The sequence below is a fragment of the Nyctibius grandis genome, chromosome 1 (genome assembly GCF_013368605.1).
Source record: "Nyctibius grandis isolate bNycGra1 chromosome 1, bNycGra1.pri, whole genome shotgun sequence".
Lineage (NCBI taxonomy): Eukaryota > Metazoa > Chordata > Aves > Nyctibiiformes > Nyctibiidae > Nyctibius > Nyctibius grandis.
This window is the reverse complement of record NC_090658.1, coordinates 16,850,647-16,911,594: the sequence shown is the minus strand read 5'-3', so window position 1 is coordinate 16,911,594 and position 60,948 is coordinate 16,850,647. Positions and strand designations below refer to the sequence as shown.

Sequence of the window (60,948 nt, the reverse complement as noted above, 5' to 3'; positions counted from 1 at the left end):
GTTGCGAACCGTGAGACATAACTGCCTTTTGTACCATTTCTCCATCTACGGATCCATAGAACATGCATTTGCCTCAGTTTCTGTGGGTATTTATTACGTTAGACCGCACACTCCGAAGGAGTAACACAGGCCACTCGGCGCTGCAGGCTCCTTCCCCCGCTGGCAGGCAACAGGCCCCAGGCCTGGCCCTCTCCCCTGCAATACAGCCGAGGCACCCGCTCCGCCGGGCGCTGCCAGAGGAGCAGGCTCCCAGCCCACCGCCCTCACACACCGCCGGTGGGACCCGCGGGCCTCCGCGGCCCGGGGTGACCGGCCCCCCCGCTGCCGCCACCGCGCTCCCCTCTGCCGCAGGCTCGGGCCCAGCGCTCCCCCTAGCGACAGCCCCGCCTCAGGCGGGGAGCCGCGGGACCGCCCCGGCACGCTGCCCAGGCAGAGAACGACACCGGGGCACCGCCCGCCGCTGCCCGCGTCGCGATCCGCCGACATGCCCCCCCCTCCCCGCCCCACGAGCGCCCGCCGCCCGCGGCCCCCCCGCTCCCCGCCCCCCGGGCGGAAGCCGCTCTCGCGCGAGGACGGTGTTTTTTGGGCGGGGTGGGGCCCCGTAGCCTCGAGGCCACGCGGGGCCCCGGCGGCTGTTACTATGGCAACAGAGGCGGCTGTGAGCGCCTCGCTGGTGTCACGTGGCCCGCCCCCCCGCGGCCCCGCCCTCCTCCGTGCCGCCATCTTGGAAGTTGCGTCAAGATGGTGGCGCCGGCGACTTAAGCTCCGCCCTCCCTCCCCGTGGCGTGCGGGGCGGCGTGGTGACGTCATCTCGCTCCCACCGCCTGAACCCGGAAGTGCGTCTACCTTTCGCGGGCGTGTGGGGCCGGCGGCCGCGGTAGCGCTGAGCTGGCGGCGGGGGGAGGGATGGCGGCCGCCGCGGAGCTGCAGGGGAAGTACCAGAAGCTGGCTCAGGAGTACTCCAAGGTATCAGGCGCCAGAGACCGTCCCCGATGCTCCGTGAGCGGCGGCCGGTGCCGCCCCCCTCCAGCCGCTCCCTGCGGGCGGGCTGCCGGCCGTTACGCGCCTCACGGCCGCCTCTCTGAGGGGAGGGGGCCTTCCCCGCTCGGCCCCCGGGGCTGCCCGTGCCCTCGCTGAGCCTGCCCTGCCCTGCCCGGGGGAGCCGGCGGCGGGGCCCTGAGCTCTGCCGCCCCGGCGCTGTGCTCCCGCTGAGCGGGGTGCCGGGCAGGGCTGACACGCTGTTTTTTGTGGCGGCTCGAAGTGTTTGAGGCCCGAAGGTTGCCTGGTTTTGAGGTGAAGGCAGACTTGGGCAGACAGGGGAGGCGTAAGGTTGCAGGGCCGAGGGAACACAGTATTGCCCCGTGCTGGCTGGGCAAGGCAGCGTCAGGAGCAAAGTGGCCTTGGCTGCAAAGCATCCAGTGGGACAAATAATGGGTTCAGCTGTGCCAGGGAAGTGAAACTAGCAGTGCTTTCCCTTGCTTCTCCACTCCTCAGCCGGGCCTGAGGCTTAGTTATCTTTTTGGGTGTGAACATTGGTTGAGGCCTTGGTCTTGTATCTTGCCCCTAGACTCTGAGTTTGCTTTGACTGGTGGGTGTGGAAGTTCAGTGGTGTTGGTAGTGCTTGCAGTGGTGTTGCACTGTCTTGGAACTGAGGACACTTGATTCCACACTTGCCTCATGTCTGTTCCCAGTCTTCTGCCTAGGAGGCTTTGCTTCCCATTTCTGGTGCTGTTTAAGGGAGTATTTGCAAAGACTTCTGGCCCTTAGCAGAGAGTGCTTTTCCTTTCCAAGATGCTTGACATAATTTCTTAAATGGTGGAGCCTTGCTTGATGCAGAACTTCTCATTTTTTTTTCTTCACTAAAAGGAAGAGGAGACCGTTGGTCTTGAATGGCAAAGTTCTTCAACGGCCTTGGGAAAGAAAGCCAGCGCTTTGTTTCTGTGTAGCTCAGCATCAGTGTTTGGCACAAGGCACTTGACTGTTTTTGACACTTCCCTAGGTTACAGAATGGTGCATCTTTAAATACTGTTCTCCTTGGAACTGCTGTAAAAAAATACAGCATCTAAATTGTTCACAGATATAGATATATTTTTTTTTAATGCTTCCACAAGATCATTCTAAGAAAACTGAATTCACTTTGGGGCTTTGTAGGTCACAGAGTTCGTATTTGTTGTTGCTTTCTACAGTGGCTTTGCTGTATTTTGGAGATGAAAAATGGCTCCGGTTAAGGTAATTGAGGGACTTTACTGCTTGATTCCTGATGAAACTTTGCAATGCAGACCTTTTGGCTATAGCTTCGGAAACTTCCAGCTGCTGGATCCTCTTTTTTTTTTTTTAGTGTGACGGTGTCCAAAAGCTTTCTCTGAACTTCATCTTGCAACTTTCAGCCTGTGATGTTTCATTGGTTTTTTTTGTGGGAACTATTTTTTGGTCTCATCCCATTTCTTGTGCAACAACTCCAGGGCATTGTGGGATCCCCTTTGCAGACAACTCTCCTTTTTGTGCAAATGATCGGTTGTTCGATTGGCTGTTTATTGTGTGCAGGTGGAAACAGAGTAGCCCTGGGAAGCTATTTGCCTGTTCACATAATTGTGTTGTGGAAGTCAAGGAGAAAGGTAGATGAGCACTTGATAAACTCAAGAAGTGCTAAGGAAAGTGCCTGCCAAAGTGTTGGTTTCCCTCTTGGTTCACAGAGCAGCCCAGAAAAAGGATGTGTGTTTTCAGAGTCTCTTCTTCCCCTCAAGTTTCAGGTTCTGTCTCTCTCTCACTACTGTGGTGGAAGTAGTAGTAGTCAAAAGGGTCTTTCAACTTGTGACAGCCTGTGGTGGATCACACGTCAGCTTAAGTATCTCAGTGCAGCATGATTGAGCTAGTTCATTCTATGTTTCATCATTGCACCTGACACGTTCTTGCATTAGTAGCTGTGGCAGAAAAAAAAAGGCTTAGAAAACTACTGCACTGCTTTTTCTTGCTAGGGACACCCTGGGCTGGGAAGTCTTTCTATGGTGCTCTTGCAAGTTTCGTCTCTTGCCTTTGTGATGCCTGAGCAGCACAGTGGGAATACTGCAGGGCAAAAGCCTGTGCTTAGCAATGCCACTGACTTTTGACCTTTCAAATATCTTCAGTCATCAGGCTGAAAAGATTAGCCGTTGCTGTTTTGCACTGAATCTTGCCTTTTATGCATCTGCCAGAGGTATTCCCAAACTCTGTACAAACCCTTTTAATTTATATATGCAACAGCTGGACACAAACATGTCAAATGAATACAAACTGCCATTGAAGAAACCGGGATTCAAGCAATTGTCAAGGCATGGGAAGATGGAACTGTCGGTATCCTCATTGCTGCAGGGTAGAGGTACTCTGAAGTGACTGGCAAATAGATTTCTTGAGTATCACTTTTCACCACAGTGATTTTAGCTCAGATTTGTGAACCATATAAGTAAGTCTTAGAGGGCTTTTTCTTCTATGCTTTTTATGCATTTTCCTGAAGTGTTTGTCAGGCTGTTCTCTCTGGATCATCTGCCGCTACCAGTGATGAGTATTTTTGTGTTAGATTATAGTTAAGGTCTTGTTGACTTGATACAGATTTTGACTTTATTGTGAGCTCTGCTTATGTTCTAGAACCAGTCATGAACATTTTGGGGAAAGAAGAGGGGAGAGACAGAAATAGCACTGAATATGAGCAAGAACTTGATTAGTCAAGGAAGAAGTTGCACCTTTTCTGTATTTGTTCACTGTTCTTGGAACCTTAACTATAGTTAAGTAGTTAATCTTCCAAGATATTTATTGAGTAAGAATTATGTTCTATTTCACCAAAATATTCAGATGCTAAAATAACTTCTTGTTTCTTGGCAATTCAGGGTAGGAATTGGGTATTTTTTCAACCTGATACCACTACTATCTAGCTGAACAGACTACTTTAAAAAGCTTGCACATCTGGCGCTCTATGTGCATTCTAACAAATGGATTTTATTTATTCCTTTGTCTTGCATAGTTATTGGCTCCTCTTATTTTTCAGCTTCGAGCTCAGAACCAAGTCCTGAAAAAAGGAGTTGTAGATGAGCAAGCAAACTCTGCTTCTCTGAAGGTAATCTCTAAAAACTGCTCGTGTCAGATTTATTAAGCTGTGACAAAATAGGTAAATGGGAAGGGTAAACGGGAATACTTTTTGCTCAAAGTAATGTGATTAAAAGAATAAAGAAGGAACTACATGTAGTAAAAATTTCTGTTCTGCGACTAGTCTTCATTGGTCTCTGTAGGTGCTGACTTTATAAAAGTGGAAGGTTGCTTCTTGGTGATTAATTTGTAGAATGAAGTACCTGCTTGAATGTGATCTGTGGGCAGCTCAAGGACGTGAAATCTGGTTTTTAGTTTAAAAGCAGTACTTTTTGCCTCTTCAGTGTTCAAATAGTAAAGAAAGCAATTTTTTAATGTGTTCTTATGATACTTTTTATTAAAAGCATGTGTGAAAGTAAGTGTGAAGGTTTTAAAATTAAACTCTTTGGTCATTCAGGAGCAACTGAAGATGAAGGATCAATCACTGAGAAAGCTGCAACAAGAAATGGACAGCTTGACCTTTCGAAATCAGCAGCTTGCCAAGCGGGTGGAGTTACTTCAAGATGAACTTGCATTAAGTGAAGCTAGGGGCAAGAAGAACAAGGTGTGTGCTAAAGGCAAAAAAACTTGTTTAGCAGATGTCTGCTCCTCACCTGTCAATGTCTTATCCTGGTTTCTAGTGATAGTTGCTTTGTGTTGTGTTGAGCTGAATGTTTTTCATCAGAACTTGTGTTATTAACTGATGTTAGTGAAAATACCCACAAAACAGGTATTGATACATATAATACATGCTAAGTAGTTCTGTACTCTTCTTTCTAGTGTGTCAGCTAACTGATGCTGAATTGCTGTCTCCCTTTCCTGGATTTTTATTGAGTGTTCAAAGAGCTGGGAAAGGTCTTGGAGCTCTATGATTAATCTGCTGCTGTGAAGAAAACTGATGACCCCTCATTTCCTATCCCCACCTCCTTGCTTTGTAATTTTGTTGTTGATGGTTAACTCTTCAGCCTGTGATTGTAGCTTTTCTAGTTGGCTCTTACGTGGGTCTTGTCAAATGCTTTAAGTCTAAATTTTTAGCTAGTGTTCCTTATGTTATTTCAAAATGACAGAATAATTTAAGTACTGCGATCTCTCTTTGCCAAAATGCTTGCTGATTAAACCTGGTTACACCATGCTCTGTCTAAGATCAGCTATGTCTTATGTAGGTAACATCAGAATTCCAGGAGTGGTGTGTCTGTACTTAAATAATCCTCACGTGTCCTTTGCTACCTTCCTTTTATGAGGAAACACCTCTTAATTACTGTCGTCTTTTATTTTGGTTAGCTCACAGGATGCTGTAGCTATCAAGACTGACATTAAAGAAATCATTCAACTGATCAGTAATATGATCACCTTCCTTACATTTTCCCTAAACTCTTGTGCGTTTTTTTGCTATACAGTTCCTTGATGACCATAGTACCTCTGACTTACATTATTCTTGCACTGTAGTGGATTGTTCTTCAAAATGCAGTTTGACCCTTCTGTTCTTTGTTTCATGTTTTGTAACTTCTGGCTTCACTAGACATGCTTCCAAATTTTGAAGGACCTCAGCCTGGCTTGAATAGCTTTGCAAACCATTGCCACTGACTTTCTTTCCTGTTCAGCTGTCAGAATGCACAGTTGTGTATTTCTTTTCTTTTTTTGAGAAGTGCTTGTACTACCTTTTAAGTATGTTCCCTTTAGTTTTACCTGTAGGGCCTCACTGAGTGCATACATTGATTGTATTGAACATAACCCTACTAAATTCCATGTCACCCTTACTTCAGAGACTTGCTGTTGGGAGACCATGTAGGTCACATCTAAAACTATTTAGATTAAGATTCGGATAGATGATCTGCAGTCATTTTAGAAGGAGGAGAACATATGTCCATATCTTAAGTGTTGTAGTTCATAGGCTGATATCAAATGCAGAGGTGGTTTAGCTGTCCTAGCTGTCCCAAGAACCTGAAGTTTGGTGCTAAGTTGAAATGTAAACAGCCTCCCTTTTGATTGGTGATGGTGCTACCTTTGTTCAGCAGTGTGGTAGAGCAGAGAAGCAGTGTGGATTCACTGGTGGGCTCTGAGTCTTTTGGATGAGATGGGTGAAATATGAGGAAACAGTTGGCAGAGAGATGTGTGTAGTCTCAGGGGAGTTGGTGGACAGTGAAGACCCTGTGTTTTCTGGTGCAACCTTATGCTACAGCCTGCCATGGGATAGTGCACTTTCAGTGATTATTCCTGCTCCCTGCTGAGACCAGACCAGCTTACACTTGCATGCCTGGTGGAGGGAGATGTGCCTTACACACAGCTCCCAAACCAAATAAGCCTGTGTGTGTAGGGTTTCATGTTACTGACTGTGTGGAATCGTCCAAGATTCAAATGATGTCAAATGGGCACCTGCCTGTGCGTGTGAATGTGATGCCTGAGTAGAAGCTTTCCGGAGTCCTTATCGAATTAACATTGTGCCACTGTACTGTAACAACGGTGGAAAGGAAAAAGTGCTGCATTTAGGCTCATGCTGTGTGCAATGTGCATACCTTTTGATATATTAGTCAATGTAAGTAACATATATACTCATGTGCCTCTATTGAGCTTTAGTGATGGGAAGTGTTTTCAGATACTTGGGGATGGGCTTTGGGATACCCCAAGGGACTCAAAGGTAATGAATGTATTTTCTTTCTTTTAGAAAAGTGCAGAATCCTCATCTCAGTTGAGTCAAGAGCAGAAAAGTGTCTTCAATGAAGATCTTCAGAAGAAGATAGAAGAAAATGAACGACTACATATACTTGTGAGTGAAACTTTTTTTAGCCTTTCTTTTTAGTTCAGAAAACTGGTCACACAAAGAAAGACAGAGAAAATAAAATTGCATCTGAAAACTAGTGGATTTGAAAGCTTAGTTGTATGCAAAACAGTGGATTAGATTGGATAGTTTGTTTATAAAGATGTTCACTGGGCAAATGAGAAAGTATTTTGATTCTTAAGGCAGCATGTGGAATAACTCATGTAATACACATGTTTTGCCATTTAGATTTTTAACTTGGTGACACTTAGGTACTCTACTGAAAATAGCCATATAGTTGATACGGGCTGGAAACTTTTTTAGTTCACTGTTTCAGAAATGCCTTAAAGCTTAAAATATTTTCTGCAAGTTGCCATAATTAAGTCAGGAGTTACTTTGCCAAAATGGAATTAATTTCACTTTGATTTAGAAAAATTGAGAAAAACCTTACGGATTAAGTTTAATTTTTCAGATGTCTGCTATTAATCAGCAATATATTCAAGGAATGCTTGGTACTACAAAACTTTAATAAACACAAAGTACTTTGTTCCTGAATCTTTTCTCTGTGAATATCATCATAAAATTCCTGTTTGTCTGAGAACTAGTACTTATTAGCCTGGACTGGCTAATTAAATTGGTGTAACTCATAGGACTAGATTCCATAGTAAAATGAAGCTTTCATATGAGCTCTGCTTTTTTTCTTTTAGTTCTTTGAAGCAGATGAGCAGCACAAACGTTTAGAAGCGGAGCTGAGAACTAGACTTGAGGTTTTGGAAACTGATGCTGCCCAGCATCAAGCTGTGGTGGACAGTTTAACGAGGAAATACACGGATACCATAGAAAAGCTGCAGAATGATAAAGCCAAATTAGAAGTAAGGAGTTTTTCTCTTACTTGCAAGTTTGAAAAGTTTTGAAATGAAATGTCTTGCTGTGTCAGTACTTACATTGTGAGATTATCTTCTTGCATAAAGATCAAGTCTCAGACACTAGAAAGAGAAGCTAAGGACTGTAGGCTTCGAACTGAAGAATGGTAAGTGTTTTTACTTAATATAATGAAAAATTGATTTAAAGAAATAACTGCTGTAAAGGATTAACTGGATTATTTTTAGATAATAATAATTTAAAAAAAAAAAAGAAAATAAAGACTGATAAAACTCAAAATACAAAACATCAAGACTGTGCAGGTTAGACCCCTTCTGAGAATGTGACTAGGCAATCAATTCCCCAGATTCAGCTTTTAGTAAGAGCAGTCTGTTGCCAAGCTATTTTAAGTAGCTGTGAAGTTGATAAAAGCTTGAAGAATTTATTTGTAATTGAATGCTATAAAAAGTAAAGAAACTACTGAACTTGTATGAAACAAAGATAATGTGAGTTCTTACAAACAGCTTTTAAAAGTAAACTTTGGGTAAGGTATGCTGAGGCAACTGACTGAAGAGAGTTTCAAAGATCTCTCTCCACCCCAAAAGCTTCTTGAACAATCGCTTTTGCTTCAGGTATAACATACATAGCTAAAATACTTGAAAGTTTTTGTTGAAGGATTGTATTGTTAGTTTTGGAACACCTTCATTGTCTTGAAGAAAAGTTGTAGAAAATAGGAAGAAGTTGGGGACCGTGGGCCAAATCAAATTAGAGTGCACTCTGAAGTTCATTATTAAGGTACGTTTTTTTAGAGATCTATACTGCACATATATCTAATGCGATAGATAAAATGCATGGTGAATGATCAGATGAAGAGTTCTTTCTTTCAGGTTGTAACCTTGAAGTATGTATTTTAATTATTTTGATAGATGGGAAGATACTTGAATTCAAATAACTCCTCTAGTACAGGTCAGGGTTTCACTAAGAATGATTTGCAAAAGAGGATGAAAGTTGTGTTTTGCTGCTGTTTGCTTTTTTGTGGTGTTTAAAAAACAATGTAGTCTTAATTGCTACTATTCAGTTCAGAGGTGGTTTGTCATGTTCTGTGATAACTGGGTGATTATTGTCATTGTAAGAAATTGTGCCTACCATTTAAGAAGGGAGGCTCTTTAAAAATAGTAAACGCTGACACTTCATTTTAAGCACTGAAATCAATATCTAATGAACACTTGACAGAAGATGTCTTTGAGAGTACTGCTCTTCTGTTTTCCCCACTCTTTCAGGGGAAGGGATCCATTTGCCTCTGACACCCACATTTTATTCCAGAAAGCCAGGGTATATGAGAGTCGACGGCTTGCATGCCTTGAAAATTAAAGGGCAGAATGTAAACCAAAACATATCAAACTACTTGTTTGCCATTCCTTTATGATACAAAAAGGAAACACCCATACTTTTGCAGTTTGTCTTTGAGTTTTTCTATCATGCACAATGCTACTGTGGTTCATGCTGTATAGTTTCTGTGCAATTTTGGAGCTAATCTTCAAGAAAAACGTTTGTTAATGTGCATGAGCTACTTATTGGCCTGTTTCTTCATATCTTGCTTGGCTATTTTGGATTCTTTTTCCCTGTTATTACTGATAAATTTCCGTGTATTGAACGTTTTTGTAAAAAAAAAAAAAAAAAAGGAAAAAACCCTGTCCCTTTGACACCTTCCCCTCCCCCTCCAGTATACGTGCAGGAGTTCTAGATATCAAAGCGGAAGCAAAACAGTGAAGAATTTGTGGGCCTAGGTTGGGTAAGGTGTGGAATTTGGTCTGAATCAATATGCAGTAATCTTTGTTGACATATGTATATAATGCTGGAATATGTTACTGTTCCTCTCAAGAATCTATGCTAGTGATATTAGTAATCATAATAATAGGTTCACATCTATATACACAATCAAATTGCAAGTGAAGCTGATCTAGAGAAAAATCACTCAAGAATGCATCGGAAACATACCTGCCAAGTCTTGTGAGAACGGGCCATATCATAGCAGCGTTCAAATATGGGGCTTTGAAAAGCTCGTGAGGTATTTAATAGTGATGTGACATAGTTAACTGAATTATCAACAACTCGCTACTTGCATATTGGTATACCATATTGGATATATAGTAACTCACTTAAAGGCCCTTTTGCATTCCAGTAGAAACGAATATCTTCGTATAGCTTATACAATAATTGCAGAACTGGAAAACAATGTAAAGATTAACTCCGAAGTAAGCTGAGTTTACGAAGAATGGAATTTAGGATTTACAATGATTTATTGTATCATTCACTGCGTTTGTTGGGGATTAAAATACAATGTCATATATTAAATATGACACAAAGGAGGAAAAATGATTCCTACTGTCTTATTTCTATCTAATTTCTAGAAAGAGACAGACACCTGTAACGCTCAAGGGATGCTTATGGTGAGCTACGGTGGTGGTGATACAGATTAAATTTTAAAGGTTTACAATGTGTGTGTGTGTGGTTTTTCATTTGTCTTTTTGTTATTTAGCCAGCAACAGTTAAGGAATCTTCAAGCAGCTTTGGGCAGTAGACTGGAAGAATCTCTATGCATAATCAATGAAAAAGTACCTTTTAATGACACAAGTACGTATTGCCTTTGTCTGGGTTTCATGTTTAATTTTGGGTATCCAACTGGAGGAAGTACTCTTTGTGAATTAAAATGCATTGTAAGAAATGTTGGACATCTAAACAGACACTTGAAGGTAATTGTAATAAGTATTCATGATACTAGTCATCACCTTGTTTAATGACCTTAAAATAGCAAGTTTTTATATTTATATCTCAAATGAAAATTAAAACTTTTGAAGGATTTTGAGTAATTTGCCTCGTCTTGCTTAGTGTTGACAGAATATTGTAGAAGATGGAGGAACGCTGTCAATTCACTGGTTTCTCAACAAAGATTTCTTTAGTTACTCATTTTGGAGAGTATTGTTTTTTGCAGTGTATATTCAAGAGTTACAGTAAGTTAAGATGGGGACAAACTAGTGGCTGCAGAGATGTTGACTTAATGAGGTATTACATCAATAATGATCCACACTTACTATTAGTTGGAAGTCCGTCAGCATGTCTCATGTCTGACCAGAGAACATCCAGACTAGTTCTTATCCATGGCTTGTCTTAGACTCATTCATCTTTTCAGGGAGGGAAAAAAAAAAATCACCTTAGAATTTGGGGAATTTTACCTGAAGCAACTTTTTTTCTCTTTCCTTTCCAACTGATAAACTGAAGTGCAAAGGATATCATGAAGTTAGGAGTGCTAGTCTTTGCATTGCTTTGGTACCAGAATCAGTTAGTATGTCAGTGCTGTGTACTGGATGCTGTTGTACACGAGGTCGTACTTGGGCAGGCAGCAGTCTGTACTCCTCTGACAACAATACTAGGAGGACCTGGAATAGTGAAAAGCTGAAAGTTGTGAGAAAGAGCAGAGAAGTGAAAACAGGCTGTTGAATTTCTGCTAGGTTTTAATGGTACCTTTTGTACTTTTCATTCAGTGTAAAACTTGATGACAATGTTTTGAATAGCCTTGGGTTCTCTAAAAGCTGATCTGGCAGGGTGCTGCCGGGGTGAGCCTTCCAAGTTCTCCACTGGGTTGGCAATGCAGCAAGTCTTGCTTGGAAGCACCAGATCATCTTCTCTTTAGGAAATCCTGACGCTTATACGGCATGTTATGCTTAGGAGTTGGTGCTTTCAGTTGATATCTTTTTCACTTCTTTCCTGTTACAAAGATCAATTTGCATGGCATCTGCTGCCTATTTCTGCTTCTCTGGCTTCTTTAGTTGTTGATTCTTTTTACAGGTGGTTATCATTGTAGTGAGAACTTTGATGCAAGTAATTAGTTTATCTGCTCACTCAGCTGCCATAGTGTAATGTTTTTGCTTGTGTGGAAAACGCTGCAAATAGTGGACAGATCTTGAGTGACAGAAGAATAAGAGAAAGTCAGGAAATGTTTGTCTGCTATGGATTCCAAACGTCTTGCTGTAGGCTCTGTAGTTGGTTTTAAGTGTAACTAGCAGCTGGCTTCAGTTTCAGTAGCAGTCAAATGACTTATTGACTGCTAAGCATGATTTTGAGAGTAGAAAGATAACAAAGTTTTCTGAAGCATTTCCCTATGAGTAGGATTCAGTAATTTTGAACAGTGTTTTTTATTGTGGATACAACTAGCTCTTCCAGTGTGTTAACTGCCAAATGTGAATGATACAAAAGGAGTAAGAAGCTGTAAATTTCTTTTGTATGCCAATTTTAAACTAAAATGGTTGTTATTCCATTTAATTGAGGGTGGATGTGATCCCTTTTAAATCTGTAAGACTTTAAGCTGTTCTCTAGGTACAAACATCCCTCTACCTCTTTAAAAATTGTGCTTGCTTGTAATTGAATAATCATTCTAGTTGCTCTGTAACTGGAACAGAATGCTGAAATATGTGGAGAGTACATCTTATTCTAAATTATTAACAAATCAAGTACATAGAAGGAGTTTTTTATTGAACATGCAAACCAATCAAGAATACATTCATCTTGTTTGACAGTCCCTGGAACGTAACTGAAATTTGAAGAATTCTTTAACGGTTGTTGTTTTTAAAAGATTTTCACGTTTTGTTAGTGATGAATACTCTGCTTTTGGGCAAGAGGATTCTGCCTTTACCTGTCAAACTCAGGGTGTTCAGATGGTTAAATTTGATTTACAATCTGAGGCAAGTATGGAAGTGCTTTCTCTCCACCTAGTCACATAACAGTTCTTAAGTGAGGAAGTTTAGGCCTACTTTATTGAAGCCAGTTGTTTGTATCTTTTTAGATAACATTACTTACATGAACTTTAATATTACTACAATTAAGTTTTATATTTAAAAAAGAATAATCACTATTTACCAATAAGTGTTTCTTAAAAATCCCATGATTTAGTAAGTGAATGTAACTCAATTTTTGTCCTGTAGGATCTAATCGATACAATGCTTTGAATGTACCGTTACACAACAGAAGGTATCAGGTAAGCACTTTTTATGGCTTTATATGTAAAGATGCAAATTTCTGCACAGATGCTGAATAAAAACAGTCATTTTAGTGACTCGAAATGGCAGAAGATAGCCTATCTTACTACTGTCATGATATTCTAAGGAAATTCTGTCCACAGAGCCTGTGCACTTTTCAAAGGTAGTCTATACTGTTCTTATGGCAAGGAGTCATCTGCTCACCTCACTTCACTAGAGCTAATCCATTGATTACTGGCTGATGATCACTGCAGGTATTAACTCAGGCATGTCTTTCTAACTAGAATGGGAAGAAGGCTTAATATTTGTCTCTTAGTTATATGAAATATTCTTTTACTATGCCAACCTGCAGTAAGTTAGAATGAACATTTAATTTTTAAACTTGGTTAAAAATATTTTAGTTTAGAGGTCTTAAGCTTTTTGTTGGAAAAAGGTAATTTTGGTATCTTAAATTCCTTTGCCCTGAAACTGAGCTTCTTCAGTCACATCACTTGAGCCCCAAAGAATGTTTGCTTTTGCAAATGATACATTGGTGTGTATGCTAGAGTGCCATATTAGTTCGTATTACTTGTCACTAGTTATAATCCTTTTAAGGAATAAATCGTGTATCTTTGAGAACTCTGCATCGTTCACTTACATTTTATGGAATACTTCTTGTCAAAATGCCTCTTACTTGCAGCCAAATCACCCTTATTAGTTTAAATATTACTTTAAAAAAAAAGAAACCGTTTCTGTTTATTACTGTAATTTCATCAGTTGCCTTGGGAATGTGGTTTATTCAGTATTCAAAAAATGAGCATTAGTTTTCTGTGAATAGCTAAATATATTAAGGCTTTTTACAGTAGTAAATCAGATACCTTGATGCAGCCAATATTTTCCTGTTTTGCTACCACTGAGGCTGGGCTCCACAGCACTCTGTTTTTTCTCTTTGCTTGTATGATATGTCTTGAACCTTCAAGTTAGTGCATTCAGGTGTCACTGTAGAAAAATTTCAAATACTTGCTTTCTCCTTTCTTTAGAAGTGCCTATAAAGAGTCCTTGTTCCTAATATGTCTGCTGTGAGAACAGGTGACCTGTCCAGTTTTTTGATGGAAGTAGCCTGAAATCAGCCTCTTCCAGAATACTAAGTAAAATCTAAATAACTGCATGGAGAATTTCTCCCTTTACTATTTTCTGCTAGCACTATGTCAGCCCACCTCATGCTTCAAGATCTGTAGTCTTGAAAATGCTCCAGGACAGATTTTTATAACTGCCTTTGCCAGTGGAGGTAAAATACTAGTATATTAGCACAGGCTGCAGTGTAAAGGACAGCAAAACAGTAACATTGTCTGTTTTCCTTCCTTGCATGGCTAATTAACATACATAAACTGAGTATAATGACTGCATTAATTACTCGCCACCATCCCTGATCCATAATCAAGTTTTACTTCACAGAATTACAGAATGTTAGGGATTGGAAGGGACCTCGAAAGATCATCTAGTCCAATCCCCCTGCCGGAGCAGGATTGCCTAGACCATATCACACAGGAACGCGTCCAGGCGGGTTTTGAATGTCTCCAGAGAAGGAGACTCCACAACCTCTCTGGGCAGCCTGTTCCAGTGTTCAGTTACCCTCACCGTAAAGAAGTTTTTCCTCATATTTGTGTGGAACCTCCTGTGTTCCAGCTTGCACCCATTGTCCCTTGTCCTGTCAAGGGATGTCACTGAGAAGAGCCTGGCTCCATCCTCATGACACTTGCCCTTTACACATTTATAAACATTAATGAGGTCACCTCTCAGTCTCCTCTTCTCCAAGCTAAAGAGACCCAGCTCCCTCAGCCTCTCCTCATAAGGGAGATGTTCCACTCCCTTAATCATCTTCGTGGCTCTGCGCTGGACTCTCTCTCGCAGTTCCCTGTCCTTCTTGAACTGAGGGGCCCAGAACTGGACACAATATTCCAGATGCGGCCTCACCAGGGCAGAGTAGAGGGGGAGGAGAACCTCTCTTGACCTACTAACCACACCCCTTCTAATACACCCCAGGATGCCATTGGCCTTCTTGGCCAGAAGGGCACATTGCTGGCTCATGGTCATCCTGCTGTCCACTAGGACCCCCAGGTCCCTTTCTCCTACGCTGCTCTCCAACAGGTCTGTTCCCAACTTATACTCATACATGGGGTTGTTCTTGCCCAGATGCAGGACTCTACACTTGCCCTTGATATGTAACACTTCATTGAAGCATTAGAAATGCATCTCTGAAGGATAAGTCATTCTTGGCTGAAATGTCACTTCAATCTTATTTTCTCTTCCATAAATCACAACAGAGTGTGGTGGTGTTCTCTGTTGCCTTTGCTTTTTCAGAATGTTCCATTTTGGATTCATTTCTTGGATACCTTCCTAATGCACTAAAGCCACAGAACAGCCTTATTCGTGAGCAGCAGCTCAGTTCTGTCCAGGTGGGGAAATAAGAATTGAGTGTTACTGGCTAGAGAAGCAGACAGCTTTTATTCTGGTAGAAAAGCTCATTGGTTTTTACTGATTGAAGTTATGTTTCCTTACAACCGGGTGTTACAAATTTCTCACTATCACCACACTGAAAGAACTGAGCTGTTGTCAGCGATTAGTCTGTTGGTCTTTAGAAATCTTAATTTCAAAGATGGTTTCTGTAATTGTACTAACCTCTTAAGTGTTCTTGTGGCATGTAGTTTGAGAAGTGCGGCAAAGGTAAAGCATCACCTGTTGTATGAAATAAAAACGTACTTTGTTCTCATAGAAAAACAAGCCCTTCTGAGTGGCATTGTAGTTTATTCATAAACTTTAAGAATTAAGTTAAAGATAATTGCTGCTATGTATTTTAGGCTGAACTAGTAACAAGAAAGAAATCATTGATAGCAGTTTTTTGTATCCAGCCATAGAATTTTTTTCATATTTAAATAGGTACATGTCATATAATCATTTTATACTGTCTTTACAGCTGAAGTTGCGAGACCTTGCTGGCCAGGCACTGGCTTTTGTTCAAGAACTTGTAACAGCTCTTTTGAACTTCCATACATACACAGAGCAGAAGGTACAGATCTTTCCCATTGATTCTGCAACAGACACTATATCACCGTTAAATCAGAAGGTAAAGCTTACAGATTTCAGCTACAAGTATTCATTTATGTAGACTTTCATGAGTGAATAATCTTAGTCATGCAAACTTCTGCCACCTTTACTGGAATACTATGAGTGTGTTCCTGAGAGGCAGCCTCTTCTGCATGAGAAACCTTTTCTATCGGGTGAATTCTCTGAATGTGGGTGAAGGTCTAGCTGCGGAGAATCCCCTTCCCCTGTGCCTCTGCTAGAAGAGCAATATGATAGTCAAATAAAGGCTTTGCTTTTTAAGTGTGAAATTAAAGTGCATTTGTCAAAAGTTCAGCTGACCTATTTTAAAATATACAAATATTGCACTGCTAAATAGATGCTTGTCTTAGTTAATGTACTGGGGCATGGGCGATGTTGAGACAGTCTTGTGTTTAAAGTGTTTAACTGTAACATGAAATAAACTGGATGTAAGGTAGGCTTATGAAGCAGAGAACTTGGACTCTATTCCCTTGTCAAAAACCAACTTTATAATCTTATTTTGGGCTATTTGTGTAAAGACCTTTTCTGTAAGTGTTCTGAAGAGTCGAGTCTGTAAAGCATGTTGAAATTATTGCGAAAAACCTGACCTGTCTCTTTCTGTGCAACTCCGTGGGAAGACTTTTCTGAGAGTATTGTTCAGAGCTGCCAAGCTGCATCTTTTGACTTTCTATGCCACCAAGCATGGAAAATAATTTTGTGCACAAGGATTTGTGTGGGGATGCATATATGTATGCTTTGGAATAAAATTGCTTTAACGTCAGAGTTGTTGACTTCATAGTGCAAGTGGGCCTATGTGCATTTAAGTTGCTGGATGACAGTATTTTCTGATTCAAACTATAATTTCAATGTAGTAGTTCGTAGGGCTCAGACTTAAGCCACAGAGGTGGATGTGATTTGCATTCATCAAATGGCTGCAATGCGTGTATTGGCAGTGCTATCACAAAACTTTTGTGTGCTTGGGAAGGCCTCCTTTAATCTCTTTGCAGGCAACAAATATGCTTGTGAAGGTGTTTATCCACTAAAGAAATCCCACTCTATTTACTTTCTCAGTTGTTTGAAGTATTTGAATCAAGAATACACTTTTACAGAGACTCAGCATAAATCTTTGTTTGAGAACATTTTCTTGCTTCTGCCACCAAACATACTCAAAATGGCACATCCTTCTTGTGAAAACTATGTGGCTTTGTCATCTTCCAAATTCTTTGGGGCAGGAACTGTGTCTCCTTGTTTAAGTGGCCCAGTGGTGATTGGATTATACAGACACTTCTGCAGTTTACACTAAGGGAATAAAATCAGGTTTCTTAGACATCACTTCTCATGCATTTTTTTTTCTTAATGTCCTAGTTAACACCTCTTTGTTGCCTTTCAGCAGAGAAGTGCTTTCACACAGCTGAAACATGCAACTTAATCAGAACTGTAATTTAATTCTCCTTTTCAGATAACTGACTCTGATTCAGTAGCTCAGGCTTTGTTTGTTGTCATGATTATCTCTTGTAGTCTGCCCCATTGTGTATTCATGACCTAATTGCCTCAGTGCACAGTACCTCTCAGGGCTTTTGCCATGACTTTCCAGCGGTGAAGCATCTTTTATCACTCACTGAAGCTGCTCTTGCTCCTGTATTTTTGATTAATTTATCTATTTGCTTGGCAAGCATTCTCAGTGTGATCTTAGCTCCTCCACTGAGTGGTTCAGAAACCTCTCCTTAGTGCAGTAGAGAAAATGATACATGTATCAGGTAGTGGCTTAGCACACTTGCACTGATTTATTTTTCCCCAACTCCAGGTCTTGTCCGGCGCTTTAGAGCTATTTTCCCCACCAAACACTCAAAGTAGATGTGGACAATTCCCTTCCAGGTTCAAGTATTTCTTTTCTCTTTAAGTATTGGATTGCTGGGTTCTGCTGGGTCTTCAGCATTGTGCCAGATAACTCCAGTCCTCTCTCTTGCAACACAAGTCAGGAGCATTCTGCATGTGTTATTTCTTCCTCCTTAGATTTAGGAATTTTCCCTAATTCCATCCAGATTTGTGCATGCATGAATGAGAGCTTGGCATCTCTCTTTTCTTGTTAACACTGTGTTACTGCACTGTAATAATACAAGAAATAACTAAAATTTCTCGTACCCTATTTGCCTGGGATCTTTAGTACTATTGTGGTATAAATAATCAAAGGTGAAGGTATCTTTCTGTGGGGTAAAATAAAAACCAAGACCACTTTTAACTACCTATGTCAATCTGTAATCCTGTCATATCAAAATCAAAAGCTGATGGTACTGTTATGCTTTGATTGTGTGTAAGGGTAAACACTGTTGTTCTCGGGTATACTTTTCTGAAGGTGAAATTAGCCATAGAATTTACTTAAGCAATTTTTAGCAAAGTCGGGCAGTTCTATGAGGACAGAGTTTCATACTTGCCCAAACCTGTCATAGTTCTTGAAAGTCAGAATTCTCTCTTTGATTAGTTACTCCTCTATCCTTTGCATTGATATAAGCTTGCTTTGACCCATGTTGAAAACTGGAGTGGATGCAGATAAAGATTAAAATATATCTGTTACTCTCACTTTTAACTCTGTTTAGTTCTTCAATACTTTGCACAGCATAGCTGTGCAAATGTGTGTGCTGATGCACAGGAAAAGGGCTGATAGGCAAACAACAGCTGGGAGGAAGGTAGGATAGTTTATTCTGGTGGCTTAATGGTGCATGGATCTAGCCTTAATTTGATGGAGTTGAGCAAGGAATGCAAGAATGTTTAAACTTAAAAAGCAAGGATTTGGTGTGCTGTGCATGGCAGTTAAAATGAGATAGGCTGCTGTGGCAAAGCCCTAGATGGGGTTTTGCCTGGACTTCCATTGTGGTCTTCAGTATTTCTCACTTTCCCTCAAGGTGTGTGTCTGTGTGTCACAGAATCACAGAATCACAGAATGTTAGGGATTGGAAGGGACCTCGAAAGATCATCTAGTCCAATTCCCCTGCCGGGGCAGGATTGCCTAGACCATATCACACAGGAACGCGTCCAGGCGGGTTTTGAATGTCTCCAGAGAAGGAGACTCCACAACCTCTCTGGGCAGCCTGTTCCAGTGTTCAGTCGCCCTTACAGTAAAGAAGTTTTTCCTCAAATTTAAGTGGAACCTCCTGTGCTCCAGCTTGCACCCATTGCCCCTTGTCCTGTCAAGGGATGTCACTGAGAAGAGCCTGGCTCCATCCTCTTGACACTTGCCCTTTACATATTTATAAACATGAATGAGGTCACCCCTCAGTCTCCTCTTCTCTAAGCTAAAGAGACCCAGCTCCCTCAGCCTCTCCTCATAAGGGAGATGTTCCACTCCCTTAATCATCTTCGTGGCTCTGCGCTGGACTCTCTCTCGCAGTTCCCTGTCCTTCTTGAACTGAGGGGCCCAGAACTGGACACAATACTCCAGATGCGGCCTCACCAGGGCAGAGTAGAGGGGGAGGAGAACCTCTCTCGACCTGCTGACCACACCCCTTCTAATACACCCCAGGATGCCATTGGCCTTCTTGGCCACAAGGGCACACTGCTGGCTCATGGTCATCCTGTTGTCCACTAGGACCCCCAGGTCCCTTTCCCCTACGCTGGTCTCCAACAGGTCTGCCCCCAATTTGTACTGGTACATGGGGTTGTTCTTGCCCAGATGCAGGACTCTACACTTGCCCTTGTTATATTTCATTAAATTTCTCCCCGCCCAACTCTCCAGCCTGTCCAGGTCCCTCTGAATGGCTGCGCAGCCTTCTGGCGCGTCAGCCATTCCTCCCAGTTTTGTGTCATCAGCGAACTTGCTGACAGTGCACTCTAATCCCTCATCCAAGTCATTAATGAATATATTGAATAGAACTGGTCCCAGAACCGACCCTTGCGGAACTCCTATAGAAGAGGTTGCTGTATATCACTTGACTGTTGTATCTTATTATTGATGTCCTGGGGATCACTTAAGATGACAGGTGCTATGCTAAACTGGACTGTTCAATTGTTGACTTGAAACAGTTTGCAGGAGCCTTCAGCAACCACCATTTTAAAATCTCTCTGTACTCAGTTCTCACAGTATCTTCATGAAAATGCTTCCTATGTTCGCCCTCTGGAGGAAGGAATGCTTCACTTGTTCGAGAGTATTACAGAAGATACCGTGACAGTCCTGGTAAGATTTCTTATTTTTAATATTCAAAAAGATTTTTACAGAGCAAAAATACTGATGTGTTGTTTTTCCTTCCAGGAAACCACTGTGAAATTGAAGGCCTTCTCAGAACATTTAGCTTCCTACTTAAGCTTTTTAAGAAAGATTCTTCCTTATCAGTTAAAAAGGTACTTTTGATTTGATAGATCAAAATAAAGGGGCACTAAGTGTCAGGCATGCAGCATTGTCAACATCTACAACTTGAATATTAAGTCAACCCTTAAAGAACTCTGGCTTAAAAGGCAGAACTTTTTTTGCTTGCTGGTTTTTGAATGTTTGAGTTGTGCATGTTTTTTTTTCAGCTGGGCATTAGAGCTAAACCCATGTATTCTAAAGCCTTTTTCCCCCATCACAGATAAGACTTTAGTGAAAGCTGCACAGATTTTTTAATGTTTCGTAATGTTACTCAGTAGCATTGATACTATTCAGCTGTGATACACTGAAACTGTTAATAAAGTTCAGACAGGCTCAAGAAATTTTATTGTGCAGTAAATATAGCAGTGTAGTAAAACTTGTCCAGATGCACATCCCTTCTGCAGTGAAAATCTTTGTTCCTGAGTAGGTTGAAGGGAGGTGACTTACTAGTGAAAGGACTGCTTAAAAAGAGGTTTTGGATTAAGGAAGAAGAAAAAGCTTGATTTATGCCTTCTTTGTACCTTTTTTCCTGCACCTTAGGAAGCAAAAGATAAATTATATGTAGTAGAGGAAAAAGTCTTTAAACTGATTCAATCAGTTCCTTGCTGTGAGTGTAAACTGTTCCTGGCTTGTGACTGAAGCTCCTAAGAGTGGGGATAATACATATGTGCAGTAATTTTCATGTATTGCTAAGTTACTCTGGTATGTTAACCTTTCCAAAATAAATTCCTAGTCTATTACTGCTTTGGATTGGGGATGTAGAGAACACTAGTAAAACTCATGAACTTGTTTTTTAAGATAATTGCTCACTTCTTAAAAAAAATAATTCATATATTCCTAGTTTGGAAGAAGAGTGTGAGTCTTCTCTTTGCACAGCTGCTTTAAGAGCTAGAAATATGGAGCTACACAGAGACATGAAAAGGTTGACTGCGGTCTTTGAGAAGCTACATACATACGTTAGCCTTCTTGCGTTACCAAGTAAGTGCCAGTTGTGGCTCAGTTGGTTACATTGCAAGTGGAAGGTATAGTTTTCCTTTTGGACCAGTTTAAAAAAAAAAAAAACAACCACAAAAAAACCCCAAATAAACCAAACCCCCCAAAACCCCATCACACCAAAAAAGCACACACAAAAAATCCCACTTCTATGATAGAGGAAAACAAGGTTAATGCTATTCTTTGGGTAGCACTATGGGGCAAGTGAGTTCCGCGGTATGCTCTGTCATATTGGACCCTCTGATCCAGGCTGGGAGAGTGAGTGTGCTGTAGAGTTTCTTTAATGTTCTGCACTCTTCCTTCTGGATAGACATGGGCATGATACAGGTCTGGAAATTACCAAGCAGCCACATGTACCACATTTTAGATAGTCATAGGTAACTGTAAAGGAAAAGAAATGACTGTAGCTTCTTATAGTACAATTGACAGTACGTCTTTTGTCATCTCTTAATCATGAAATTCTTAAAAACTACATTTTATTACTAATTATCACTTCTAGCTCCTCCTGTTCTATTAAACTACAACTCTCATGGTAATGACTAAATAAAATCAGGTAAAACCGTTGTGTGTATGTGTGTGGGGAAACTATATCCAAACGCATACTGTAAATAATAACAGGAAACAGTTATTGTATAGCTTCAGGTTATTTCAGTCTTCACTCTTTAGAAAGACGCAGATGGTCCTTCCTACAACAGTGAGCATGTAAATCTTTCTGCATGCATAATTGCTTTTTGAGCCCAAAAGAGTTGATATTTGTGAAATTTGAATGAAATTTAGGGAACTTGGAAGTCTTCTACCTGCCTACTTTGACAAAATTTGGTATGTATATATCTAATATGATAAGTAAATGAATCTGTTACGATTCTTTAGTTCTAAAGATCATACCCCATGCAAATGTTTCTAGTAGGTGGAAATCGGATGATTTTTGAAAGCTAACTTTTTTCATTTATGGTTGAATTTTTTTTTTTCCTCTTTCTACATGGTACTTTTAGGTACAAAACCAGAAGGACTTCTTAGAACAAATTACAACTTGGTGTTTACAAACATTGCTACAAGTCTTCATGGATTTCATGAGGTTTTAAAAGGTGAGAGTACAGGAATAGCGGTGTGTTTCAGCTATGCTTTTTTCTGTTTAAGGTAGCACACAAGCACTCTCTGTAACAGTGTTAAATGTGTAATATGTGATAAATCTGGTTTGTTTTGCCTTTACAAACCAACATAAGAAACTAAACCTGCGAACTACTTGTTTTGGACATGCATGCATGTTTTTTCACTCCTCTCTTCTGTTAGCTTTGTTCTTCTAAGTTGCTGGAATACTTAGTTGTGGCACTTTAGATCTTCCTGAGAAATATCACTTCAGTTACTGAACTTCATTGCTCTAGTGGAACTAGCATACAGAATGGAATTCCATTAAATATGCATATTTTCCTCTGCTTCCGTACTGTTGACCTAGTACCTGCCTTCAAACTGGAATTTTCCCTTACAGTTTTTAGGTTGATTACTATTTTTAACATGAATGTATAACCAAAGCTTGGGAAGAAGTCTTATTTCCTTTTGAAACTTCATTCTTGAAAATGACTTACCTTCCTTTTATCAGAAGGACAGGGATATGTTATGTTTTCAGTGAAGTGATGTTTCGTTAAAACTCGAGAGTCTCGGAACACTGATGTTTCTATATATCCTAGAATTTCTCTACCATGTAGATGTTCCCAGGGAGAAAATAATCCATATAGGTCAATTGTGTTGATACTAGTCAGCTGTTTAAACATTAGGCTATTATAATTTTAAGCAAAATGGTTTTTTGTTTCTTCTAGTCTTTTAGTAATAATAGCACTGCCCCATTTTGCAGTGTCCCTGTTTAAAAAAAAAAAACAAAACAAAAAGATACTGTTAAAGATTGTTACAAAACTCTTGCTTTAGTGTCTCGTTTTGGTACATAAATTTATTGATAAATACTACCTCTTAATATAGTTACTATAATGTAAAACAAACCAAATTATACTCTCTCAAAAGAAGTCAAAAAAAGTAGCAGCAAAGTACTGAAAAAACCTGTTGGTAGAGTTTATTAGCTAGCAACAGAAATATTGTGTTTAACGCCTCATGCTCCTGTACTCCAGATGCTTGATTTGTCACTTCTTCCTTCCTTCCCAACCCAGACTAATTTCCCACTGCTTAAACTTGCCTCAGATTATAACTTCTGGTTGTGATGGCCTAGGATTTCTCCATTCTGTAGCAATAGTACTTTATTGTAAAATAGGTGCAAAATGTTCATTTATCAAATAGTTACTCAATTTTAATTAGGCCAAGTTGGGCATGTTTGTTCTTACATGATAAATACTTGAGGGTTTGTTTAAGTTTCAGTGCTGTTGAAATTAGTGTATTTAAGCTAAGATGTTTTTGTGAATGACTTTCAAAACGTTTTGTAGGTTTTTTCTCTCTGAAGACTATTCTGTTAATTTTGCCTGAAAATTTTAGAATATAGGAAGTAGCATTCTAAATTTCTGGTAGTCTTTTAGATTTGCTCTGACAGAACTAAGAATACTCTTCCCTTCTAAGTCATGTAAGCTTAAGACTTAGATGTTGAGCATGACAAAAATTCTACCTTCAGTGTCCCGATGTAAGCATATGAAAATGGTAAGTATACTTGTGAAATGAAGTGCTAGTTCAATGTGAGCTTGGATCCCCTATATAGCTATTTTTTTTGTGATACAGAGTACACTTAAATATACACCTTTATTCTGCCTTGTGCAACAGGCTTAATGTCTATTCTTTATGATCACACACAGTTGCCTAAGGCAGTATACCATAGAACTAGGAGTATCCAGAATAAACTTTTATACAGCTCACTTAAAAGGGGAAAAAGTGTTTGAAGCCCAAAGTCACAAGCTGAATTTAAAAGTGGTTGCTTAAATAGGCAAAAAACGTAATTTGACATAAATGTGTGTTTTCTTTTTCTAGACATTTCCAAGCACTACAGTCAGAAAGCTACTTTAGAACAAGACGTTCCAACTGCCACACAGAAACTCATAACTACAAATGACTGTATTTTATCCTCTGTTGTGGCTTTAACAAATGGAGTGGGCAAGGTAATGGATATTTTTGTTTCAATATAATGCCCTAACTTGTGCAGGTTTTTAAAAAAAAAAAAAAATCTTAGTTGAATTATTTGGAAAATCTAGGTGTGCCTCTGATATTAATAATTTATAGTATCAGGTTTGTTCTAAGGTATTTTCAGGCTACAAGATAAAAACAGCTGAATCGTTGATAAAAGTAGATACTGTGAAGAGAACGCTTTGCGTTAGTGAGGTCTAAGTTATGTGGAAGACTCTGTAGCTTGTCTGAATTTCTTGTTGTGAAGTCCAGTTTCACTAAATACTTGTCTTTCTCTTGAAAGAGTAATCGCTCTTGTGAATCTTTCTGGTCAACTTAATTCAAAAAGTGACTTCTCTGTGTGTCTAGATTGCCTCGTTCTTCAGCAACAACTTGGATCACTTCACTACTTCATTGAGCTATGGCCCTAAAGAAGGAACAGAGTTCATCAACCCTCTTTCAGCTGAGTGTATGCTGCAGTATAAGAAAAAGGCGATTGCTTACATGAAGTCTTTGAAGAAGGTTTGTTCAGCTAGCACGCTTGCACAGAGAAAGCACAGTTCTCTTGATAGTTGATTATGCCAAAGAGGATACAAACTAAGGATTTTCAGTATTTGGAATGGATGAGATTCTCTGAATGAGAATCTTTGGCTGAGGAAATGAAACCCTTAGAGCAATAATGCTATTGAAAAATTTAGAGAGCATGGTTGCTCTCACAACTGAGGGTATGTGCCAATTTTGCCATTACCCATTTCCACTAATTATTTCTGTGCCAAGACTCCAAGGAGAAGAGGGTAGCTGGTTATTTAAATTTCCTCCCATATTCACCAGAAATATGGAGTGAATGACATCATATTTTTTATACTTGCATTCACTGGAAGACAGTGGAGAGCAACAGGAAAAAACAAAGCGGCTGAAAAAGAGGTATGCTGGAGAACATGTGCTGAACCAGGGGATTGAACATTGCCAGATCTCCCTGTTGTGTCCATTAAAATTAACAATTAAGTGATGGTGTGCTTAACAGTTATTGTTAAATCACTTTACTGCAATGTCTGTAAAGTGGACCTTAAGATGCATTTGATCATTAAGTAACAACTGGAGTTTTCTGAGCACTTTTTAATCAGGTGTGTGTGCATTTTGGGGTGGTATTTTTTTGTGAGCTCAAACCATTTTTTCTACTGGCTGATAAACACTTGGAAGAAGTTTTTCTTCCCTTTAAAGGAAGGAGGGCAATAAGAAAATAAATGTAGAGTACATATTCTGATCTGCTATGAAACATGTTTTGAGGTTTCTTTTATCCTTCTGCAGCCTTGTGCAGATTCAGTGCCTTATGAAGAGGCTTTGGCCAATCGCAGAGTTCTTCTGAGTTCCACAGAAAGTAGAGAAGGTCTTGCACAACAGGTATTTTGGTATAAATTTTACTAATCTACATGGTAGCGTATTTTATAAAGGTAAAGTGGTATCAAATAGTCTCCACATTTATGCATGTGGTCGTTTGTCCATATATATGCATATAATGAAGATTAAAATTAGACGGTAGATGTCTTATTTGTAGAGTATTGAAAACAAAACTTACCCTTATCATGCTGAATTATCCAAGACTTGTTCTTTTGTATCTGCAGAATGTACATGTAGTTATAAGAGACAAGATTATGCCATTGATGTCTTCATTTATAAATACAAGAAGTCAGGAAATCTTTAATAATTCAAATAAATGCAAAATAAAGACAAGAATAAGACATGCTGAAGCTTCATTTCTAGTGTTACGTACTGTTTTGAGTGCTTTTTTGGACTAAGCAGGATTTATTAGCACTGGTTAAGAACCAGTTAAGAACAATGATTTTTCTTTTCAGCTAGTGTACATTAATAGATTACAGTTTATCATTCTTGTATATTTTTTTTTTGGAAGGTGAGACAGGGAGGTCAAATGGTATTTAAAAGGCCTATACAGTTTGCCCATCTCCTTATATGAATGAGACTGGTTAATACTAAAACTTCTTCATGAGCTTGAATGTCCAGACTGTGCTTGAGTCATTGTCATGGAACTTTTACACAAGAAGGAGACTTGAGTGGGTTTTTTTGTAGTGGCCAGTATTCGAAGTGTTTTAGTAGGAATGAGATGAATTTCAACAGAAATGTGCAGAGTGATATGTGTACTGTTCCATAGTTGATTTCTTATCTGAACAAGTGGGTTCTTCTGTCTGTGTGAGGTGGGGCAGCTGTGAAGGAAGAGATTGTCTTTCTAGCACAGAACAAGACAATGCTAGTGCGAGGCACACATCTTTCCAGTTTTCATAAAATTCTTCCCTGCTTTAATTTTCACCTAACATCGTGTTGCCAGTTCTATGAGCTGTAACTTTGTGATGCATGTTTCAGACTAGTTAGATAACATGGTCATTTTTGACATGTGACCACAGTTAAGCGTACAGCTCGAATCGGTAGTTCTTTATCTGCTGCATTATTCATTAGCTCACTGATGTAATGGTTTAAAATATTACTGTCTTCAAACATTTCCTGTGTGTGACTTTTTTCCCCTTGTGTTCAATAACCTGGACTGTAAACTTTCCCTTCTAAAGGTCCAGCAGAGTTTGGAGAAAATTGCAAAACTTGAACAAGAAAAAGAACACTGGATGTTGGAGGCCCAGCTAGCTAAAATAAAGCTGGAGAAGGAAAACCAAAAACTGAAGAACTCTCTTAGTGGACATTTAAATGAAACTATTCAAGAGCGTTCTGTTTTGCCAAACTTAGCTGAACAAAAGAAGGAAACCACAGAAAAGAGTCCGAGGGAACCTATTAAAAGTACTAGTCTGGTAAGTGACCTTTCTCCTTCAATAGAGAAAAATCTGCTTTCTTTAGTAGCAGTACTGTTTGATCAGTGGAACAGTAATACTGAAAGCTTTTTGACTGTATTGAAATGCATTCGCACTGGGGCTCCTTGTATGTGCAAAGCCACTTGCTAATAGTTTTTGCAGAGTTTGGAACTTCTTGGCTTTTGAGACTTTGTTTGGTATCTTTAGTATCATGGAGACATTTTTGTAGTTCTGTACTTGTATGATTGAGGGGGAAATAATACGTGCTTAACTTCTAGATTTTTCTGACTCTGTAGTCAGGAAGCCTTGCAAGTAGTATATATCTAAGGTCAGATCTGAGTTTCCAATACTTTTTTCATCTGTAGGTATGTTAAAGCAAACGAGTATAGGTCATTAATATTTTTAAATGAATTGAAAGACTTACTACAAGTCAGTGCAGTATAACTTGATTTTTAACTTGAAGCCACTCAACTTTTCAGTGTGCTCTGGAGCACTAATTTTTACATAACCCTCATAAGCGCATACAACTTGGGCTCAGTAATTGTATTTGGATATGACATGCATTCTCTCCTTGCTCTTCTATGTTGGGTAAATGTCTTTCCTGTTTATGGCTAGTATTTAAAAGAGGTTGGCTGTTCCTCTGAATTACCACCTCTGAAGTGGTATTAGCAGGGACATCATCTGTAAGAAAGAAATAAACTACTCAGCACTTGATAGAAATCTTCCTTTTTTTTTTTTTTCTTCCTCCTTCCTACTTTCCTACTCCAGGATAAAAATGACCTGTGGATTATTTTGAAATCCCCAATTTTGAAGTAAACTGGCATTTTAAGGTTTTGGTCCTGTATTTATCTGTTAGGAGTTGGAGGAGAACGGCTTTTTCTAGCCACAGTGCTTAATGTAACTCAGGTTAACATATTGTGGAAATATTTTCCATAAACCTAAGTCTCTAGTTCTGTTGAGGTCAGGAAGAAACCTCTTGACTCTCTATGAAGACATTCTTCCATGAAACTAGTTATTTGCATACACCCCTCTGCTAGAGTTCTGTCAGTGCTTCACACTGAATTGTCAATGTAATTTATTAGTCAAACTGGAAAGGAAGGAATTCAGAAGGTACTCAAGAAATCCCTGATGAGTTTCCCTGCTCTTGAACATGAAAAGTAATGTTTCAGTGTACTAACATACCTCTGAATTAGCTTTGTGTAATCAAGCAGTTGCATAATCATACAAGCTAGCTGCATCTTGTTGCTTTTACAGCTTTTTCCCTGTGTACATAGTAAGGCAAAGGATATTTAATATTTGGAGAGTTGGTGTCAGCTTTAATTCTGTTCAAAGCATTCATGTATATTATTACCCTTGCTTATGTTACAGGTGGAAATACTTAAATTCGGTTTTAGTTTTAATTGTTGCAAGGGGTTTTTTTTCTTCAATTTAAGTCCTTCTATGACTGAAGCAGAAATAACTTGCAGGGATGGTATCTATTTTTTGCAGTTCTCACTTACGTGTATTTTCTTCCTTTTTCTAGATTGGAATGTTGACTATAACTACTGATAATGAAAAGGTAATCTGTTTTAAACATTATCAAAGTACATCTGGTAAATACTTTAATTCTGATTCTGTTAAACTTATTCCAAAGGTCTAATTACCAAGAATACTGTAGGATAATGGCATGAGTCACCCATGTAGTCTGTACACTGTATGTTCAAATTTCAAGAAATACACAGATTTCTTAATTTTCTTCCTCTGTTTAGTGAACTGTTATCTTTTATTCATGTAAGGAGTTTGGAGCAGTGTGAGCTGTGGTCTAGGTCCGTCCTCTGTAATTTGAGGAAAGCATTGGTCTGTTTGTACTTCAGTAACCCTAACTGCATTCCAAGCCTCAATTCTTAACTCCTGAGGAAAGGCTCAAGCTGCAAAAAAGTCACTGACTGTAGTGCCTGGTGTTTAACACTTAAGTACAAGCTATCCCAAACTGGAGGTCATACTGAAAGAAACTTAGAACCAGCTGTCAGACTAAATGCTAACTTTTTATTTAGCACTCCTATGGCATAACACTTGCCCCAGCAGGAGCTTAGCAGAGTAAGATTCAGTGCTTTCTCTTTTCTGACACTGCAGGGAACTGATGTGTATTTTAGCCTACTCCCCTTTTCTTCTGAAGACATGATTAAAAGGGGGTGGGAGCCAGATAATAACTGATACAAGTTCTTAAAAGCTACTGTGTAGTGCTGAACATGAAGGTAATGACAAATCATGTGAAAGCTGGCTCTAGTGGGTTGCCGTGTAACTTACAGTAAACTGGTGGGTTGTGTGTGTTTTTTTTTTTTTAAAAAAGTTCAAATGTCTAAATAAACTTCTGGAACATGCAACATGAGAAATTGTTCTGACTGTTGTGAGCTTCTGAAATTTAGTTATGTGAAGGAATGCTTTCTTGCTGGGAAAAGCCAGTAAGTTTTCGTGTAGGTGAAAGCAGTCCATTTCTTGCAGTGGATTTTCATCTTCGTCAGAGACTTGATATGTTAAATCAAGCTAACGCCTAACATCTTCAGTCAGCTCTTTGTCCTTTAAGGAAGTCTGACACTAAGAGTCACCATCAGAGTGACAAATTGCAGAGTGACCTGCTGTAATTTATCTATTGTGTTTGGGGTATTTAATGCTTTCAAGTAGAGCAGCCAGGCCTCAGGAGGGAAGAGAAGTCAGTATAGAGGACAATGTTGTGTGGCAAGTATTCAGTCTCCTAAACATAAATATCTGTCTGCTTAAATTTTTGCTTTGCCAGGCTCCAGATGTTGAGTCTCGTGAAGACCTGATAAAAAACCACTATATGGCAAGGATAGCAGAACTTACATCTCATCTGCAGCTTGCTGACAGCAAATCAGTACACTTTCATGCTGAGGTGAGCATGCAGGCAGTGTCCATACTGAAAACAATAAATCTCTTTTTGAACTTTCCACAGGCAAATGTTATGACAGGGAGTTTAAATATATGGAACATAATGTTTCATAAAAATCTGTTTCTGGAATATGTTTTTTTTGCTGTGGTCTAGTATGTGTAAAAATGGGTAATGTAGAAAGACTTTTTTAATAAATCCTTTGGTAGCCTTGTTCTGAGTGTATTAAGAAGTACAATATGTAGCATGTATATGTTTGTTCATATAAGTTGAAGCAGCTGGCTTTAGATAGTTTTGACTTCATCTTAAAGTGATGTTGACATCATTAAAAAATATTTGAGTGTATCATGAAGTGGAGAAAACAGCTCTCCTCTGAGAAATTGTTTCCTAGGCATAAGTTATACTTAACCTGAAGAATTAACAAAACAATTCATGCTGTGTATGACTTCCTGTTTTCATTTCAAATCATGAGGTAACTTTTCTTGAAAGTAGTGGCCATTTCGCTTTGTGTAATTAACTGATGTGGAATATACCAAAGCTCCAGGATGACAGAGCAAATCCTCTTAAATATTTTTTTTTTTAATAGTAGATTACATAGTATGGAGGAACTATCTTTCTCTGATATTTGGGCAATGTATGAAGTGAGTTGTTTGTGTTGCTTTTTACTCATAAAATATTTCCTAGCAATAAAGTGAAAAATATGAGATGTAGAGGATAGGCAATGTGGTAATTATGTAAAATGAAACAAAAGTTTAATGTTAACTGTTTCATTACCTTTGCATTTTAAAATGTGCACAAGCTCTGACTAAGTTTCTTGAAATCTAAGAATTACAGGAAGATGGAAACATCCACAGCAATCAGTTAAAGATGGCACAAGGCAATACTCTGGAACTAACTTTCCTCCCTTTTACCCTTCCTGTCCTGTTCTGATTGACAGTGTCGAGCACTTGCCAAAAGACTATCTCTAGCAGAGAAGTCCAAGGAATCACTCACAGAAGAGTTGAAAATGGCTAGTCAAAACATGAGTAGATTACAGGCAAGTAAAATGTTAAATGATGTAATAGATGCATTTCGTAAATTGTGTGTAAGGGGAAGATGGAGGAGAAAAATTACGATTGTTGAGTGTGGTCATACCTTTACTTGGTACTTAGTTATGTGATGTAAAAACTCTAATGATATGTAGAGAAGAGATTTAAATAATACATTTCAAATCCCAGGTATAAAGTTGAAGGGGAACATGCTTGCAAGGAGAAGGTTGTCGTAGCCAAGCCTGTGTTTTAGCACATTTGATGTCAAGGCTTTTTATGAAAATGGGGGTTTTATGTCAAAAGGCATGGTTATGTGACTGATTTCAGTGGCTTGTTTCCCTCTGCAAGGGGAGGATTACTTTGTGTACAGTCAGCACTTGCATCTACTCCTCATAGAGTTAGGTGTGATACTGACAAGGCTGACTACACATCAGTCCATTTAATTTAGGAGCAGGACTAGGAAAGTCATGAAAGTGCAGTTTCCTAGATGATACACGGAGTTCTTAATCCTTTCTAGCACCTGGAACTGAAAGTCTTAGAAATGCCAGGGTGTTTTTTTGAGATGGATAGTTTAATATTAAGCAGAAATAACTTTGGAGTAATCTTTAAGAAGCTGTTGTTAACAATAGATAATAAACTCTTAGACCTGGCATCCTGTGAATGGCTTGTCCCTTTGTCCTTCCCCTCCACACAGCTCAGAAAGGAGCCAATAGTAAAATAAAGTATATATAAATATTCAGTGCTTAAATGCCTTTGTGTTTTCTTCATATTTAGTTCATATCTTTATTGGTCACCTGTCTCAGATCATGAGTACCTGAAATGTTCCATGCAGGCAGTGAACATAATGATACACACTTAAAAGAATTGTTCACAAACACGAAGTGCTCTTTTGATTTGTTCCTTTAACAAATTCCATAGTCAATATCCAACTCAGCATGAGATGTTAATCTCTAATTACTTATTAAACTACTTAAGAAAAGATAGCAGGCGCACCATTTATGTTTAGTACTCTGTATAATATTGAATCATAGAATTTTTTAGGTTGGAAGGGTCCTCTGAAGGTATTCTGGTCCTCTGCTTGGGTCAGAGCAGAGAGTTCAAATCAAGCTGTTGAATTGGGAGTTTTCTGTACAGCAATGCTGGCCTTCTGCCACAATTGCTCAACTTCCTAAGCTTTGGACTGTTCTTTGCTCTGTCCTTGATCATGTAGCTTTCCTGGGCTCCTTTGACTTCCTGGGCAATTTTACCTGGGATCTTGCCAAGCAGACCTTGAAAAAGCCAAAATCTACTCTTCTTAAAGTAGGGTTGCTGTAATTCTACTGTTCATCTTGCTTGCTTCCCTCAGGATCTTAAATTCCACTAACTCATGGTTGCTGCAGCCAAGGCTACCATTGGCTTTCACATCCTGACCAGCTTTTCCTTATTTGTGAGTAACAGGTCCAGCGGAGATCCTCTCTTAAGCCTATTGGTCACTGATATCAAGAAGTTCTTTACCACACTCGAGAACTCCTGAATTGCTCGCATTCTACCTTGTTGCCCTTCCAGGAGATGTCAGAGTAGTTAAAATCACTCCTGAGGATCAGGGTCTGGAGAGATTTTTATCTGCTTGTAGCAGATGCCTGTCTTATCATCCTTGTTGTTTTCCTCTGGTCCATACCTATGAGATCTTAATTGCCTTCAAACTACTCCTTCATGTAAAGCATGATTTCTTCCCTTCTATCCTGTCCTTCCTAAAGTGTCTGTATCCCTTCATTGCTGCATTCTGGTCATTCACAGTATCCCACCACACCTCTCTAATCCCAGAGAGATCATAGCTCTGCAACTGCATGTGGATTGCTGATTCCTTCAGCTTGGTGTGCCACGTATGTTCATGTACAGGCCATGCTCTAACCCTATAAACTTTACTTGTTTCTTGGCTGGAAGCAATGTTGGCAAACTTAGCTGTTAGTCTTTTATGTAAGCCATAAAAAGTGGGGGGGAAAATTATAAAGGAAACAGAGCAAAAATAAGGGAACAGACCATGCATGAGACTTCAGGTAAAAGAAAAATAGCTATTGACTTTCTTTCAGAAAGTGATTTTTTTTTTTTTTTCAGTGGCTTAACTTAATTGCACACATTCAACATCAAAAGTGTAGCTTACTAAGTGGAGATAGAAGTTGGCTGCTTTACCAGTTGTCACTAATATTGAGCAAAAGCTTCTGGTTATTTTTTTTCCCGTAGGATGAATTGATGACGACAAAGAGAAGTTATGAGGATCAGTTAAGTATGATGAGTGACCATCTCTGCAGTATGAATGAAACCTTAACTAAACAAAGGGAAGAAATTGATACACTAAAGATGACTAGTAAGGTAAGTTGCCAGGTGTTGACATGAGGCACTGGCTGCAGTTTGGAGGTCTGTGGGTTTCATTTGGTGTTCTTGCAGTACTCGCCCTTTAACAAACCAATTCACAAGCTATAGTTCTTATTCTTGGCCAGTTGGAAAGAAACCTCCAAACCTGGTCCTATGTGTTTCAGTGAAGAAAAATTCTTGCAAAGCATACGTGTGGGAAAGAACAAACACTTTATGTCACTGCTTCAAAGTAGGCTTTCAAAGTGTACCCGATGATCAGCACCTTTTTTTGTTTCTGTGTGGTGAAAATGGAACTATTTGCAAATCCAGCTAGTGGTGCTGGGTGTTTATGATTAACTTATTGGTAGGAGTGTCCTTTCTGCACTCCTCTCGGTTGCAGCATACTCTGTTCTTGGCAGCTATTCTTTTTCTGTTTTATTTCCATATTCTAGCTTGTCTGTCTCTCATATGTAGGAATGAAAAAGTTGCCACTTTTATTCTTCTGTGAGCTTAAAATGCACACTTAAATTCTTTTCCAAGCAAGGAGTCTACCCATTTAACCAGAAACAAGTTTTTGACTTATCTTACTGTTAATGATGAAAAATACAGAAGTCTGCTGTTTCAAGCAGTCAGTGATTAAACCATGGTATATCTTATTCTGACGGTTCTAGGGAGAAACGGATCTTTACCCTTCACTTGTCTGTCTGTGAAACTAATAAATTAGCGTTATTCTCCTTAATTGTGGAATGCATGGAAGCAGGTTTCACTGAAGGGTTTAAAAAAAAAACAAAACCCATGTTTTAATTAAAGGTCCCATGATGATGACTTTTATTCTTTAGAGCAAACTCTTCCCCCCATGTATAGAACTGTTTTTCTTCACATGTCTGAGTGTTTTGACTTGGTATTGTAATCTTTAAAATTACGTTTTGGTGTATAAGCTCTTATGTTTTTAAAGGGAAACTCTTGGCTGCATACTGACCATAGCACTTCATATTTTTATAAAATGTTTTTATAAAATGTTTTCTGGAATTTTTCACTTGTCATACTTTTAAGACTTGAAGTGGTACTCTGTCTGTAAGGAGGTAGTTCAGAATCTCACTACAGTAGACATGGATTTTCAAATGTTACCAAATGTAGAAGGGGATTCGGTCGAAAACAAAACGGTGCAGTTAAAGCCATTATCACTTGGAGAGAGTTGTTGGTTAGATTAAAAACAAATGTTATCTTAAGGAAATAGGAAGACAGAGAATTGCCAGCAAGTAACTATTGTACAAAAGTTTATTTTAAGCTCCATGTTTCCTTTGTGGAATTGTTGCAATTGAAATGTGAGTTGGTTAGCTGCAGAACAAATTCTTTTCTAAACTAGGAATATTCTATATAGACCAAGTTAAATTTGTTTTGGAACAAAATGATAGGGTCGGGGATTGATTTTAATTTGAGGCAATTATCCTATCGGGTTTATATTTGAAATATCACTTAAGGATGAATTATGATTTGACTCTCCTTCACTGCCCTTACAATATTAGTGGTTTTAATACAATTGAGTGTCTTGGGACATAAATGTCTGTCTTTCCACATGTTTCAATTGACATAAGGTACTGTTGTGCTTATTTGAAATATCTGGTACTTTCCTCTGTTGTGCCTGTAAAGATAGAGGGATTTTCAGAGCAAGCAGTTACAAGCTTACATTATTAAAAGCCTATGGACTGTTTATTTTCAGTTTGACTGTTCTTCTTTGTTTGCTGTAGGCATAAATTATCAGATGTCAGGTTTTATGTTGTTTGTATAGATTTTTCTTATCTGAATTGTATGTTATGTTCCCTTGTTTCTTGTTGCAGGGAAACTCTAAAAAGAACAAAAATCGATAGCTTACAGCTGATCAACTGTCTTCGGAAGCTGCTGCTGCACAGGATGCAGATTGTGAACGTTTATTGTCCAATTCCTGTTTGTTACAGGAAGCAGAGGTGGTATTGGGTCTAGTAAAAACTGATTTGGTGCTGTAAATGGCTTTAAAATATTTAGAACTTGTAACAGATAAAACAGAACTTAATGTTGGCTCTAAACCAGAAATACACACTCTGTGGATAATTTATATAGTAATTACCTTCAGTTTTTACTGTGCACTTTTTAAAACTAGGTTTTAATTTCATGTAATAACCAGATTTTGTATATTTTCAAATATGATTATGCATTAACAAATTTGGATCAGTGCAGTAGTTGTCTATTTTTGAGTTATACGTTAAACTGTCAACATGTGTACATTCCTTTACTTGTTAATAACAGTTTAAAAATTAATTTTGAGATTTTTTTGGCCATGCAAGTTGTGCAGTTACTGTAAATGTCTTATTCCTGTTCTCTCTCCCTTTTGAATTGATTAGAATTGTGGCTTTAAATGATTCCTATAAATTCACACAAGTAAATGGGATCACTATGTTATTTTAGACCGCAGTAGCGGAAGCTCTTGCTGCTTGTATTTAACACTTTGGATTTTGAAGTGAAGAACACAAATAGCTGAATTGGGATACTTCCATGAAAGTGCTTTAAGCCCTTACTTAGGGCTTAAATGTATTTTGTTTACACATATATGTATATATATATCGGTTGAAATAGCTATTTAAAGCTAGAGGAAATTGTGATCGTAATTTGCCCCAAAGAGTGAAACAATCTATGTGTGTAGAATAGGTCAGCTTATTGTGCTCTCTTACAGTAAAGAATATGAAATATGTAGAAGATTTAAACAGTGAATTTGCAAAAAGTCTTAATGGAATTAAGTCCTGATGGATTCACTGGGGGGATGCACATGGCTTTTCCTGTGTTTTGGGAAGTTTGTGAACTTTAGGCCTCTACTAAGATTTTTTTTTTTTGTTAAAGTGAAGTCTAATGAGTTTTCACAGCATTGATTTTTTTTTTTTTTTTAAATTTTTCGTAATCAAGTGCTGTGCTGCCTCACACTTTACACTGATCTTCTGTTCCATAATTTGCATTATGGCACTTATTTGTCCCTTAAGGGTTTACTCTGATAGCAGCTGTGTTGATATGTGTTATTAGTATGTAATAATAAAATCAACTACACGAAACCAGCTTGACTTTTTTCTTGATTCTGGTTATACCCAGGTTGCACAATGTGGTATTGTGGTGAGATGTTAACAGTTATTCCTGGTGAGGTGAGCTTAAGTAATTAAACCAGTCTAGTTACTCTTAGTAGTGCTTCTCTTTGTTTGAGCCAGGCTGCATTTCTGTACCTAATGCTGCAGTGTGCAAAATACACCGAGTCCACGTTAGCATTTCTCACGTTCTTGCCTGCTCAAAGGCAAACAAGCATCTGATCTGTATTGATCACAGCTGTGGAACTGTGCTGATACTGTTTTTCCTTTTAATGACAAAATGGATGTGGTTATGAAACTGGAGAGGAGGGAGAGGAGATGGGGAAGAGCCTGCATGGTTTCTTACTAGTATCATGTTGAATTAAAAACAACATGAGGGTTTAGAAGTGTTTACTTTCTCTCTAACCATTTTATTGAAGCAGATACAGCTTCAACCGTTTCAGGTACGGTTGGAAACTATCTGCTTTCTTCCTGTTCTTTTGAAGCTGCCTCTTCTGAGGACTTTCATCTTGCAGTGAAGGTACTAATTCAGTTATCTTAATTCTCAGAGTCAAATTGCTGAACTTCTCACTGATGCTATTTCTCATAGGTGGCTGCATTCAGAAAAAGGTTTTACTTATGCCATTTTTGAAAAGCCTGAGTAAAAATATGCTTTGAAGATTGAGTGTTTAAAAATGTGCATAAAAAAAGCTAAATGTATCTTTTACCTCAAAGTGTTTATACAACAGAGTATACCCCCAACATCAAACCTGGAATTAATATAGACTGTATAGGCACTTAGGTACAATTCCAATGTATATTAGTTTATCAGCATTTTTTCCTTGCAGTATCTATTTGGAAATTTGGGTGTCCCCCTCACCAATCAGCGGTAAACATGCTCAGGAAGAGACAATCTTGATTGTGCAAGCTGCCTTCAGTTTTTCAAGGATATGTTTTTGAGTAAGTTCCAGACAGTCGTAAACTATCAATGCACAAAAATAGAATCCTTGAAAAAATTTTAGAATGGTATTGTGGCTACAGTAGTAGCAATGCTGTGAAGGGGCATAGCATGTTACAGTTAACTCAGTAGTGTTAGAAACTGGAACAAGTGGAAATGCCCAGATAGCTGGTGTTTATCTACTAACCAGATAGTTCTGAATTGGTTTCTGAATATCTCAAACTACCTTAAATATCTAAATTGTTACTGAACAGCACTATGCTATTAAAAAGCTGAATGCTGTCTTCAGCATTGCCGTGAAGAATTCATCTTTGAGACAAAGTCTTCCAGAAGCATGAATTTGAACTACTTGGTCTATACGAAATGGTCTGTGCAGATTATTATGGAATGCATAAAATTTGGGCAAAGAAATTGTACTAATACTGGAATTAATGTTCAAAAATTTACAGCATAAATACTCGACTTCCTAGTTGATTAATCAGGAAGCTAGTGACAAACTGTTGTAAATTAGGAAAATCTTTAGAACAATGCAGTGTAAAACCAAGGTTAAAGAAAAATCTTAGTGCTAGTTAATTTTTTTTAATGGACAGTTCACCGTAACACAAGTTTTTAAAGCATTTTTAGAATGCTTTAAAGGGATACTTACGTCATTTCTTCATAATGTTGAGCACCTCATGAATGATCTCTCATACACATGAATAAGTGACCAATTCAGATAACAGCACTATTTCCTGTTAGTGGTTTTAATAACTGGATCTTCAAAAATTCTTTCTGAACTTTGTTTTAAACCTGTACTAGCACTTTCAAAGATTTCAAAATGTTTAGCTAGCCTAGATTTCTGAAAATACATCCCCAGTACCTGTTCTGTGTGTTCAAAATAAATATTTGCTATAACCAAGAATGAATTTAACTTCAAGATTGCCCTCTTAAGAACTACTGCTTCATGAGTTTTGAAAGCACCCAAGAAGCACCAAATACTTTGGCTATTTTAAAAGGTCTTAAGCTCTTACAGGTCAGAGGTTTCCCTGCCTGAAAGTTTTAACTTTTAAAACAGGAGTCTTAGGCTGACGTTGTCCTAAGCTGTGCAAGGGTGTTATCTCATTGGTGTTTAAATAATGATGTGATTATTTTAACTTGTTACATACATAACTATACATCTGTGATTTAAATACTGATCATCTTAAGTGTTGGTTTTAAAATGGTGGTGTTTGTAATTTCTTTTGTGAATTCCTTCAGATTAAGTCTTAACCGGCTCAACATTTCAATAATAGTGGTGCCAGCATCTTCTTGTGATCTAGTAGCACTCCAAGCAGCATCAATATCGAAACTGAAACACGTTGCTTTCCCACCTTTGTTGAAATGCATTGGCTATTTATATAGGGTATTATAGCTTTTTACCAAGCCAGCTTCACTTCTAACTTGTAATCCTATTGCTCTTCTTCCATCACTGACAGGTGAGTTGAATTTTTGGTGGAAAAAGGTCTTTGGCCCAGTATGTTTCCTTGATCCTGACTTCGGGTACAGCAGGGGCCAATCACTGTCCAACAGTGCTCACTACAGCTCCAAAGAATAGATTTGCTCAGACATCCAAGGCATCAGTTGCAAACAAGAAAGGAAATAAACTTTTTATCCATCTATCACCTATCAGGAGACTAGAGAAGTTATTTACTGTCTTGGTTGAGCAACGTGAACGATTTTTTTTATATAAATCCAACAATATATTAAACTTTGGGGAACTGTCTGGTCCTGTAAACTGGGCAAACCTGTTGTTCTTTATTATGGTATGTATGTAAGGTAATTTGAGAGCACTATCTTAGCAACAGCAGGGTCATAATAAAAATAAAGCTTAGTGCAGTAAAAAATTCTAATTGCTCCCAGAGGTCTGATTACTTCCTCCCACAAAGGCTAGATGCTGCTCTGTAAAGAATGCTTGTTCTGTTTTATTCTGCATTTTCTGCTTCTGTTACTACTTGCAGTATTACTCAGCAATGAATTAAAACCATGTTTGTTTAGAAGAGGCTGTTTGCCCTAATTCCTGAATATTTCTTTTAATCAGAGTTAGAAACTTGCTTTAACTATAATTGTGTCTGCTGAACTGCCAGCTTAGTTACAGATGGGGAGAGAGCTTGGGGGGACCTTCATAAACCAAGGCCTGATTTGGGCTATGAAATCCACCACATGGAAACTTGCCTGGGGGCAGTTCTCATTGTCTGCCTCTGCTGTGTGTGTAGGCAGCTTTAGACGTGTCAATGCTCTTTCAGAATCATTCTGCTTCTTACAGAAGCTTCCAGTGCAAATACTTGCATCGTTGCAATACCGAGGTTACATAGTTGAGCTGCAAAATAAGAAGTGTATGATTCTTGTTGGGCTTAATGTGCATGTCAAGCTACTCTGCAAACAGCCCTGTAAGAATTTCAATTTTAAACTTTTTACGTGTAAAATTGCAGAGATAAAAGCAGAAATAATGATTTCTCTGTACTGGTTTTAACTGTAAGTTAAAACCCTGTGAGTTCAAAACTTTATAAACTGATGAGGTCTTAACTAATGAAGTAGCCTTTAAAATCCAAGCCTGGTGTCAAAATTGTGTTTATGGTCTCCCACATACAACACAGCTTGCTCCTGAGAGGAGTCAAAACCACAAAATTAAAGAGTCCAGGTAATTTCCTGTCACTGTAAGCACTGTGGATTCTTTCATGAATTGGCTTGGAAGCTAGACTGTGGTGGCACGTAGCTTCTTGCACACACACACACACACACCCCCCACACACACCCCTCCCCACACACACACCCCTTTCTACTACAGAAAAGAGTCTCCATCCTTGTCTGCCCTTCCACTCAATCTTCAAGTTTCCTTCCTCTTGGACTTATAAGGCTTCAGTTTGTGCTTGAATAGTAAGTGCAGAACACGTTATTCAAGAAAGATTATTTTAATGAAGTTATGAGCTTGAAAAAGACTGAACTAAGAACTTCAGTGCACTTTCATTAACTGCAGCCTTTGGCATAAGGAACAGCTGTAGTACTGGAATTGGTGCTGCACACCTTACGTGCCTTCCACTTAGTGACTTTCAAATTGCATGTAGTATATGTAATGTTGGACACAGCAAATACTTGCCTGGGAGAAGGGGAATCAATTTTACCAACAGTTTCTTTTGAGATCTGGAAAGTCTGGTTTATTTTCAGTTCAAACACGTCGACAAGAACAAGTTTCTCTTAGATTATCGATCTAGTCCAGGAGGTCAAGAGCATTTGAAGCCAACAAGCACTCAGTCTCTCACAAAAAGAACACGAGTATGCTAAATTTCTATAACCAATTTATATGTAGTGAATATACAGTGCTTAAATAGTCAGTATACTGAACTTGAGAAGCTTATATAGCAATAGTACTAAGTGAAAAATGAATTTATTAAATGAGAGGGAGAGAAGAATTTGACTCTTGCATTTTGGTTTGAATTCTCAGTTAAGACGGACTTTTGCAGAAATTTTTTGCTAAAATAAAAGGCAAAGTAGCAGAGCAAAGAGTTAAAGTAAGTCTAGGAACGAGTGCTCTTCTGTCTCTAGTTAAGAATATTTCGTTCTAGTGAGATATGAACTGACAGGTTTCACTTTTGACAAAATAGTCATAAACAGTAAGGATTTTATAAAAAGGGCTAATACACTGCAAATCGTGTTAAGATCAACATAATCAGCAATGTAGACTGACTTTGTTAGCATTGTAAAATGTTGAAAGAGTTTAATAACAGCCTGTAGCAATATATAATACTGTATGTGAAATACTCTTCATACTGTATTTACAGTAGAAATAATAGTTCTAATTTGTTCTGCATATGCTATTCATTAAAGCCAAATTATATTAAGGACTTTAAAGTCTCAGTATCAGTTAGATTTTTTTTCCTCCCCCCCCTGCTGCTTGAGTTTATAATTGCACTGAATTATTTTGGGGGAACAGAAAATGATGATAGCAAAATTTACAGGAGGAGAACAATCTTGTATTGAAAATGTATACACTTGTCTCAGCAAAGGAAAAATCTGATCTATTTTTAGGAAAATGCTGACCTTGATAGGAGAAATTTATACCCTTCCCACTTAACTTGAAAACCATTAGAAAGGGCTAATGTGGAAGCTGACAGGCAAAAAGGAATACTGAATGTTGTGCAGGAGTGCATAAGAGTCTGAAGGACTCGTTTTGGAGTATGTAGAAAATATTAGAAATTAGAAAGTATTTCTAATTTCTTGGCTGTTTGGCAAAACAGGAGGTATTGATCCTCCAGTTCCCTCTGCCACGAGGTTGGGTGTGTCCTGGGCAAAGGCAGAAGACTCACAGGGATGGAATTTCAGAGGGAAGAATTTGGAATCAGGTTCTGGCACCTCCAGGGCTGCCTGCTGGGATGAGGGTGGTGTGCCGAGCTACCTAATCCCGTGCTTGCCAGGGCTGCGGCTTTGCCATCTGAGCTTGGAGGCCTTGGGCTGACAGTACTGAAGACAGACATTTAAAGAGAGAAAAATGTCAATGTAATGATTCACTGGCTTGCAAGTTACAGATTAAATTATGGTGAAAAAATTCCAGGCTATCAGAAGAAAAGAATACTACCCTTTCCTTCCGCTCTCCTGTCTATGTAGGAGATCCTCAAATCCTTCCTCTGTGAACCCTTCCTGTCCCTTAGGCGCTATTGAGATGGAAATACGAGCAACAGCAAGAGTCTGTCAGAAGCTGGTAGGTAGCAAACCCTCACGTGAAATGATGTATTATCAATGTAAAATTCATTGGGAGCATAATTTCACTTTCAGCAGTATCGTACCTGGTTTGAAATGATAAACATTCATGAACAAAAGCCTGGCTAACTATACTGGGCACTGGATTTTTTTTTTTAATTAAGATAATAACAATGGGATTTTTTTAAACCAAGAATGGCCAATGTTTTTCCTAGTGCAATTCTTGTAATGGCATTAAGCTTACAGAGGAGTTTATTTCTGGGAAAACTGTATTGAACACTTCTATTGCAAATGCAGACAGTCAGGGCCTGAATAATATTTCCCATGCATAGAGCAAAGAAGTAGGATTGCTTAATTTTCAGAGAAAACATAAGAAAACTTTTCAGAGACAATAAGTAGAACAAATGCAACTAATTTACAAAAGCACATCCCTCCTTATTCTCTTTAAAATACAAGGGAAAGTTCAACAACACCAGAAAACCAGTGGAGCTGAAATGGATGGATGATGCCTTGCAAAGAATTCTGGATGCATGACACAAGAAACGGGAGCTCACTGCTGTGAGCGAGCTATCACGGCTGTCCATAGATTTTCATATGGGCAATTTGAGTACCTGCAGTCCCTGGCAGCCCTGCTCCATGCCCCCGGGGAATGCTCTAGAGGGTTTTATAGGTGGTTTCCCCCTCTGCTTCTTCATCCTACCCATTCTATCTACGTGTTCTGTCCTTTTAGGAGCAGACTTCCTGCATAGTACCTTGTCACCTCTGTTAGGTGCGTTCTAGAGACGCCCTGTGTAACAGATGAGAGGAAATTTCTGTTACTTAGGTAGTATGAATTATCCTGTTGGTAATTAAGCCATTTGCCAAGCCTTGTGCTGTATTTCTTTGAAGGAATTCCTCTCTCCAGAGGAACTTTGAAGCACAAGATAACCTGTCCTCTCTTGGAGCTGGGAGGTGTTTGGTCTGAGAGGGAAAGGGCTCTGCAGAGGGTGAACAGAGGGGCAAGAGCTGGCCTGGACTTGGTCTTCCAACATTGAAGCTTGGTCTGTCCCTAGCTCTGCTGTTTTTTAGGAAGGCTTGGCAATTTGATGGCCTACCTTGAAGAAAAAGAAGTGGTGCTTTACTGAGATCTCCAGGGTGTTGCTGGAAATGCTGTCCTTTAGCACTGACAGAAATCTTTGCTGTCTCCTGCTTTTCAGAGCCAATGCTCATCCCATCTCACGCCATTGAACTTACTGGAGCCTGCCTCAACTCAATTTCCAGAAAAGCCTGTCTGCTTTGTCATGACTTTCTGATGACATAAGGACTTGTAAAACAGTCTCTCTCCAGCTTCTCATCCCATGGTGAATCAGTCTTGGCTCACCTCAGTCATAGGGAAGTGGGTGTTGGTCTCTTCTCCTGGGTAACAAGTGATAGGATGAGAGGAAATGGCCTCAAGTTGCGCCAGGAGAGGTTTAGATTGGGTACTAGGAAAAATTTATTCACCGAAAGGGTTATCAAGCATTGGAACAGGCTGCCCAGGGAAGTGGTGGAGTCACCATCCCTGGAGGTATTTGAAAGATGTGTAGATGTGGTGCTTAGGGACATGGTTTGGTGGTGGACTTGGCAGTGCTAGGTTAACGGTTGACTTGATGATGTTAAAGCTCTTTTCCAAACAAAACAAATCTGTGATTCTATGTGGCAGTATCTTGTATCCTCACCAGAGGCTGCCAACATGCTTCCTCCAGGCCTGTTCCCCAAGTGGTCCCCATCGCCATGAAACAGTGGTAGTTCACCTCTGAATCTCCTAGTCTTTCAGGAGCTTGCCCTTCCTCACCCCTCTCTGACTGCAACTCATATTCTCTTACTCTTGAGGACAATAGTAACAGATTTTGCTGGCTGGTCCTCTACCCATAAACTTTTTTCCCAGGGGATGACTCTTATCTTCTTTAAAGTGCAGGTACTTTTTTTTTTTCTTTTTTGTCTTTGAGGTGTCCCTTTCCTGGGGCATGAACATTTGGACACCAGGAAATCCTTGGCCCTTTATTTGAGGGCAAGCCCTTAGAATCATACAAGCATAGAATGTTTTGGGTTGGAAGGGACCTTAAAGATCATCTAGTTCCAACCCCCTGCCATGGGCAGGGACACCTTTCACTGGACCAGGTTGCTCAGAGCCCCATCCAACCTGGCATTGAACACTGCCAGGGAGGGGGCATCCACAGCTTCTCTGGGCAACCTGTTCCAGTGTCTCACCACCCTCACAGTAAAGAATTTCTTCCTGATATCTAATCTAAATCTACCCTCTTCCAGTTTAAAACCATTCCCGCTCGTCCTGTTACTACTTGCCCTTGTAAAAAGTCCCTCTCCCGCTTTCCTGGAGGCCCCCTCGGGTACTGCAAGGCTGCTCTAAGGTCTCCCCGGAGCCTTCTTTTCTCCCGGCCGAAGAGCCCCAACTCTCTCAGCCTGTCTTCAGAGGAGAGGTGAACACTTCCTCAAAGGACAACGCTTCCTCTTCCCGGGAAGTGCCGGGAAGTGTCGCCCTTTGAGCTCTGTGGCCATCAAAGACATTGTCTGTCCCCACTCTTCCCCATCTCCATTTCCTACCCTCTTTCCGCCTTCTCACAGCGGGATGCTCCCTCCATGCTCCCCTGGGAGGGGTCCGGGGCGGGGAGGCCCCCGGGGTGGCCCCGCCGCCCCGCCCCGCCCCCGCCCCCCGCCGGGCCGGTGCCTGCTGCTGCCGCCTCTCCCGGCGGCGGGCGGTCCCCCATGGCGGCGCCGAGACGGTGACCGGCGGGTAAGGAGAGGGCCCGGGGCGGGCAGGGAGCGGGGCAGGGATCGGCCGGCTCTGCCCGCGGGGAGCGGGGCGGTGGAGCGGGCCCCGGGCGCGGAGGGGGCTCCGTCGGAAGCGGGATTTTCCCGGTAGTGGAGGCGTAGGCAGGAGTCCGGGCTCGGAACGGGCCGGTGGATGGGGCGGCTTTGTTTGGGTGTAAGAACGGGATTTAAATAAAAAATATTTGGCTCTTTTTTTATTTTTTTCTTTTCCTTTTTCTCTTATTTTTTTTTCTTTTCTTTTTTTCCTTTTCCTTTTTCTTTTTCTTTTTTCCTTTTTTCTTTTTCCGTTTTCCTTTTTCTTTTCCTTTCTTTCTTTTCCTTTTTCTTTCTTTTCCGTTTTCTTTCTTTTCCTTTTTTCCTTTTTCCTTTTTTTCCTTTTTTTTTTTCTTTCCCTTTTTTTTTTAAATTTTAAAGTAGAAGTGGTGAAAAGGGGATGACTTTGCATACGATACCCAGAGCTTTGAACCACTGCAGAAATCAGTGGGATTCGGGAGACAGTCATCCCGCAAGATCGAGTTCCCATGACTTTTGCCTTGTTAGGGAGGAGACCGAGGGTGAGCGAGAAGTTTTTTTTTTATTTAATACTTGAAGTGAAATGAATTCCTGGAGCCTTTCTCATATTTTCTAGTGGTTCAGCTGATGATGTTAAACTATGCCTGCAGGCTCACGGCGTTTGCAATCCTTACTGCAGAAATCCCTCCCGCACATACAGTGGGGCGCAGGGTTTTGGGAAAACAACCGGAGCGGATGCAGAAGGATGTGCCTCATGGGGCTGAAGTGATTAGGCTGCCCTTACCATGTGTACCCTTAGTGCAAACTCTAGAGGTGGTATTTCAAGCATACTGTAGGCGAGAAAGAATCTCAAAAGTTTTCACTTTCTGGTTTTAAATAAGTACTCACTGAGGGGGTGACTTTCAGAAAGTGGGTTTTTTTTTAAAAAAAAGATGTAGGTGTTCTGATACTTCTGGCAAATAAGAGCACTTCTGGAATGTGCTAGGAAAACTGCTGACTAGGATAGTTTGTAGGAGCCCAGCAAAAGTTAAGTTACAAAAGTCTACACTTGCCTTCCCCAATAGGGATGTGTTTTCTCTGAGTTGGAGCGCACTAGAAACCCGCACTGATTTCTCTGCAAACAGGACTTGGCTTTTTTTGGGAGAGTGCTAACGACGGCCTGGGGAGGAGCGAACAGAAGTTTTGGAGCCTGAGGCTTTTAAATATGAACTATTCATTTTGCTGTTAACTCACTTTTCCCTATCTGGAGGCTGAGACTCTTCTACGTCTGTAAGAGAAGAGGGGAAAAAGATACCTGAAGACAAGACACTGAGTTGCCTGGTTTAGTGCACTGAAAGCACGCCTGCAGCTAGGAAATGAGAAAAGATGAGCTGCTTTCCTGACTACATGTATGAGCAGAAGAGAGCTTAGCACTGCACTCTGTAACTAGTTGTAGTGGAACACAGAAGTAGTTTGTACAACAGAGAGCGTGGCTGGAGATTATACTTAACTGATGCTGGAGTTGTAAATCACACCACTGGGAAATTCTGCCCCCAGGCACATACGAAGTCCTTGTTTCCTGCTGAGGTTTGATTATTCTCCCTCTACACAGACAAAGAATGTTATTTTCTATGGCTTTAAAAAATACTGGGATTTGTAAGCTTAATGGCCCAGCTTTTTTATATGGCTGCCCAAATCCAGATCTCTAAATAGCAAATTAAGGTGAACTTCTAAGTTTTCCTGTGTGTGAATGTTAACACCAACACGAAACGCAACCAATTACATGAATAGCGATGCACTAGCATAGACAGTGTTTTACCTCATGTTTTGGTAAACAAGATTCCTCTAGTCCACTGCTCTTTTTCTTATGTTTTTGGTAGGTATAAATACAAGCTGAAGTCTTTTGCCTCAGAAAGCCAGGCTGCCCACACATCTGTCTTAAAAAAGCTTTTGGAGAGGAACCCAAATGAGGCTTTTTTGGGTGACTGCGTTATGAATTATACTTTCTGACGTAACTGTCATCAGTTGCTATTAAAAATACCTCTATCCAAATAAACAAAGAAGGATTCAGTTGTGACCCTCCTTCTCGTTAGCGCTGGTATTCTTATAAGGCTTGAAGGCAGGGAGAAGGGCAGTATGCCACAGTGGAGGAGCGAGTTGATCTGTCAGAAAGTGTTACTAGTAGCTGTCAGGCAGGACTGTTCAGGTTAGAAGAGCTCTGCAAATCTTACCTACGTCGTGTGTTAGTCTCCGGGAAGGTACCAGTGCTTGTTTACTGGGCACTGAAGCGTGAGATAGTTTTAAATGTGGATTTAAAAACTGACTCTGAACCAAAAATAAAATAAAATAAAAAAGGAGAGTATTATGTTGTTCAGTGAATATGCTAAATATAGTATTTCCATTAGCTTCCCCGCTTTTTATTACTCACTGCCGAGATTAGTGGGCAAGAGTTTTTGAAGTGTACATTTGCAACATGCGTTCTTCATGGCATTTCATCCATCGCTTCCCTTGGACACTGCAAACACTAGCTGAGGACCAGGTTTAAATTTGTTTCTGACCATGACCAGTTTAATATTTTTATTTGATCTATGTGCCAAAGCATTCAGGCCTTTTTTTTTTTTTTTTTTATTTTTAATCCAGAGGTCTGCTTAATCCTGACAAAAAAGGCTGTTGATTTTACAGAAGTGGAACAGCCACCCGTAACTGCATTTCTGCTGCTTGGTGGCATATTATAAATCTCTGCCTCTGTTCAGGAGGAGGGGAGAGAGAGGGATTTGGGATGTTAAACTCCTTGCCAGAGCCCTCTGCAGCACTGCCGTGACCAGAGTACTTTTGTGGGATGTTTGTGCATTCCTAATAATAACATGTTTCCTAAACACCATTAAAAATTTCTTCAGTAGATGCAGTAACTTTCCATTAACTTAGTGACTTGCAGAAGTACTGTAAATAAAAATAGATTTGTTTTCCTGCCTCTTCCAGGCCAGAGCACTATGCTGAGGGCTTGTTGTTTTTTTTTTTTTTAATTAAAAAAAAACCCAACAAATCTTCTGAACAGTAAAATGTCGGCTAGTGTCAATAAACAGTTTACATGAGACTCTTGTGCAACTGTCCATTGGCTCTCCCAAATCTGCCTACGGAGCATAAGTTATGCAGTCACTATGGTGATGCTGAAGAGGAGCACGATTCAGAGAGGATAAAGCAGGACTGGCTGAGTAAGCTGAACGGGAGTGGGAACAGAAGCACCTTTCAGGGGCGCACGGGTGCTGCTCCCTGCAGCTCAACAGCCGAGCAGCCCCTGCCTCTTCCCCATCCATCTGCTAATTGGGGGGTTTCATTTGTAGAAGGAAGAAAGGCCCCGTGGAGAGGTGTGCTGCAGACACGAGAGACAAATGCACATGCACACTGAAGTGAATTAAAAATTATTTATGTATCTCGTCTAACCAGATAATAGGAAGAAATGAAGTGCAACAGCACAGAGTAGTCAATCAAAAGCCAATCTCCAGCTACAAAACATTTAAGCAATTCCTATGCTGTTTGCTGTGACTTAGCCAGTATGCAGACACGTTACAAAACACATGAATCAATGAATGCAACAGCACAGAGAAGTCCATCAAAAGCCAATCTCCAGCTGCAAAACATTTAAGGATCACAAACTTGCAACAAGCACTTTCTAACGTTTAAAAAAAAAAAAGTTTTCCCAATCCACAGCTACATGTAACTGTTTTGTTTCAAGAAGGTGCAATAACATCTTGTATCACACCTTGCAATCACATCTTGCACCCAAGTGATGTGTCTTAGAAGGCTCTGTGATATCCAGGAAGGAAGAGAATAAAAACAATGAGTAGTTAATATTGATTTGATCTGGATTTTTATTCTTCTAGGAAAAGAGAGTTTTCTTCTGTTAAAGATGTTCAGTACAACACAGAGAACCATTTTGTGGTTCTTAGGGTTTAATCGTGTTCTCATTCGAGTTAGTAAAAATGCTTGTACTGTCTTTGATAGCAGATTGTGTCCTCTTGAGGTTTTTCCTGACCATCCCCTGTTTGGCAGCAAATGGGGCACGAGAGTGGGTGCACCCCCTCCTGCCTTCTCAGTTACCAACCAGGAGCCCAAAGGTGCACAGAAACACGTGCTACCAGACATACGTTTCTTAGACCTGGCACAGTCTGTCACCTTCCAAGATAGGCAGTCCGCCCTGTGAACAGGAAGATGCTGGGCATTTGAGATAGGCTGAATCTCTTCTGGAGGAGCTGGCTGAGAAGCTAGAACTGATGGACGCGAGAAAGATGCTTAGACTTGTGTCGAGTACTGGAGTTTGCCATTCTTGTGGTTAGACCTGATGATATACCAGAGATAAGTGCCTTTTGTTGTCACTTCTGTTACATTTTTAAAAAAAACATAACAGGCTGTAAGTGTACCTGTGTCTGGTACCACCATAATTGTCCAGAGTTGGTGTGATACAAGATGTGATTGCACCTTCTTGAAACAAAACAGTTACACGTAGCTGTGGATTGTGAAGACTTTTTTTTTTTTTTTTTAACGTTAGAAAGTGCTCTTTGCAAGCCTGTGATCCTTAAATGTTTTGTAGCTGGATATTGGCTTTTGATGGACTTCTCTGTGCTGTTGCATTAATTGATTCATGTGTTTAGTAATGCATCTGCATACTGGCTAAGTCACAGCAAACAGCACAGGAATTGCTGCAAGTAACTTTATAGTTCCTTTCAGGTGAGCGAGGTGGCCTTAGGGTAAGAGGACTACTCTTGTTTTTTGCAGCTCAGTGCTTGGCCACGTGCATGGATGGAGAGACTCTTGAGTAACTTCCAAGAGTTGCTTCAGGTCTCCATTCTGGTGTCTTTCCCAATGACACTTAAATTAGTGTTCTATATGTTTATTTTATCCCATTCTGAAAGTTACATTCGTGATAATAAACTCTGCAAAAAAGCCTGGAGAGGAGTGCTGGTGCAGATCCCAGGTGACCGTGTTGCAATGATTTATGAAAGTCTCTCACTTCCTGTAGAAAGCATCTTTGGCACGTCCCCGTAAAATCCTATGGGTGCTTCCAGTAAAACGTTGTCGCTAGGCTTTCCCACCTGGATTTCTGTTCCCAACTAAGAAAATACTGAAGGAGCAAGCTGGACTGAGTCACTCACAATGGCCTGACCGCTGGAGCAGGGCGAGGGAGGGTGTGGGAATCGGGGCTTACGGTACATGGGGAGATGGGTTGAAGCTGATCATATTACACACAAGACTGGTCATGCATGCTGTTTTGTTGTCTTTTTGAGGCAGCTTTGAAATGACCTCACATCTGAGTGTTAGGGAAGGTCTCCTCAAATGGATCTAGACATGAAAAGGAGTTTATTTACAGTGCGTAGCAGCTGAGGTTTGGGTGATTATTGCATGGCAAAGATGGGAATTGTTTTGAACAGCCATGCTAAATTTTCATATAAACTGGAAGGTCCTCACTGTCTAACCTCCTCCTGTTGTGAGCAAGAAGAGCAGCTCCTTCTTTGGGGAAGACCCACTTCAACAACAGCCCAGCAGGCTAGAATAGTTATCAGAACTGTGAATCTGGCAGCACTGCTGCTTTTATTTTCTTTTGAGGCCTTTCTGTAGGTTTTCCCTCCTGTGTGAATCTCGTATCTGCTGCAGCTTTTAAAGCATGAGATGTGACTCTGAGAGGCAGAGGAGCAGGCGTTTCTTCAGGCCTCCTTCGTCAGGCGCCTCTGCGTAGCATCCCTCCCAGGCGCTGGATGCCCTCCGGGCACGCAGAGAGCGTTGGTGCTGTAGCCATCAGTACTTACCCTTGTGGTGGTGAGTCCCCAATGTCCAAACTGTGTGCCACCATCCTCTCTAGGGGCTGTTTTAGCCTCTGACGTATCCTTTTCCCTAGCAAGGAAAGGTAGTGTTGTCTCCACTTGGGAATGTACTGTGTCATGTTGCGTTGATGCCCCTAAAAATGTTAATTTTTTGATCCACTGCCAACCACCTTATTTGTAAACTCCCCTTTGACTCAAAGCAGAAACAAGTAACAGCGAGAGGCATTTGCATGAGTTACACCTGCCTTTCCTCTGGGGACGTGCGTGCTGTCAAAAGCTGAAAGCTTTAATTCCTCCAGCTCTCGGGGCCAAGAGCAAGAAATTCCAAATTAAACAGATTAGCTGTGAGCTCCGAACTTCTCCCAGCTGTGCCTATGCCCCAGAGAGTGAGCAATGTAAATACAAGGTCACGTTACACTTTGAAGTTGGTGCATATTTTTGACTATTACACCAGTTCCTTATTTTCTAAAAGTAATGAAATGAGTAATGCAGTGGGAGACTTAATCCATGCATATATCCCAAATACAAGCATAAGCCAAGAAATTCCTGTTTCCCGTTAGTTGTGCCTTTTGTGTATGTTTATTTCAGAGGTATGGGTTGGAGAACTACTCTTTTTTTGGTCTAGGAGACATCGAGCAGAGTTAAATAAAAGCGCAGCCATATGTAGTCTCAAAAAGAAATTTGAGGCAAATCAACATAAATTAAGCAGTAGTTTACGTGGAAGGTATTCTCCAAGTTTTTTGCGTAGTTAAGTAATAAACAAAACGGTGATACAAAGAATATGGCTGTAAAATACAGAGATAAATCTGCTGTATTTTACTCAGATATCACAAGGACTTACAATCGTTTAGGGTATTTTATATACCATATGTGCTTTATTGCTTAAACTGCAGAGAATTTGTACTTTCCTGAGAGACTATTACACTTTATGGCAAAATGCTTGAAGAATTGTCTACATATTTATACAAGAAACGGTAACAACTCATGTGGTATCGTTATGGGACAGCTTCACCACAGCGTGTGCACAGCATGCAGAGCTTTGCGTTAAATTTCTATATAGCCTACGTGCAACGGATGACGTTGTTCCTGGAAATATGATTGATGTGTAGTAGTGTATGGGGTCCATAGTTGTTCTGGAAGGGTGGAAATATAACAACCAGGTGTGGTCCACAAACGGAGTAGCTTGTGCGAAGAGCTCAGCTGATTTTGAAGGGATTATTTAACTGTTTTGTCACACTGTGTGTTGGTAAATCTGCTTTTTTTGAGCTTGAAACAATCCGTGAGGTTGATATTTGCCCAATAAGACCCACCATGGAAGTGGCACACATAACACACATACTTGATTGTTACAAAGGGAATTTATTTAGAAGTTGTATAGTTTAATAGTTTTGAAGCCATGATGGCCTTTGGAGCTAGAGGCAATAAGGAATGTATTTATAAAATTATGCTTTGCTGTGTATTTTGGAATGTGAGTACTGTCTATTAAACATTGCATTTACTTGCCTTATGCTTTGCGGAAGGGAGGTGTTGCCCTGCCATTCCCCATTCGCTGACCCCATGCTTCTCCAATATTTAAAAAAAGGACCTTTGTGTTTAAATCTGCAGGGATGTGCGTGAGGGTTTTAACTGGTGCCAAACATTAGGGATGACCCTGGGAGTGAGATGCTCTGGAGGTTCACTCGTGGACTGTGCTGGATCGGATGCTGCTTTGTCCCGGCCATGAAGGAGGAGATGCAAGGCCACTCCATCAGGGTGGTGGGGGACATTGCTGGATGACAAGTCAGCAGCCTCAGCTAGCTGAGAAACAAGCCATATCTGCATTCAAAGTACCAAAGTCAACACCTTGAGTTGCACCTTGGAGCGACTAGGAAGTGGTTATTGCTGTTTCACTGTAGGAAGAGATAATGGTATCCCCCAGCAAGGCACAAAAGTTGAGCAGTATTTTTGCTGCAGATTTGATCTGGGATTTTCAGAGCAACAAAGGACCCAGTAATAGCTACAGCCTATAAAATCTCTCAATAATAGGATAGGATTTCTCTTCCTTACACCCTCGAGGTATTAAAATGAAGAAATTAAGCCGCAAATACCGTTCATTAAATGCTGAGGGGCTGAGTTAATCTGATAAACGGGAAGATTGTTTTCAGGCAGAAGAGGATGAATTGAGATGAGTCGCAGCTTTTGGGTTCACTGGAATTGATGCAGTTAGGATCAACTCTTATTTCAGCCTGCTTTTTTGTTTGCAGTTTCAATATTCTAAAAATGGTATTTCCTGTCACACATCTGAAGAAGATACCACATGTGCTTGTAATTTCAATGTTATGGGCTGTATAGCATATGTGGTAATAGAGATCAATAGCATCTTGTATCATTTTCCACTTCCCCAAAATGTTTGGGTTACGTTTATGTGGGTCCCATGGGAGCTTTTTGGAGTCAAAACACATCTATCCTGAAGCCTGAGTTTACTGCCATTTCGAGGAAGAACATCATAATTCTTAAGGAGGAACTTGGAGCACTTTTTAGATCAAAAGAGAACTTGAGAGACAATATTAATTTATGGTGTTGTGCAGATGTAAAAGCATTAGAGAACAAGCTACATAAAGTATCATAAGACTGTAAATATGGGGTTTTTTATTTTAAATATTAGATGAATGGTGCTGCCCATAACACATGAGAGGGTGCATTTCCTTTTATTAGCACAATATTATAAAAACAGCTTTTAAAGATTCACTTGGATTTTTTTCCTCCATTCCTAGTAGTTGGTTTTGGGCATTAGTGAGCAGTAGTAGGGGAACTGCTATCTATTTCAACACTTACTTCTTGCACATGTGTTTTTGTTAACATCAGTATATTTTGTTTTTGAAAAACACATTTCTGGAAAAGCAAGGAAAGGTGAAAGCTTCAGCCTCTGACAAGTATGTGAAGGGTGTTGTAACTACAGATGAGAGCTCCATCTGCCAAAGGGGTTTGCTTCATAGACATTTATTGACTGAAGTTAAATATTTGGCAGGTGAATTTCAAACATCTTTTTGTTTTGTAACAGGAAAAAGACCTGCCGAATAATCTGTAACATCACGTTTTAAAAAGTGGATAGCAACAGACGTTGGGGAAAAAAAAAATCAACATCTGGAAATAATAAAGGATGGTGAAAAACTTCAATTCTAATGAGAAAGGGAAACTGGCTGCAGAGTGTGTTCTTTATTGTAAACAACATTTGTATTTACTTACATTCCCATTTCTGTTTTCTTTTTCACTCGCACATCTCGGTGTTTTGTGATCTGCCCCTTCGGCGTGGCTGCGGCCGTACCAATAGCTGTGCCTCGTCAGGCTGCTGGACTCCCCGTCATTTCCACTGAGCATCACGCCGTACCCCGGCATCGTCCCCGGAGCCCCCCTGGAGGGAAAGGCTTTCTGTCCCCTCGCTCCGCGTGGTTTTCTCTCTTGCTGGCAGTCACTTATCTCTTGTAAATGCTGGAGGAGTTTTTAAGGGCAGCCTTTGAGGCTGCTTCCTAATGCTGTCTATTTACCGGCACGCCTCGCGGTCCTGGCTCTTACAGAAGAAAGCCACACTCTGAGCTGGCATCGCATAAGCTGTCGTTAACAAACGAGGCTTGTTAAGACGAAGCAAGGTCTGAAAACTTTGAAACTTCCCGATCTAGAAATAATCAATATAAACTGCTGAAGGAGCAGTGCCGGCAACCAGAGGGAAAGGAGGAGAAGGGTGTGGAATGGGAGGAAAAAGTGATGACCAAGTCAGAGACCAAATAGCTGTGATTTTTCTTTCCATTGCTACACTTTGTTTTGATGGAGTGACTGTGTGGGTGAAGGCCACACTGGTAGTTGTGTGTGTCTGAGCTATGACAGTCATTTGTAACTTGTTTGCTCATTTTGTCTCTCTCTCTCCCCATAAGTGGAGAGGAGAGTGCTTCTAAAATAACTAGCATAGTGCAAATATTTTTACTGAACAAAAGGGTCGAGAGTTCAAAAAATAATGAAGGACCAGAGCTGTCCTCTATTGCAAGCTCTTGTTTGCTCGGCCGCAGAGTGAGCAGGCCATGCCATGGTTTATGGTACTTTCTTAATGGCTACAAACTGGCCAAGAAATAATGGGGAAACAGTAAAAATAATGACTTGTAGCATTAAGATTTCACTCAGCTGAACTTTGGCATCTCTAGAAACAAACTGTTCTCTAAACGCTACAGATAAAGAATGGCTTTTGTGATTACGTGATTATATGCTGTAGTGCCGTGCAATTAATAAACGGCCTAACTATGTCTGCCATTGCATGAAGGGGAACAGCTTTAAGTCATCGTTATCTAACCTTAATTAACAGAGTAACATATGTGCAGGTGGTTTTCTCCATATGAGCTCTGCCTTCCTTGTGCTTTCAGGCAAACGTGAATATGTTCTGACATAACAAGAATAACTTTTTATCAAATGAATGATGCTTATATGTGCCCTGTGGTGCTTCATTGTGCACAATTCCTCCTCAGTCATTGGCAATTTATTGCTCACTTCTTCATCAGTCAGGGGCAGTGGGGAGAAAAAACTTTGGGGACAACATACCCTGCATGAGGATACAGTGAGCATTTACATTTCAGTGCATGATTTAAACCCATGAAGGCAAGATTAATTATTTACTGGTTGCAGTCCTGCTCTGAGGACATCTAGCTGAGTCCTTTACCAAAGATACTGTGTTTGATGAAGTGTAGTTTATTAATTGGTTTAAAGACCTGTACTTTTTCCAGGCCGCCAGCCAATTCCATGCTTAGCAGATGCGTACGTTGTTACTTGGCCTTGACTTGTGTTTCACCAGCATTTTATCTCCGGTGGATGCTTGTAGTTTATCCTTCAACAGGGATGTATCCTTAGGGCTAACTTTCTTGTTTATAAGTCTAATGCTTTTCCACTCTCCCCCGCAAAGTGTCCAGTCTCTAAGAGCGTAAAGCAGGGTTGAAGGAACTGATGTGAAGCGATTCCTGCCCAGGTCTGGAAAGTGTCTGGGACCAAACTGTGCATTCTGCTTCTGGCAGGAGGCACCTCAGATAGCAGCATGGAACAGGTGATGAGTTGCAGGCCAGTTCTGGTGACCACAACCACTGGTGGCTCCCCACTGCCTCTCGCCTGGGGATGCTCATGCAGTTGCCTTGTCGCCTGTGCCCATTGCAGGAGGGGAGTGTCTGCCTTGGAGCGAGTTCACGAACTGGCTGCTTATTGCACATGTTATCTTGGTGGGCTGGTTTTGCCCTGATGGCTGTAGTATGTGTACCTTTGCCATCAGCACTGAGTTACTACAGCTTTTCAACAAAAAAAAAATAATCCCCTCTCACCCTCACAGTTTTGTTCTTGGAAACAGCTGCACCATTCTTAGTAAAACAGTTTTGTTTAATGGGGAGAAGGAGGAGAAACCTCATCTGAAGCAGAGGCCTTCAGGTGAGGAGAATCTCTGCCCATATTACTAGCTACACATAAGCTGTGTAGTAGAAAGTATTATGCAAGCGGTCCTGTACAGCTGTGGGACTTTATGCTCTCTCTGATCTAGAGGCCGTATACTGCAGATGCTCTGAACAGCCCACAGAGCTTAGATCTCCCTTAGATCCCCAACCCGGGAAAGCAGCGGGGATTCATGGGCAGTTTATCTGTTTCTACACGGCTGTCTCAGATTTTACATGTAAAACACAAAGTACACAGGGTTTGTGAACTGCATGCACATTTCAAGCTTCGTCTGGTTTCAATATTATAAGGGTTGGGTTTCTTTGTTTTGTCTTTCAAGAGAATTTATTTCCGCTCATGTTTGTTGTTTCTTCGTAGATGGTTTGTGGGTGATGTGTGTGCAGTGCCTCAAGTTTCTCCTACAAGATGTGTTCCACAAATCCAGCAAATTGGGTCACCTTCGATGATGAGCCGCTCTTCCAGTCGCCTCAGAAATCAGTTGATAATCAGAGCAGTTGTAAAGCAAATGGCCTTAAACTCAATCTCTCTAGTGTCCATGAGTCTTCAAGTAGGTCATCTTCTACAGGCAGCACTCCACTCTCATCTCCTGTAGTTGACTTTTACCTGAGTCCTGGACCCCCCAGTAACTCTCCACTTACTACACCTACCAGAGACTACCCAGGAAGTCCGTGCATCCCAAAGCCTGGGATTCACATCCTTTATCCCATCCCTGAATGGCCATCAAATGTTAACCTTCTTCCATCACCCATGATTTCCTCATCCCTAACCTCGCAGAAACCAAGCAACCTTTCTTTGAACACCTTGCCTAATGACCATCCAGTAAAAACTTCGGTCTCCAAATCAACAGATGAAGGAAGCCCTAATCTGCCAGGAAGCTGTGAGGAGTTAGGAGAGTTGTCGTCGACACTGGGGTGCTTCCCGTACTTGCAGAGCGACTGTGCTTTTTCCAGTCCCTTTTGGAAGGAAGGATGCTTGCTCGGCACATCACCAGCTAATGTTAGCACACACAGGAAGGACAAAGCCCTCGACAGGAGCATCTGTCATCTTAAAGACAAAGAAACTTGCCACGACCAGAAAAGCCTTAACCAGGGCTCCTTCAGCTACATCTGTGAGAAGCTTGAACACCTGCAAGCAGATAGCTGCGACGCTGCAGGAAGACCACCCGTCTCCAGCGCTCACGCATGGCACAAGCTCTCCCCTGCCATCCCACGCAGCCTCTTCAGAAGCCAGAAAGCGGATGGGTGGCCGTTCATGCTGAGGATTCCTGAAAAGAAGAACATGATGTCATCTCGGCAATGGGGCCCTATTTACCTCAGTGTCCTCCCTGGAGGTGTACTGCAGATGTATTATGAAAAGGGCCTGGAGAAACCTTTCAAGGAATTCCAGCTGCAGCCACACTGTAAGCTGTCTGAACCCAAATTAGAGAGCTATAACGTCTCAGGAAAAATCCATACCGTGAAGATTGAGTGTGTGTCTTACACAGAGAAAAGGAGGTATCATCCCAAAGTAGAAGTGATCCATGAGCCAGAAGTTGAGCAGATGTTAAAGCTGGGCACCACAGATTATAACAACTTCACTGATTTCCTCGTAACGATCGAGGAAGAGCTTATGAAGCTTCCTACCGTTTCTAGACAAAAAAGGAATTATGAAGAGCAAGAAATTACTCTAGAAATAGTGGATAACTTTTGGGGAAAAGTCACTAAGGCAGACGGAAAACTTGTAGAAAGTGCCGTCATCACGCACATTTACTGCTTGTGTTTTGTGAACGGAAGTGCAGACTGCTTTCTAACCCTGAATGACCTGGAGCTTCAGAAGAGAGATGAGCGTTACTTTGAGAAGGAGGAGGAGAAGAAATGGATCGATATTCTTGATTGCCATTTCCATAACTGTGTCAAAGCGCAGGAATTCGAGCAATCGCGAATTATTAAGTTTACGCCCCCGGATGCCTATAGACTGGAACTGATGCGTTTCAGGACACGGTATAATGGGCAAGACCTTCCCTTTTCTGTGAAGGCTACAGTAGTGGTTCAGGGGGCATATGTTGAACTTCAGGCTTTTATAAACATGTCTTCAACTGCTGTGATCCCAGCACGTTTACCCTCTGTGAAATACTGTGAAAACGTTATGATACACTTTCCTGTTCCCACGCAGTGGGTCAAAGCACTTTGGACCATGAACCTCCAAAGGCAGAAGTCCCTAAAAGCAAAAATGAATAGGAGAGCGTGCCTTGGCTCTTTACATGAGCTTGAATCTGATCCCGTAATACAAGTCTCAGTTGGAACAGCAAAATACGAGAGTGCCTACAGGGCTGTTGTGTGGAAGATAGACAGGCTTCCAGATAAAAACTCAAGTAAATAATTTGCTCTATTAAATGATGGGCTTGGATGCATGTCTTCACTGTTTTTATGCTTGTGTGCCTCCATCAGCTTCCGTAGTTTGGGTTTTCATCTGTGCGGTGGTATTGGTAGAAGCTGGAGTAACCTTTTGGGAAAAGAGAATATAGCCTTTTTTTTTTTTTTTTTTAAGCAAATTTTCTTACCTTACTCAATGGAGGCAGATGTATTATTGTCAGTAATTGTAAGAGTGCGGTATCGTGGAAGTGGATCTCATCGTTCTGAGTAAACCTCAAATCCACAGTAAGAAAGAGGGAAGGGTTTATGCTTTGCCTATACCAACTGGGCAATGGTGGGATGGGAAGCAAATGCTGGTAGGTGAAATGATATGCCCACCCAGTATCATGCAGTTAGTAGAACAGGTGGTATTGGAACTGTTGTGTCTTGGCTTTCTAGCGTCATCTAAGAAATGGTAGGTATGAAACAGAACTAGAAGGTATTGTGGTCAAACTTTCTGTAGCAAGTTGAGTGTGCTTTTGCAAAGGCTGTTATCTATTACCTCCTTTATGGGTTTGTGTATTTAGATTGTACGTTCATGGCAGTAACTGCACTGACAAAAAAATGCGTCCCATTCTTCCTTCTCTCTGCTGGTGGTACCTCACTAAAAACTTGCAGCAATAAAACCAGCTGAGTTTATAGTCATGCACATGGGAGTTGTTAACTTCCCACTAAGTGAAATAGTTACTTTACCTTAATTTAATGGAGAAAATATGATTTTTTGGGGGGGAAAGCAAATTTAAGTACATGGTTTTAAAATTTCAGGTTTTAGTCATGTTACTATATTAATAGCCCTATATAGTACTTTTCTAAAGGCATAAAAATTCTTGAGAAATATATTATTCTGCTTCAAGTTCTGTGGAGTGAAGGCACTTGATGTTTTCCTTGGATATGCATTATGTGTATCTGAGGCTTTGGGGACCTGTGTAAGACAAGATTTGCCTAAAATATCTGTAAAATCTGTACTTTTAAGAAGGGGGTAAGTGGTAACAAACGGATTGGGTTAGTCTTGTAGTATCATAACTGTCTGGACTACCTACCTCTTTAAAATGTCCAGAAAAGATTTAATCTTCTTAAGTCCTGATGTCAAGTATGCTAGTACTAAGTTGACATGTCCACTCACTAGCTCTGACAGCTAGATGTGTGTGCAGGTGAGAGTTCTCATTCAAAAGTATTAAAAAAAGAGTAAAGGCAAAAAAATTCCTGAGGATATTTTTTTTTCCCTCATTTTTAACTAATTGTAAGTTATATTTAATCTAACCTGTTGTTTAGGTAATTGTGACTTGTGGTTTTTTTTTTTTCCAGTTTGATATTTGATATTTGAATTCTGATTGATATTTTAGTGACAGAAGTAACAGATTGACAGAAAAACTGAGGCAGGAGCAAATGAAAAGGGAATATTATCCTGAGCCTATATATGAACTAGATTGCTTTTGGTATTAAAACAGCATTTGAAAGCATCCGACATCAACATGCCAATGCGGCAGTTGTGAGAGTATGAATTATTGCATGGCTACTGGCAGACTAGGGCTAGTATTTTTACTAATGATGCTTCATGGAAATACTGGCCCCTTCTGTGTGCAGACTGGGTCCTGCTTAGGAGATGAGGTCTCTCAAACCTTGAGCAATTTTGCCTTCTGATTTCTATTGACGCGCACTGCGGAAGGAACAGCACAAACGCTGCTGTGGTCAGATTCAGAAATGACACTGTGTTAATGCCATCTCTTTTTTCCCCTTCTTTTGCTTTGGGAGAAGCTGTGGTCGGCTTGGACGTGTGGCTAATGCCATATGGTTCCTCCTTGAATTGGCTGAGCCCTCCCTTTTGCACGCTGCTTGTTACCTGGGTATCTCATGCTCTGCTCTGAGAGAATGCTGGTGGCTGCCAAGCAATGGGCAATGGGAGAGTGGAGGAGACGCAGCATCGACAGACGGACTAACACAAGGCAGGGAGCCAAGCCAGAATTAATGGTGGGGGGAGAGAAACGAGAGAGAGAGGGAAGATAAGGGGAGGCAGTAAGGGAGGGGTTGGGGAGACTGGAAAATGGACAAGGAGGGCAGAGGAGTTCATGGAGAGATGTGGGAGAACCAGTGGGCAGAAGAAGATCCTTCAGGTCTTCAAAATCTGTAGATATGTGTGTCCTGCACTCTGGGCTTCAAGGATTTGCACTGTGCTGCTGTGGCTCATTTGTTTTCTCAAGGCTTACAGGACTGAGTGTTTGGGTAGCTTTTAATATTCTTTGCTATTTAATGTAGGTTTGCTTCTTCAAAATCAAGTCAGCAATTTAGTCAGGCAATTTTAAAGATTATAAGTCTTCCAAAGTCTTTAATTCCCTGCAGTTCATTCACTTTAAGATTTGATGTGCACAATTAACTTCAGATTTATGTTATTTGAAAGTACGAACCCTTTTTTTTTGTGGCATTCTACAGCTTTACATTATTTT

The 60,948-nt window shown here is 40.3% G+C and overlaps 2 protein-coding genes across 4 annotated transcripts in view; both read left to right on the top strand.

The window, feature by feature from the left end:
* Positions 1 to 859: 859 nt before the first annotated feature.
* Positions 860 to 36,377, top strand: PPP1R21 (protein phosphatase 1 regulatory subunit 21). Of its 2 annotated transcripts, XM_068401173.1 has the most exons (22): positions 860 to 966; positions 4,019 to 4,087; positions 4,514 to 4,660; positions 6,758 to 6,859; positions 7,558 to 7,722; positions 7,822 to 7,880; positions 10,251 to 10,345; positions 12,691 to 12,743; positions 15,698 to 15,847; positions 19,892 to 19,993; positions 20,069 to 20,157; positions 21,006 to 21,142; positions 22,150 to 22,242; positions 24,116 to 24,243; positions 24,617 to 24,769; positions 25,556 to 25,648; positions 26,824 to 27,057; positions 28,580 to 28,615; positions 29,831 to 29,947; positions 30,879 to 30,977; positions 33,190 to 33,318; positions 35,139 to 36,377. In XM_068401173.1, the coding sequence occupies exons 1-22, from the start codon at positions 907 to 909 to the stop codon at positions 35,166 to 35,168; spliced, it is 2,340 nt and encodes a 779-aa protein (XP_068257274.1). In that variant the 5' UTR covers positions 860 to 906; the 3' UTR covers positions 35,169 to 36,377. The 2 variants fall into 2 exon arrangements, with proteins under 2 accessions (XP_068257274.1, XP_068257266.1); XM_068401165.1 differs by having other exon boundaries at positions 19,892 to 20,157.
* An 8,390-nt stretch (positions 36,378 to 44,767) lies between these two features.
* Positions 44,768 to 60,948, top strand: part of STON1 (stonin 1) — a 24,658-nt gene continuing 8,477 nt past the window's right edge. For both annotated transcript variants that reach the window (XR_011048431.1, XM_068403797.1), the window contains exons 1-2: positions 44,768 to 44,821; positions 56,475 to 58,467. Coding sequence is in view for 1 of the 2 variants with exons in the window: in XM_068403797.1 (XP_068259898.1) it covers positions 56,523 to 58,467 (1,945 nt within the window). In the remaining variant the exon portion in view is untranslated. The remainder of the gene's footprint in view (positions 44,822 to 56,474; positions 58,468 to 60,948) is intronic.

Excerpts from the sequence above, each read along its gene's own strand:
- PPP1R21 (XM_068401165.1), top strand. The coding sequence starts at position 907 with ATGGCGGCCGCCGCGGAGCTGCAGGGGAAGTACCAGAAGCTGGCTCAG. Across the intron at positions 12,744-15,697 it reads TACACAACAGAAGGTATCAG|CTGAAGTTGCGAGACCTTGC; the intron begins GTAAGCACTTTT and ends CTGTCTTTACAG. Across the intron at positions 25,649-26,823 it reads GAGAAGGTCTTGCACAACAG|GTCCAGCAGAGTTTGGAGAA; the intron begins GTATTTTGGTAT and ends TCCCTTCTAAAG.